We start from the raw sequence: 72,089 nt of genomic DNA, 5'->3' as shown, positions 1-72,089 counted from the left end.
TGGCAGGAATAACCTAAATTCAGCAGTGAAGAACAAGTTTTACAGGAAGCAATTGCACTGCAGCAGTGATCCAACCAGAGCTGACTTGGGCTCCCAGTAACTCCACAGAACACATCACCTCTCCTGAGTGACCCCCAGAACAGATGGAGCCCAAAGTCATGGACTAAATTAACTCAATGGACATTTTATGAACATTAGTGGTTTATAGACTAAGAAAATTATATCTATGTATGATATAGAAGGATGGGAAGGGAGGTGGTGGTTAGTAAGGCTCTACTGGATATTGTGGTGCTTAAAAATTATGTAAATGGTGTGGAATAAGGAGTGGAGAATGTGCTGGATTAGGTTGGAGTAGAGTTAATTTTGTTCAGAGCAGCTGGTATGGCTGTGTTTGGGGTTTTTGCTGGAAATAGTGTTGATAAAAAAGGGGTGTTTTCCTTGTTCCTGAGCAGTGCTTACTCAGCATCAAGGCCTTCTCTGCTCCTCACCCTACTTCCCATCAAGGAGGCTGGTAAGTGCATGGGAAGTTAGGAGGAGATACAACCAGGGTGGCTGAGCTCAATTGACCAAAGGGATATTCCATACTATATGGCATCATGCCCAGCATATAAAACTTGGAGAAAAGAAGATTGTGAAGAATGTTTAAAAATATAGTATTTTTCTCCCCAAGATACCATTACATGTGATGGAGCCCTGCTTTCCCTGGGATGGCTGAACACCTGCTTGTCAATTGGAAGTAGTGAAATAATTTCTTATTTTGCTTTGCTTGCATGCACAACTTTTGGTTACTCATTAAATTGTCTTTATCTCAACAAATGAGTTCCCTGATTTTTACTCTTCTCATTCTTTTTCCCATCCAGACATGAGGAGAGTGACCTAGTGGCTGACTGGTGCTTCGTTGCCAGCTGGATATGACACAAATTCTTGAAAGTAACAAAATCAGTTATTACTGAGTAGTTAAGCACAAAGATTCAATTTTGCCAGGAAACTAGAAGTTTGGAGAAGAAATACGAAGGAGTACATAGTTTGGTTGCAGTGAACCACAATGCACAAGATAAAATGAAGCATGTCCATGAAAGTGATGAACATAATTCACCCTGTTGAAAAATGCTTAGAGCTAAAAATATACAACCAAAAGACGCTAAGAAAATTTTAAAAAGTATTTTTTTAAAGTACTAAAAAACCAAAGGGACTAAAATACCAAAATGAAGATAATTGCCCTGGACCGTTATGGCTTGTCCAAACAGCTATAAAGAAGAGATATGTCATTTCTGACAGTACAACTCGATCTTTTAAAATAATTAATAGCTAAAGGATGGAGAAAAAATGAGTCAGTATTTTACAGTAGAAGCTCTTTTGCAATGAATTTGGATTATGCTGCTTTAATAGAAATAAATTTGGGATTTTAACGGCCTATTAGATTACTTGGGGCCATGCCTGATGAAAGACAGACAGGCACTGCTTTGTAAAGACCCTGGTCTAGGTGAATGTTTGACAGGAATGGTGTAGGTCCAAAAGAGGTTTTTTGTATTGTTTTTTTATCTCTTAAAATTTCAAACAGTGAATCTATAGATTTTTGCCTTTAAACCGCCTAGTAAAACTCAGAACATCATGTGTTCTATGTTTAGACTCAAGAGCAGAAAGTATAAACCTCACTTTTTTCACCTCTAAAAACTTCAGCAGCTAGTACCAACCTCCTTTTCATAAATTGCAGTCTTAAAAGCCACAATTATAACATTCAAAATGTGTTCCTTACATTAGAGTGCATTTTGACATTCTGAATTATTTTCTGTTCTTTTGATCCCTTAGTATTTCTTAACATTAACCTTTCTTTGCAGTCTTTGTAATCCTACCCTTTTTTTTTTTTTTTTTTTATAAAATCTTAGGAGAGTGAGCATGACAGAAATACTGCATGTACTACAGCTGTGCTTTTGGGGAGTTTAGCAGCTGAGAGCAAGACAGCAAGCCAACATCATGTGTTCCAGCGAGACCTTGGTCAGCCAGAAACACATGAGCCATTGCAACCAGCACCGCTGTGGTCCCTAGGGTAGTGTGGGACATCACAGAGCACTCCAGTTCCCCAGATCAGGAACCACAGAACTGTTGTAAAAGCTACTATGAAGACAAAAAGCACTTGCTTTTTTTTTCCCCTTGAGGGAGGTCATTAATGGTTCTTTAAACATCATGAAGATTTTTAATGTTTTAGAGGATTTTTGATCCTCATGATTGCTCATGTCAGAGGGGGAAAAGAAAGGAAGGAGGGAGAGAAGGAAAAGGAAACAAAGGGAAAGGGGGCAATAAGTGAAGTGGATAGGAGAGAAGGAGGAAAGAATGAGTGAAGAAAAGGGAGAGAAGGAGGGAAGAAAAGGGAGGGAGGGAGGGAGGGAGGGAGGGAGGGAGGAAGGAAGGAAGGAAGGAAGGAAGGAAGGAAGGAAGGAAGGAAGGAAGGAAGGAAGGAAGGAAGGAAGGAAGGAAGGAAGGAAGGAAGGAAGGAAGGAAGGAAGGAAGGAAGGAAGGAAGGAAGGAAGGAAGGAAGGAAGGAAGGAAGGAAGGAAGGAAGGAAGGAAGGAAGGAAGGAAGGAAGGAAGGAAGGAAGGAAGGAAGGAAGGAAGGAAGGAAGGAAGGAAGGAAGGAAGGAAGGAATCTCTTTCTGAGAGAATTGTGGCCAGATTTTCCATATGCTTTCTGCTTGGAGATTTGCTGAAAGAATAACAAACTATTTCTTGATTAAAAATCTGTAGCATCTGGAAACTTGACACAGTATGTTGTAAGCTAAAACCAAAACAAACTTTAAGCCTCTTGACTTCATGCAAATAAATATTATGAGCTCCAAAAGTTAATAATGATTTATGCCAGTCAATCAGCAGATGACAAGGGACTTTGCACAAAATAGGAAGATGGATTACCTCTCTACTTTCAGCCAAGTTACATAGAAGCAAAGAAAAAATTTGTCAACATATTTTGTGGCTGAAAAAGACACAAAATGTGTTGTATGCCAAATGAAAGCTCAAATCTTAAAAAATATATTGAAGTGTATTAGTCTATTAATTGAATTCAGCTTCATTTTCTCAGCTAAAATCTGAACAATTAATTTTATAATCTTCAGTTTTGTAAGACAAGCAATCCTTGATTTAAAACTTACATAACACTGACTTCTGCCAGAAGTCTATTAAAATATAGACTCATGTTTCACACGGGGTACAAGCCAGTATTTTTTTATTTTGCTGCTTTAGGGAAATGACTCTAGTCTGATGTGAGCAATGTCGTCACTGCTTTCAAGTTAGTTTCAAATATTTTTTGGTCTGCTTTCATATTTTATAGAGACACTGGACAAAAACAACATTTCAAATTTATGTTTAAACATGTATGACTGCTGAAAAGATTGGTAGATATTGCTTCTTAGTAAGCAGCCTATTTAATTAAGTTGTTACATTTATTTTCCTATGTATGAACCTCTTAAATTCTACTTTGGATATTAATTTGTGATTACCATTATTTGGCTGCTGCAGCTCCACTAACATTAACAGGATTTCCCAAAGTCTGGAACGTAGTAGTAAACTTCCTCTTTCTTTTTACCTGACCAGAACATTTCATTGACCATTGGCCCAGAAGTGCCGGATTCCTCATTCCACTCCATTTACACACATACAGTGCAGCTAAGCCAGTAAAAAAAAAAAAAAAACCAAAAAAACTTTACTGTTAAATTTACCCCTGGGGCAAATTGTGCTGCATCACTAAGCTTGAGAAAAGGTTTTTTCAATAATTTGGCCAGTTTACTCCCTCTTGGGAAACCTCCCTGCACATTCTATATGGTGTAGGACTGACTTGGGTGGTAATGGTGCTGTAGAACATCATGGAACTGATAGCATCAGGGCATGGCATATATTCTTGATAAATCAGTCTCAGATCTTCTATTCACTGAAAATCTTGTATACAGAGAGGTATGGGATGAAATGCATCCAAAGAATATTTCTCCTCAAACTTCTTCCTTAAATTCCAACCTCTAAAATTGAAAAAAGGAACATTTTCATGACCGCCATAATAAATTTTATATTCATTGTGTTGGTTATTCAGTAAAATGTATTTGAAAATCTAGAGAAGTAAATTTCTGAAATAAAATCTTTCTTGAAAAGAATGCTAAAAATATTCAGAAATCTATTGTAGTAAGCAAGACTTTGGAGAAATATATGACTATGTTAATGGCATGTTAAGGTTATAGAGTGATTCCTTTTGTATTCTTTTTTTAACTGCTTTTGGTATTTATGTAAATGGGACATCACATTTTTCCAGTTCTTTGCAAATGGCTCTGTAATAAAAAAAAAAAAGTTCTCCCAGAATATGTCTTTAATAAAAACTCCTCAAAAAAGTTACAGATGGTTGGATTTTTTATTTTAATTAGCCTTGTGCTGACACTACCTTTTCATTTAGTGATGCCAAGGCTCTGAACAATGCGTGTATTGATGTAAGCTGTGCTGCTCACAACAGTTTCTAAGTTCTCCATTGCTTCAAACTGTTGACATAATTTGTAGTGAGGCAAAGTTAGTAGAAAATGTTGTCAAATTGGAAGGATTTACACTTTTCCTGAGGTGTAGACCATTTAAGAGATCCTTATCATCAAAAGCCATAAGAATGGTTATTGAGGTACAGAATGTGTAAAATCAAATAGATCTGACATAACTTACCTTTGCAACCATGGACCATTATGAAAGTGGTCCAGCTGCTTCAAAGTCATATATACAATGTCTGTGCTTTTGAAGAAAACAAGGTCAAAATATGTATCTAACTTGTAATCCAGTATGGGTTTTGAGAAAGTTCCAATTCATATCTGAAACCAGCTGCAGCCGTAGTTCCTGCAGGGCTTCAGGCAAGAGGAAAAGATGCAATGAGAAACAACTGCCAGTGAGTTAAGCAAGTTCTAAGTTCTCCACCATGACAAAAGAGACAGGAAAACCATTCAGCACCATGCCACGTGCTCACTTTTGTTCTTTACAAGTCGGCTTGTTGTCCATAAACAATTACACATTTTGAAAATCAAAAATATGTGCAATTGCCTAGATCTTGAGAAGTCCCCAATGAAATAAAAACCTATAAAATTATAAAAGGATGAGACTAGCTGTTTTATATTATTTAACTTTCTGTAGTTGCTCTTTTTCAATATTTCAATATTTTTCAAATTCAGCCTTGCAACTCTTGTATTTTTCTTTATCTTTGAGGCAGCAGTGATGCTTAGTTATATTATCTGCTGATCAGCAAAGACACTCCTTTTCTTCACTGTCTTGTCTGATCTATAATGATGATGGAGGTTGATACAGTAAGACATAAATAGGGAACCTAGGGGAAGGTGTTACTATTTTGAGGTAGTGTCTCTCTCTTTAAGGCTGATCCTTTCATATGTTTATCCAGGAAATCAATTTCACAGGTCATGAATAAATGAACTATTGAAGCAAATACCGCTGCCTAAATGCTTGGTAAAGGGCTGATGTTATGCTTGCATAAATTGAAAGAAGAGCTCTAAGTTTTTTATGTATGTATGCACATACATACATTTTGTATGTATTATGACCCCACCAGTGGTCCTTTCCAACCTTAATCATTCTGTGATTCTCTATATGTACACATACATATATGAAAGAGGCAAAAACCTTACTTTGTATTCCGAGGTATTTAGGTAACCATTTTTGAAGGTTTTACAAGTGAAGAGGCTTTAACATAGAGGGAAGTCATAAATGCAAACTTATATTCTGCAAATTTATTGTTTCTGGGTACTCCCAGAATTCATGGACTTAGTGCTGTATAAAAATGTGTCCATGTGCCTTAGTTTAAGTTTTTCCCTCTCACAGAGATGGAGATGGTGTTAATTTTGGGGTTGTAGGTGACATAGCATTCTCTTTTAAGTGATATACTGTCTTCAGTGAATTGCTGTTTGTGCTAAAATCAAACTGAGTCATCCTAAAAAGACAGCAGACATTTATTGCTCTGGTATGTGTCTCTTCAATATCTGGATTTTGGATGTTTGATGTTATTGAAGTTATCGTCATCTAGTGAGTTTTCAAAGCAGTTAAAAAGCAGTAGTAGGGATTCACTAGGAGAATCAGACCTTTGCAGTGACAAGAGGGACTGGGTAATTCTCTCAAAGGAGAGGTCCATGAAACCAGTGACATTGTCTAAAACTTTGTCTTTCTTCTAATGCTTCCACTAGGATGAATTGCTTAAAATAATAGTACATAATTTTCTATTGTTTTGATATTGGTTTTTTTTTTACAAAGGGTTTTTTATTTAGGGTTAAAAAGTGTTTACATCTTTAACATTTTCTCATATTACTGTATAAAAACTAAAACTTTATTCACAGTCAAGCTTTTCATTAAACATTTGATCTCATGCAACTTCTAGAAGTGTACTTTCATTATTTTCAACACAACCTATTGGCTTTCTTTAAAATCACAAGTAAGGTTTTGATTATAGAATTTGGATAGCCAATTATAACATAAATCCAAGCCCAAAAGGCCACATAAATTTAAAAAAACAGATTTTGCTTTCTCACCTTATGGTTTCAGCTTCAACACATCACCACTTTTATTGTTTCATATGACACAGAGCCAAAGTAACTGAAGCATATTATGGTGAGAGTGGTTTGAAAATAGATTTGACCATTTGAACCAAAAAAATCCTTAGCTACTTATAGCTTGCTCTTAATTTTTGTGTGGAGATAGTTTTGGAATGGTTTTTGCTTATTTGAATTGCTTATCCTTGAATCTTTTTAGTCTATATGTAAAATATTTGCCAAAAGTATGTATTTATCACTCCAGCATAGATTTACATGTCATATATCTGGTAGTATAAAACAGAAGTTTTCAAATACCAGAATTTCACTTTCTGCTTTTCCAGTGTATCCACTAATAATGGTTATAGAATGCAACTGGATAGAACATTTTGGATTTATTACTTACAGGGCTCTAGACACACACACAATAGGTTATAACTATGCTAATAACACACACAAAATGGCAATAAAAATCAAAATATAAATTAGAGTCAGCTTAATATCAGAGAGAAGGCAGGGCATTTTAAAGACGACTCATTGATATATATGAGATGTTTCATGACAATAAGGAAGTAGTTTCAAAATAAAAGTATCTTTATATCTCCCATGTAAGTAGTTACCAATTTTAAAAGGCTGCTTTTTTCATCTTCTGTGATAGAATTTTTCATAGGCTACATGGAAGCTGTGAGATAGAAAGGATGTAAACCAGAGAATAGCAGAAACATTAAAGCTGGAAAAGCCTTCACCTTCTTCTGCCTGTCAGTGGTAGTTTTTTTAGGTTTTAAAGGGCTCCAATTACATATTTCTCAATATCCTCAGGGAATATGTTTCAAGGCTTTGATAATCTTGATGCTAGAAAGTGTTTTCTTATGTGTAGACTGGTTTTCTGCAATTTAGGTTATAACCTATTCACTGTAAGCCTGAAAAACAGTGGTTTTCCTTCTTTGCAAATGTTGTAGGACTGTAATCGTGTCCCCTTTCAGCTTTTTGTTCCTGAGGTTGTTAAACCTTGGTTTTTTAATTTCTGCCTGACGTCATATCTTCTTGAGTCCTCTTTTGGCTTTTATACCCTTCCAAACTCCCTCCAAAGGAACTGAATCATTTCTAGGCTACACTGCTCTGTTCCAAGCTTGATGCACAATCCCAGCTAAAGGTTTTGAGTGCAAAGCAGATTATAGGGGTCACTTCAGGTACCTTTCAGGTTCTCAGTTACCCCAATATTTTTATGCATCTGCATGTCATTTTAAATGTTCTATTAGCATGTGATGCACTCTAGCCTTCTAGCTGCTTCCTGAACATCTATTGACCTTCAGAATCCCAGTGTTGATGTAATTTGCTCTCTATTTCTGAGTTAATGTAGGTCAGTTTCTCTCAGAGAGTTCTTTCAGAACCACAGGATGACAACAAGCAGGCTATCCTGATTTACATATTCAGTGTTGAGGACATGAAGAATACTTAGTAAGTAGCATGTGCCCAGGTATTCTTCTTGTTCTCTAAATGTCTTTCAATGCTGCTGAACATGTTCAAATGTCTTTCACTGTATGTCTCTCACTTTCTTATTCCTCTGAATGTCTCCTGGCATATAACACTTCATCTCTGCTGTTTTGGTACCGTCTTCCTTCATAATTTCATAGTACTGAAACTGTTTGTGGGTCAAAATCAACACATCAGTTTCATCCTGATAGAAGCTAGAGACCAGAATATACATGCAAAGATGTTCTCCTTCCTAACTTGGTCGTTCTACATAATTTGGGGGGTTTTTTCAGGTAATATAAAGTATATGCACATGCATTGCAACATGCAATCTGACATGAAGCAGGTAAAAACGCTCTAAAAGAAAGACTGAGTATGAAAGAGAACAGCCAGCCAAAAGTGCTCACAAACATTTCTTTCTATCTGGAGCTCCAAAAGCCTTGGGAATTCACAGAACCATTGCCAGCCTTAAGTGTAACCAGCATATCTGACAGTCACATAATGTGGCTTTTATTCTCAGTTTCCTTACAACATTCAAGAATTTTAATTTAATTAACAGTCATCTGAAACATCATACAAAGAAAATTTATTAAGGCGAACATTAAACTATTTTTGTATTTTCTAAAACATTATTAAAAATAAGTTTCATAACCAGTCACCTCCTTGGTGAAAGGAGATAATCAACAAAGGGAGCGAGCTGGAACACGTTGGAACAGATGAAAAGAAAAACTGAGTTTAAAAATAGTGAAAGTGCTTGCCCAAAGTTGATGCCCTGATCATGATGCCCTGATTTCATAGGTAAATAAGAATTTGAGAAAAAAAATATTAAAAGCAATTTCCTTTAAAACTGGTGTTCCTCAATAAGCAGCACTAATAAAATTATACACTCAACTACCCTTCCCTCCTCCCTTTCTTATAGGAATTGCTGGTCCTCTGCCACTTTCTCACTTAAAAGCTTGGACAGAAAAACCACGTGTGCATTCCCATACACACACACACAGAGCCCTCACACACTAGCAGTACTTTTGCCATTTTTGAGCCATAAACACACAGCACTCAAGGGCAACCAGCTGATAATGTGGACCTCAGACAATGAGGTACATATATTTCATATGCAATTAAGAAGATTCATCACTACTGTAACATTACTTATTCCAGCTGGGTAAGACTCTAAGTGGTCCTAAGTTCTGAAGATGATAACATCAGTTATTCGAACAAAGCCCTGAAACAAACTTGCTCCTTCTTTGTATATCTTACTGTTCAAGAGAGTCTTTGTGGAAGGGTTCAGTTCATAAAATCTAAATTAAAAATAGTTACAGGCATGATTTGGATACTAATTTAGAGAAACTGCAAAGTCTTTGGAGAGTTAAGATTCTTTCTAGCCAAATATCATAAGAGTTTTTTCTTCTTTTTTTTTTCCCTGATAACATCAATTTATATAGCTATCTCATTATCCAAGCAGAAGACATATTTGATAAAGCTTTCTAACAGATATCTATTTTAATACTGATTTTATTAGAGCTTGATCAACTATCTCCAAGTACTACTCTTAATTTCTTGCTTTTATGCTCCTTACTGTTTCCAAATTTTTTTAAGTGTTCAACCCCTAAAATTTTTTGTTTTCTGTGAAGCTTTGTATCAGAAATTCATAAATCTTTAGTCTCTCCAGAAGAACTCCAGCTACATTAGCTCCAAAGAAAATGTAACACTATAACCTAACACGGGTTCCAACGTGCAAGTACAAGGTAGGGCAGTTTCGTAGTTCGGAAGTCGTGAACAGAGTGCAGCCAGAGTTGAAGAGACATGCACTCAAAAACCTTAGAAAAGGGCAGTTTGCAGCTGATTTCACAGCTTGGATGGAGGCACTTTGAAAAGAAGAGCAGAGCTAGGGTCAAAAAAGAGATGTGACGTCTCAAGGCAGCTGTGAATCTGTACTACACAATAAAGAATCATATTACTAGTGCAAAGAATATTTTTGAAATATAGATTTTTTCTTCTTTTTTTTTTTGTTTTTTTGGTTTTTTGGTGTTTTTTTTTTTTTTTGGGGGGGTTTTTTGTTTTTTTTTTCAATCAGAAGGCAGACCTCTAGAAATGGACAATTCCTGAAAAGGACAGATGTAGAAACAGAAATGTGAATTTGATTTCTTAGACATAAAGCGGACACTAATTAATGATGGTATTCTATCTAACGAGATGTACAAATTCAGTAAAATTTTTAGCCAGCCTAGATGCCCCTCAGAATTCAATTACATACTTTGCCCTAAGTGCTTTAAACATATTTTCTGCAATCAGAATGTTACCACCATTTATATAATTGTTACCAAAAAAAAAAAATGCTAAAAGTTGTGCAAAAATTTGGACATATCTGAATCAGTGAGAGCACAAACTATGAAGTGCATGCTTTGGAATTTTGTTCTTAGTGAATTTCGGGAATATCTAAGGATGGATTTTTATTAATTGTGTGTAAAAAGAAAAAGCTGGTGTCACGGAGTAGAAGTACATCTTAAAACATTCAGGTAAACTTTTAATTTTTAAATATGAAATGCACTCTAATTCTGAAAGGTTTTTTGTTTTGAGTCATCATTTTAGTCAGCATTTATCATCATCCTTGAAAAATTATCTAGCAGCAAATGTTGGCCCATTTGAAGCTTACACCTGCAGACTTAAGTAGATTTCAGACCAATATAATTTTTTACTTTATTGATGAAGTTTTATGTAAAGTTTCAGTGTTATGAGCTCTTAACTATGTTAACCATAGCAGTTAGCTCACCTTCAGTCACCCTTCTATTAGAGTTTGACATCTTAGAGCACTCTGCATACTCCAAACCCCAGAGCTTTTTGATTTTTCCCTTTTCTTCGGAAGGGAGACCCTCTGGTGATAGATAGAGGAACTGAAAATACTGATACTTGCTCCTGACTTTAAATGTTCTTATGACATGGTAGTTAATGTAAGATGAGGAATCAGGCTGGCCCCATCATGCTGGGGCTGTGAAATTTGGTTGCCAACAGGCATAGAGGAAGTGCAGATACCAGGAAGAAATGAACACACAAAGTAATGTGTTTTATATACATTTTAATCACATGGGCAGGATGTAATTTCTTGTATTTTCTAGCTTTTATTCCTCATGGCTTTTCCAACCATGGTGTTGTCTTAGAATCTTTTCTTTCTATGTTTTAAAAACTTAGCACAAACTATTCCAAACTTACATTAGTCAGATGAAATTGGCTGAGCGTGGATGGACTACCATTTTGTGGAAATTCAGTGGCATATATTTTACACTAGGACATTGGCTAATCAAAACACATACTGCATGAAACAGGAAAAGGCTGAAAACGAGAAGTGTGGTAGCTAGGGAAGAGGCGCTGCGGAAGATTTCGCGATGTCACGGAAAGCCAGGACCCTCGGTTCCCCATAGATAAGACCCTCAGGTACTCATAGATAAGAAATTAACATAGGAATGTGGTCCCACTAACAATAAGAATGTTGCCCCACAGAAGCCAGTAACTTTCCATCCCTTACCCAGTACTTTTCCATTCCCTACTAACCCTAAGTAAGAAAGACAAACCCCTTTTTGACGTAGAGACCCCTAAGACTATAAGACCCCATGAGAAGAAGTAATAAAGGCCTTTTGACCGTCCACCACATTAGTGTCTGCGTATGTCATTGACCCGAACGGCCCTAGAGAGAGGGCTGTCGAGCTGTACCTCAGAACCAGGTCGCCTGCCTTAGCATAGAAGGCAACATCTGGTGCCGAAACCCGGGACAGCGGCTTGCGCCCGGCAAACGGGAACACTCCTGGAACGAGGATGGCGGCTGCGACAGCGGGACTGAATCGCAGCGGGGGAGACGCTCCCGGACCAGCTTAGACGATGGAAGCCATAGCGAAGGTCGTAACAGAGATGCATGCGCAATGGGGTATAGAATGTAAACTTAAGGATTTAACTCTCGCATTGACGAGATTGATTAATCTTGGGGCTATTGAAAGCCCCGTAGACGTCCTACATTCGGACGTGTGGGATAACTGTACAAAAGCCCTGGCGGAAGACGCTATGTCCTTAGGCTCAGGGAAAGCCCTAAAATCGTGGGGCAGAGTTGTCCAGGCTCTGAAAAAAGCTCGACAAGAGCAAGAAACCTAGAAAGCCGCGCGAGCTTGTTTATTAGCCGTGCCACAGTTGGGGGTGGGCGCGGCGACACAAACCGCGGAGGTGCTTGACCCGAGCGGGCGCGCAGAAGCGCGAACGCCGGATCCCCCTCAGGGAGCAGACTCACCATCGGAGGGGGGGGAGCACACGCGGGTGTTCTGGCGGGAGCTCGCGGAAGAAGCGCGGAACGCGGCCAGAATGTCGGACCCCATAGGGACCGATAGAAACGCCCCCCCACCATATGCGTTTGAAAATGGCGCCGGACCGCATGGTCAGAGCGGAAAGGAGGAGGCGGGAGGCGGAAACGCAGTCAGCCCGCTGAACAACGCATGTGCGGGCGAGCGGGGAGACGGAGCGGCCCCCGCGGAGGCGCGTAAGACCAATCAGAGCGCTTTATTCAAATTAAGTCCTTGTAGGGCAAAGACCTCCCCCAGCAGGAGGCGGGGGGATCCCAGGAAGAGGGAACGGCCCGACCCCCGCAAGAAGGGGCGGGGTCGGAGCCCGAGGAAAAAGCAGAGCAGCCCGGAAGCGTCTCTTTACTCGACTTCCAGCTCGGACTCAGACGCGAGCTCGGAGCCCGAGACAGGGTCGGAAGATTCCGACTCAGATTCTAGCTCTAACAGAGAGAGAGCAGTCGGACCCAACGAAGTGATTAAAAGCGTGCCGAAAGAGAGAAACATAACCTACCCCAAAACCTTACCCACAGGGGTCAGCAATGTCCCGACCAGTCAAGCGGAAACCTTCCAGATGAGTCGCTTAACCAGGTCAGACGCAGACCCAGTCCTTCGTATGTTAGAAGCTACCTTTGTATCCCTGAATGAATCCAACCCTAACCTAACCGAATCCTGCTGGCTTTGTTACGACGTCAAACCTCCCTTTTACGAAAGAGTCGCTTTAGACACTCCCTTCAGTTATTCCACAGCCGACGCCCCTCACCAGTGCAGATGAGATACCCCTCGCAAAGGAATCACCCTGAGTCAAGTCACAGGCCGAGGCAGATGCTTTGGCAATTCAACCCTAGCTAAGCGGAGAGGTAACATCTGCACCAAAATTAGCAGGCTGAACAAGAAAAACAATAAGTAGGCAGTCCCATCCGCATCGGAGATGTGGGTTTGCCAGCGATCCGGAGTGAGTCCTTGTGTGTTCCTTCCCAAGTTCAATGACTCTAACGACTTCTGTGTCCAAGTTCTGATTGTTCCTAAAGTCTTGTACCACTCAGACGAAGAGATGTACCATCTTCTTGAAAGACCCAGCCAGATCCACAAAAGAGAAATAATAACAGGTATAACTATCGCAATGCTGCTCGGCCTAAGAGCAGCAAGAACGGCCACGAGTGTCTCAGCCCTAGCGACACAGCACCAAAGACTGTCCCAACTGCAAGCAACGATTGACGAAGACCTGCAGAAGATTGAGAAATCCATCTCCTATCTAGAGAAGTCAGTCTCCTCACTCTCAGAAGTGGTCTTGCAGAACAGGCGGGGCCTAGACCTCCTGTTCATGCAGCAAGGAGGCCTGTGTGCCGCCTTGAAAGAAGAGTGCTGTTTCTACGCAGACCACACGGAAGTCGTGAGAGACTCCATGGCAGAACTCCAGAACAGACTAGCTCAGAGGCAAAAAGACAAAGAAGCCCAACAGAGCTGGTACGAGTCCTGGTTCAATCAATCACCTTAGCTAACCACTTTGATTTCTGCCCTGATAGGTCCATTAGCGATACTGTTTCTAACAGTCACCCTCGGACCATGCCTGCTGAACAAGCTAGTCTCATTCGTTCAGAGCCGCCTGGAACAGACCAACATCCTGTTCATAAGGCGACGACAACTGCTGTGAATTCAACCAGAGAATTCAACCAAAGAACACTGCCAGTCACAAGGTTTTCAAAACTTGTCTAGCAAAAGCTTACTCAAGTTTCCCAAAATCCCTTTCCCTTGTCAAGTCACAACTTTATACCTCAATTCAGTATCTATGTACACGACTACCTCATTCATTTGTGAAAAAGGAGGGGGAGATGTGGTAGCTAGGGAAGAGGCGCTGCGGAAGATTTCGTGATGTCACGGAAAGCCAGGACCCTCGGTTCCCCATAGATAAGACCCTCAGGTACTCATAGATAAGAAATTAACATAAGAATGTGGTCCCACTAACAATAAGAATGTTGCCCCACAGAAGCCAGTAACTTTCCATCCCTTACCCAGTACTTTTCCATTCCCTACTAACCCTAAGTAAGAAAGACAAACCCCTTTTTGACGTAGAGACCCCTAAGACTATAAGACCCCATAAGAAGAAGTAATAAAGACCTTTTGACCGTCCACCACATTAGTGTCTGCGTATGTCATTGACCCGAACGGCCCTAGAGAGAGAGCTGTCGAGCTGTACCTCAGAACCAAGTCGCCTGCCTTAGCATAGAAGGCAACAGAGAAGGGTAGAACATATAACTAAGCTGTGAATTTTTGCATCTTTTGAACTACTTCCCAACACATACTAAGTGAAATGACCCAGCATTCTGCACGGATCAGCAGTGGCTCATCAGCAGCTGTAGACATCTGCTACGTGTCTGCTGAGGCTGCTGTTCCTGGCAAAAGTGCTGCTACTATAGCTGCTCCATGACTGCAGCTATGAGTTTTCCTGCATCTCTTTGGCAACTTGAGGTGTTCCAGAAGTGCAGACTGTTACATCAAATGTTTTCGAGGTGTTTGTCAATGGAAGAGGGTAATGAATGATGAAAGAAAATAAAGTATTAAATTAATAGCTTGCAAATTTGACAATTCCCATTCTAATATCTCAAATCCACCCTCCCAACACTGTCTGATGCATCTTGGATTTGCTAGGACTTCATGTCTGTTCCCAAAATATACAGTGGATATCATGGCATAGTGGTCACTCCCTGCTAATATTTCTCTGACTCTGGTATCTGAAAATCTCTGTAGTGTTCTCCCTCTACCAGTTCCAAAGTCTATATTCAAAAGCTAGTTTATTTTATTCAAGGAAGTGTACTTGCTATCACTCTGGCTACAACCTTTACATTAACCAGAGCTGCAGCCATCTCTTCCCTCTGTGGGACTAAGTGATGCAGAAGTCCCTCTACTCACATAATATAGTACCAGCCTCATCACTGGGTATCTATCACATTACAGCTGCAGCTCCTCAAATATAATTTTCTGTCATTCCCCTGACTCATTCATATAGATTTGTCCAAAAATGAGCTAAAAGCACATAACGTTAGTCTTGCCAACAGACTCTCTGTGCTATTTATTTAATCTATGCATCTTCATTTTCTTATTTTCCAACATGGAAGATTGGTGATCATAGAAGATTTGTGCTTTAACTGCTCTTAGGGGTCTGAGGAAACCTTGTGAAAATGAAGAATATGAGTTCACATGGTAAGGATAAACCAATATATAGCATTCCTCCATTTCCTGGCAAAAACAAACTGAAGTGCATATTTATCAATGCCATAGTTACCTAAAATTGGAACAGCATGAACAAGTAGTAGTCTTTACTAGGCAGAAAGCTTGGTTATTTTTTCACATAAGTTGACAGTTGATTGATTTTTGACAGATTCTATGCTGTTAATTGCAGTGTCTCAAAATGTTTTGTGGAAAGTATCATGTGTGCAGATACTTCATCCATTACAGCAGAGGCTTATTCCATATTCATATTGATACATATGGTTCTTCACAGCTGCAAGATTGAAGGGACAGCAGATTCCAAGAATACCAAAAAGTGAGGTCTTTTCATGACCTCTGATGAGGGTGACTGCATATATCCTGATGAGCTCTGTAATGCAATCCTCTGTGCAGTAATGAAAAGGAGTTTGAAAGGGGCTCAGTTGTTTATCTCTGAATCATGCTATTCTTTTCCTCTGCTGAGGATCACCATTTTCCTTTGCATTGATTCAACCAAATATTTTCAGAGTAACTAATAAGAAACATGTTTATATAAACAGATCAGCGTGAGTTTTGAACCATTAATGTATGGAAGATTTATGTAAACCACAAACATGGTAATACAATCACGTATATCAATTCCTCTAATAAATCTTAATGGAAACAGTTGAGCTACTCATAGTATACTGTGTTTATATTATTACTCTTTCAGCTGGTAATGGAGACAGTTGAAACTTCAGAAGTATCTATTGCCAAATATAATACATTACATAAAAAGAGAAAGGAAATCAAAAATTCTGCAGGCTACCAGTGAAACTTAGTAACAGAATGCAATGGGAAATCAGCAATGACAACCGATTGTGAATGAAATTGTCATGTGTTTTAGGACTCAAAAACTAGTCCTAGGGTCATCTGGAATCTTTAAAAGTAAGGGGGAAAAATAAGCTAGAATTCAACATACATAAGGTCTGCATAACACAGTGTAGCAAATTAACATTCAATATTGGTGGGATCCAAGCCCAAGTAGGTTCCCCCTGTAGTTAATAAAAATAATAATATTCCTGTAAATTAACTTAGAGTGAGACTAAGGTAGCTCCATTCTTCTTACAGGCAACAGAAGGAAGGGTAAAAAGTCTTACTCAACAAAATAAATCTTTATGAATACTTTGCAAGACCACTATCTTACACTAAAAAAACTTATCTCTGCTCTCACCCTTTGTGCTGTGTCTGTATTTCTGTATTACACTGAAATCCATTTGTGGTAATTTCTGTTAATCCTCTGAGTATCCTTGTTAACCTTTAAGCAGAGTCTGTCTGCATTATTGGGTGGAGTCTCCAGCCCAATGTCTCCTTCTCTGTCTTAGCTCTTATTGAAACCACAAAAAATCACTGAAGTATTAATAAATAAAACAGCAAAAGTATCATCAGTGTGTTTTCAATTACAGCTGCCACTTAAATCTCTGACTGGTTCATGGCAGCCAAATTCAGAATGAACAGGGATCTACAGCAGTTAGAGGTATATCTGCAGAAAGTTATTCCTCTTTATAACCAAACAAGCTGTCCCTTAACTTCAGCTTGCATGACTAAACAGGACAAAGCCTCCAAAATGGGTTAGTCCTCTTCCTTTTTCAAGGGTTACTTACAACAAATGAGTTTCCTTCCCATTAGCAATGTAGCCCCCATAAATGCACACCGAATAGCAGGACGGGACAGAGAAGAGGACGCTAGAATAGGTCTCTATTATAATTCAATTCTTAAGTTAGCTGCATGGACAACTGTTGTTCAAGTAAATTTCTGAACTTTTGCTTTTATTATTACATTTTTCATTCAATCTGTGAGTGGCTGCAAAGATAAGATTGTAATTTAAAACACAAGTGTGTGTCACAATGGAACAACACCACTTGCTCTATTAATTTACAGTTCATGGATTAGTTTCATTTAGGGATCCATACCATCATGGTATGGATCAGTACTCACTCTCACCTACAGTGAATAACTGCCAGAAAAAGTTAGCCCACCTATTTTCTGGACTAAAGGCAACATCACAGTTGTAGTATATTACAGATGTCAGCATCAGGAAAGGAGTTACCACAGATGGATATAATTAGAGCTTCTGAATTCCACAGTGAAAATAAATCATGTTCATTGTCTTCACAATATAGAAATAGGCCTGCCAAGGTACTATTGTGATGCACATCCCTGAAATATGATGCACATTTTGGTATTGCTGTGTGCTATGGGCAGTCTGCCTGATTGTTAAAAACCAGAGTGGGAGCCAGAAATGTTGTACCACACCCAAAAGTCAAGACAACACCACCACAAACATGGTCCAGGAGACCTTAGTTAATTTCTTCCCTTTTGTTCCACTTCAAAATTAAACCCACCCTTCCCACTAGGCAAACCTCCAGAATTTGTATGCAGAAATTGTTTCTTTATGTATTTCTTTGACTTTGTGGCTGATTGATCAATTCAGTTCCATGTCTCAATGCCCCAGCTGTAAAATGGAGAGAGCAACATCTCTCTGAATTAGACATTAAGATGCCAGTTATGGCATAGATCAACTATCAGTACCTGAAGGGAGCCTACAAGAAGGGGGAGAGATTTTTGGTAAGTATGTGCAGTGGTAAAACAAAGGTTGATGTCTTCAAACAGAGAGTAGGTTTAGATCGGACAGTAGGAAAAAATGCTTCCTGTGAGGGTGGTGAGGCACTGGAACAGGCTGCCCAGAGAAGCTGTGAACACCCTATCCCTGGAAAGTGGTGGATGGGGCTTTGCACAACTTGGTCTGGATGAAGGTGCCTCTGCCCATGGCAGGGGAATTGGAGCTGGTTGAGGTTTAAGGTCCCTTCCAACCTAAACCATTCTTTGATTTTATGATTCTGTGATTCTATGATCAGATATAAAGCTAACAAGGAATATTGCAAACCAGCCATGTGTCAGAAGGCAGTATCAGATATAAACAGCCTTACCTCAAAACCCTTACTCTTGAAACATGTGGCATGTATAACAGTTTTGGTCAATGAGAAGAATAACATGTTAAATGAAATTACTAACATTTGAGCTGGCTTTCTCCACAGACATTATATATCTCATCCTTTGGCTGTGCTGTTTAATGCGTCCATATGCATTGGCCATTTCCCAAGGGTTTGGAAAGAATCTGATGTAATGCTCAGATAAACCCTGGTGTTTGAGCAAACGAAAAAACCTATTTCTTCCAAAAGTAAAGAAATTAATAAAAATATAAGATAAGTCAAATACCCCAAAATATGCTGGACAGCTGAAAAACTGTGTTGGCTAATGGTTTGTGAATATCAAGATAATATGTTAATTTACAGTTTTTCAGGCTTACCCTCTTCCACATATATGGTATGCAAATAGGCCTCAGAAACAATGTGTACCAGCATATTTTTAGCTTTCCAAGTCAAGCTTCTCCACTTCTGTTTGTTTGAAATCCAGAGTCTGAGGCCCTTTTCCTCTGTTTTTCCACTGTACAACAAACAGAAACTGGGTTCCAGACCATAAAAATTTCAAGCAGCAAAAAAGATGGCAATGACAGAACCCAGACAATGGCCATGTCCAACAATTATTTTTCTAGTCCAACAGGAAAAACTAAGAGTAAGGTTCTTGGCCAGAAATAAGAAGTTTGACCTAGATGGGATTTTCCCCCTTGCTTTTCTGTCTTCATTTGAATCATGGAGGGATATTCCAGCATTTCCAAATCAAGACTGAGTTCTCAGATTTTTATCTAAATTATTTAAGATGTTGTAAGTAGACATTTTGCTCCTGATTTACAGAACCTGTAATAAAATGAGTTTCAAATGGTGTCTGTGCTACTAGGAGCTATTATAGTTACAAAGAAATGAAACAAATAACAATACCACATGGGTAAGTGATACCTGAAATTGGCAACCCATTAAAGAGGTGGACTGAAAGGAAAGATCATTTAAAGACAGTGAGAACATATCTATCAAATGTGGTGCCATGAAGATATCATTCATAATGTTAACCAAAAATAAAACATTTGCTTACTTAGAGAAAAAACCCCAAACTATTCTTTCCAACAGTATATTCCTTACTAACCAAAGACTGCATGATACAATGCTGTTTAGGCATATCATACTGTCAAAAATGAGCATACATTGTATGATAAGTAAATAAAAAATAATAAACATAAATCTCTGGTGTGAAATCACAACCCTGAAAGTGTAGATGCAACTTCTAGATCTAAAAGTTGAACAAAGACACTTCACAAGCAGATTACCCAGGTCTGTCAAATCAATTTACTGCTCAGCAATACTCAGAGATACAGCTGGTTTTCTGTTTCTGAAGTATTAATCTTGTAGACACTAAATTGCTCTTAACAAAATATTTTCTTGTGCCCTGTAGTTTTTGACAGACTTGTGTTATCTCCTGTGTAAAAAATGTAGAATCCACTGGAAAGGCCAACTTCAATATTAAGTTTAGCAATTACTCTTTTCCAAAATTCTTCAAGTTGAGCAGTTTGTGACTGTGTTTCCATCTCCAGCTTCATAAGTTAAAATTTAAAAAAAAAGAAAAGAAAAAAATTTTGGATTACTATCCTAATCATTGTATTTACTCTCCCTTGGGACCTTGAACATGTTTTCTATTATATGGTCTGACATCATATGGTCAGTCACTGAATATGTTCTTATTATCTCTATCTCCTCCTAAATTTTTGTTCAGATCTTTTGTTATCAAAAATATACCAACAGCCACCAATACTTCCTTAATATTTTAGACAAAAGAATCCTTGTTCCAGCTGTCAAATGCTACAGTCTGGAGCCAGAAGCCTTTTAAATAGTAGATCTCACTAGCACATGTGCAAAGGCTCTGCAGAGCTGACCTGTTGAAAAACCAGTTGTGAGTGGTTCCCTCCATCAGTGTGAGATGAGCTCTGGGAAGAATTGCCTTTGGTACAACTGTATCTGACGTCTCCATGTGGGACACATCTTGTGTGCTTTCCCAAAGTCCCGGCTGGCTGCAAACCTTATGTCCTCACACTTCAGAGATGTAGAGTCACTTCTAACTATTTTGAAGTTTCAGTTGGAAAATAATCCTACTGTCTGTTATGTGTTAAGACATCATATGAGACACACTGCCTTACTGGAGGCTCACTGTCCAGCCTGTGCTCAGTGCAGTTTCCCAAACAGAGCTGGGAAAGGACAGTGAGTCTGCGACTCACACAAGAACTGCAGCTCCACCTTCCATAATGAAGGGAAAGAAGAGTGGAGAAATGTGGATTGTTTCAGTACCAAATGCTTTACCACCATCTCTGCCATTTGCTTCTTGTGGGATGAGGAATGGTCTCCACTGACCGTGAAACCAGTGAAAATATCCAACTTGCCTTCTGCTTGTCTTCATGAGCTGGAAACACACATGTACATACTCCTCATTTTGCCCTGTAACTAGATATGATCTGAGTACAATATTGTAATGACTGCACCTATGTGATCCATGGGCTACTTGATGCTGCAAAGTACTGTAAGAGAATGACAATGGGATTCACATTCTCTTCTCTTGGCCACAAATGCTCAGGCATTCTTCTTGCCTTGCTGAGAAGTAAAGAGCTTAAAACAAGAATCTTCATGGCTTTAGCTTGTGAGCATTTGAAACACAGCCAGTACAGTTCTTCAGAAGTAATAATTTAAAAATAGTCTGTGGGAAAGCCCCAAATAAAATAAATATTTTTTATTTGTAAAATCTGTTTTTTGGAACAGAGAGGATAGCAGCTGGTACAGAAAGTGCCTCAGAGGCACTGACTTACATATTACATCCTAATAACACAGCTTTGAAATCTGTGTTCCTTTAGCTGGAAAACAAATAGGTAGGGCAACAGTATTTACTTAGGACCAGAGTCTTTCTAACTCACATTTACTAATACCTTCATATTTCCCCTGTAGCAAAGGTTTGCAGGCTGCATCAGTGGCTTCACTGCTCCTGCCACAAGTGAGACACAAGTTCCTCACTGTACCCCTGCTAGGCAGGTTGGCTAGCCCAGCTGGGATCACACTGATAGACATTTTTCTTACAGGCTTTGGGAAGAATAGTGCTGCTGCCTCAGAACCAGACTTCTGTGAAGTCTGCCTGTTGGCAGGGGCACAAGGAGGAGGGACATTTTTTGGCACACTCTTATTCCCAGTCCTTCCCTGCAGCCCACTTCTTTTTTTGGCCTCTGAGTCCCACAGTTGCATTAAAACAGTGTATTGCATGCTCTTTGGGTACAGCTAAACACATATTTAACAAACAGAAGTTTTCAGCTGGTGTTCAATACTAACGGAGTAGGTTCCTTATATTTTCCTCTGGTCTTCCTCTCTAAAAGACACCATAAAGTCTTCCAAATTACTTTAGTTAGCTCTGGTAAGGCACAGGAAAGCACTGATACAGCTTTTTCTGTATGGGCATCAACAAGGTCAATAAGGCAAATATTTTATATTTTTAGGCAAATTGAAGCAGATATAGTAGTTGTCTTACTCCTAAAGTCAATATTCAGAGCAGTAAGTATCTCAGAACAAAACTAACTCTACATCACATATACATAAATTAAATATTTCTGTCTTAAAGAAACTAATGGAGTGAACTGGGCAGATGGATATAGGTAAAACACAGGAGTAGAAGTTTTAGGCTATGGTGGGCTTTATCAGCCAAATCATTCCTAGAGAGATAGTTTTCTCAAGTGTTGAGGCTGAGATATTTTACTCTAAAAGGCTGGAAACCTCTAGAGCCAGAGGGTTCAGAATAGCAGACTGATCATGCCACTCTTCATCTTTGATGCACTGGTCTGCTGCACATGAAGAACTGGAATTAGATTTGCAGGCTATTGTGCCTCAGCAGTGCTGTTTCTTTTTTCCTGGACAAATCACATAAAACTAATCCTGAAGCCAGCAAACTCTCTGCTAACACACCAAACTCCAGAGCATGACTCGTACAATGTATGGGACTGTGAGATTATTGAACTAGAAAGCAGCAATTTGACTTTGGAGAATCACTCATTTTTGTGATTCCATCAATATATCCTGACTTTGGTGGATATCCTGTGTTTAAATGTTAATTTTCACTACTAAGGTCATTCTACAATTTGTTTCAAACACTTAAAATAATTTTAGTTTCAGTGGAATTGTCAGATGAAAGTATTTGATAAAGTATTTCATGTTTCTTAGTTATCCATTGGATTATTGTAGTGTAATGTTCAGTTCTATTTGTGGCACCATATTTTACTGAAAACACATTCTTTTCCTATTCAACCTATTTTTCTATATTTATATCAGGTCTTGCAATCAAAATAAAGATGTCATTTTGAGAAGAGGGGTAGGGTCTGGTGACAAATGTTATATTTTATGAAGTTTATTTTTATTGCCCACAACTTCAAACTAATGGGTCATGAGCAGCATTCGAACTGCTTTTCTTTGAATTGGGTTTGATATTTTGGTAAATCGGTGTTTGTCTGTCCTCACAGCCCATACCTGAAAGCCCCTAGCAGTAGGCATTATTAGCCTCAGGACCTACAGTAAGAGGTTCTGCTTATGACCCCTCAAACTGGACACCCCACTTGCCTATCTGTGCATTCAGGCATTGACTGAATTGACTCTACCAGAAAAAGAATGTCAAAGCCTAGTTAATGTAATTGACTATGGTCAGGGATCTAGAGTTCATGTTAAGAAAAGAGCAGCTGTTATTATTCTAACAGTGTGTCAGCGCTCTGTGCAGGTTAATTTGGCCCCCAATGTCACAGGACGGTGTTTCCACGTGTGCTTTATGTGACCGCTGACTTCACTATTCTATCACGTCAGAGATTAAAAACGTGAGCTCAGAAATAACCACATTGGGTCACACCACTTCATCTCCATCATCTCCATTCAACAGCTAGGAAAGACAATAAGAATAGCTTGTGAACACGTTGGATGTTCTCCTCATAGACAAGTAGTTTCCAAAAAATCAATGGATTAAATACTTACATGCAGGAGAACAGACCTGGTGCATTTATTAAAGTTGTAGCAGCCTCTGCCAGGTCCAGCCCTTGACAATTTGCCTAATCTCTTCAAAAATGGATATTTGAGACCTATAGCAATCTCTTCCAAAGTTCACATTTCATGTGTATGTGTAGCTTAATTTGTAAAAAGTTATTAACTGTAGGGGGATAGAATATAAGTAAATGAAGGTAGTATAGAAAGTAATTTTATCCCCTAAAGAGTTGCAGCTGGGTTAATTATTAAAGATTTGGAGCAGGCCTGATTTTAACAGGCCACACCTGCAGCAAATAAAGAGTATTACAAAAGAGTGGATTGGTTGGCTAAGGGGGAACTGGAGTCAGTTGGATACTGTGGGGGCATTGAAGAGTCAGTGTTTAGAGGAAATGCCTACAAGAAACATCAAGGAGGTGTGAAACTCTAGCAATATGGAAACCTTGCAATGTAATGATAATAGAACTCTTGCAATATAAAGGCAACAATTAACAGTAATTTTACTGGATGCTCTTTAGTTCTTAAACTGCAAAGCATCATGAATTCACTTTCTCCTTTTCATTCAAGACTTAAAGATGCTGATATTGTACACTTCTTCAGTTTTCCTTTCCTCAGCCCAAAGAAAGCCTAATCTAATTAACCATAGCTCTGATCCTTATAATCACCCTTCTTTGTCACCCCTTTTACAGCTCCACTGTTTCTGCAGAAATGATACTACATATCCACAAGTTGCTCTGATCATGATACTGTGAAATATTGAATAACCCTCAAAATCCTACTTTTTGGACATGAAGATGAATAAAATGAAGAGTTAGATGAAACCTTTGTGTGTGGTTCAGTCCCAAATCAGTGCCTTGATTTTTAATTCTCTCTGTAGAAAGTTCTGTAAATTGCATCTTTGTTTTAAATAAATCCAAAACCAGGACTTTGTCTGGGCTATTACCATGCTGGTTTCTTCACAGAATCACGTTTATGTGGCTGATGTTATTCACCTTTCACATTTGCCAATGTTACTTTGAAAAGGGCAATGCAAAAACAAGATTAAATAATTTCAGGTTAAATTTAATTCAGAGGTAAGATTATTGCTGCTAGAAAATCAGTGAGAAAGGGGTGCATGATCAGTTTATATAACATGTTAGAAAAGGTTTTATTCTTGGAGTTTTATGTGGACTTTTACTTTCAGTCTAACCAGGTTATTCTTGATGGCCATATTTTTTCACTTTGTTCAAGAAATACATGAGACATGGGATGTTTTTGAATAATTTCTTTGAGAGATTTTTACAATTTAGCTTAAAGTGGCTGTAGAAGCCTTACACTTTTCAAAGATTTCCCTAAGAAATCCATCAGTGTGGTTTCAAGCAGGAATTCAGTGGCAAGATATTGCTCTCTACTCATTACATCTTTTCACCCAACTGAAGCCTCTAGGGAATGTCTGGTGCTTGAAGAGCTGATTTTCACCTGTGTTCCCCCAATAATTCAATCAAGACAATGGTATGTGCTTGGTTTTGCTTCTGAAAGAGGTGCTGAATCAGCTGAGTAGCCATACACGTGCATTCATCTCACACACAACCCTCTAAAGGATTCAGAGGGTTTTGACTAGGTTAATGACAAAGAATTATGACTTTATAGCATCTAGTTTTGTGAAATTTGTAGTTTTGAGGATAATAATTTTGATGTCATGGACAAGAAAAGACCCGGATATTCAGGAATTATGTTAATACTAGGTGAAGTTTTGGCTGTTGAGTTTTTGGGTGTTTTCTTTTTTGTACTAAACCTGAGCTCTCTCAGTGAAAGAAGGTATACCTGGAAAATGTGTATTTTAGAACAGAGGCTCCAATGTAATTCAAGGTTATCATTAAAACCTTGACAACACCTTCAGAGTGCTACCAGACTTCATAATAATGAAGTCAGAGAGGAGATATTGGAAAGGTTTTTGTGTTTTTTAGGAACAATGGGAGAATGATGTAACTCTTCTTAGGTCACCAAATAGTTAGGTAGGTTACTCGTCAAAAACAGGCCAATGGATTTCTTTTTGCTCTGTTGGAAATCACGAGCTCCATTTAACATGTGTTTTGATATACACATTTTTGAGTGTTCTTGAAAAGATATGCGTCCAGAACATGGAAATTTTTGGTAATAACAATTATAGTGCCTTGAATACCTGTAGAAAATCTGAAAGCCTAACTATCTCACAATAAACAAAATTTTGTGTCACCTTTAGCCCTGTTGCTGATCTTTTTGCTTTGCTGTGATTGAGTAAATTAAATACAATTATTATGTCAATTTTTTGAGGTTTTTTGGTTTGTTGTTGTTTTGCTAATATTTCGCGTCCTAGAAAAATATAAAGGGGAAGCAGAATTGGCAAACAACTTTGACATGAATTCCCCCAATAGAAAGCAAATGTGCCACTAGCTTTTCAACACTACATGAATTCAGAAGAACTGGAGTCAATAATGCTGTTTCTCAGGGCTGCTATGAAGCCAAAGTGTTAACTGTGGTGGAGACAAAATTTATGAGGTACAACAGGTCACAGGGTCACAAGTGGTGAATGATCACTGAAAGTGCTGCTGTTAGAGGGACACATTTGTAGTGGACCAGAAATTACGAAAGAGGTGCTGGCTGTACTTGGGTCAATAAGCTTTTTTCCAGCCTGCACTGGCAGTTCTTAGCTGTCAGAGTAGTTTGCAGAAGGACAGGGAAAGAGCATCATGAGCTTCTGCAGAATTTCAGTTTGGTTAATATTTTAGGTCACCTGGCTTAGCTTGAAAATTACAAAAAGTAAATCCATCTTAGAGCAAAGAGACAACATTTCCTCCTTCCCTGGCACTGTCCTCTAGTACGTGAGTGTAATGCTGAAAGGGCACTGCTTGAAATAATAAAGGTGGATTGTTTCCTGATAGGAATCTCTAAATTTGATGCTTCAAGTGGTTTCATAATGCTTCTTAGTGGAGATATTAAATGCAGTTCTAAAACTATCAAAGGCTTAGAGACTGGTTGGAAATCTCTTTTTGAGAGATCAGAACACCGGAGTTTACACAACTATGCTGTGTCAGACACAGATACTGTGACAGAGTTACAGAAAAAAAGGACCAAAAAAGCAGGCTATACAAGTATTGCTAAGGCTACTGATGAAAGAAAAACAGGAGATTGAATAAAGTATATGTTCATTGCTTTCTTTAAACTAGCAATGCTTAGAATCTGATACATCCAAACAGTTTAGCTCTGAAAATGTATTGATTTTCCCTGTGAGAAAGAAGTGAAGACACTTGAAAAATGGAAGAATGCTATCAAACATCCCCTGCAAAAAAGTTACAAGAATTCTGTTCCTTGTTAATCTGTAGAAGGGTGTTCTATAAAGCACAATCTTACTTCAATTCTTCTTTTCATTAAGTGGGTTGATGCCCTGACTAGACTACATCTATTTCTGGAAAGTACATCAAGCATTAGACAAAAGTAAAAGAAATGTGATGGGTCAGGGGAGGGAAACAGTGCAAGACTGGCTGCAAATCAGTGAGAAATATGACAAACTGAAAGCTAGATCCTTTGGCTGGCCACCAAGTGCTCCTTTGGAGTGCTGTTTGAAGACTGAACACAGTTCTGAGTTATTTTCCACTGATCTAGTACACTTGGTATTCTATGAAATGTATATTTTCTTTCACCTCAGCTTGCAGAGGAGATTTACAGCTGAAAATAACTGGTTTCTGCTTTAGTAAAACCTAGAATGGTTGCCATATGATTTCAATTGAAATCTTTTCCCTAATTCCTATGTCTGTGCTTACAGTGAATTTTTCTAATTTACTGTAAACATAATGCCATGTTATGTTAATAATAATGTTGGTTAGGAAGCTGGGATTGCAAGTGATGACCTCTGAATTTACAGATTTTATTAAGTGATGTAAAATACTTTGTGTAAGTGTTGGATTAAAAGGAGTCCAGAGCAAACATGACAATGCATAGTAGCATTTCATTTTTCAGTCTTTTATTTAATGAAAAAACTAGCTATGCACTCTGAGTACAAGTTACTTGAATGTGCACAAATTCCTCTACCAGTGAAAAGACACAGCTGTTTGGCTTCCCCATGCTTCAGTTTTTTCTTTATGTCTCAACCTTTAACAGCAAATAAAAGCATGCTCCAGATTCCCATTGTGTTTGTACCTTGTTATAAAAATAAGAAAAATGTGTTTTGCAATTTGGGAATGCAGACAGGACAAGCCTGCCCAAGTCATTCAACTTGACTACTGAGCAGCCAGGTTATAATTACGACATTTTGACTATAAAGCGGCAATTGTTGATGTCACCAGGTCGACATCAGATTGCCAGATGTTGCAGCTGTCCTGATCTGAAAGTCTTGATCAAATAAAATTACTTCCATTTTTTTCATAGTAATAAACCACTAGATTTAGAAAAACCCTCAGTAATCCATAGCCAGATATGTACATTGTGGTTTTGGTTGTATTACTATGTTTCAAGTATGTTTGGGGTTTAGATTAACTGCTGGTGATTGCCTAGACCAGTGGTTATTTTCTAGTAGGGTAATCTGCTGCTGGAGTGCAACATGCTACTGGACATACCTTAAATAATACATGTGACATCTATGTTTCAACAAATCCTCATAGTCACCTTGCAGTAAGACTAAAATAGCTATGGAAATCTATAATTTTGTTTGTTTGCTTGTTTTGTTTTGTTTGTTTTGGATTCAAAAATGCAGCCTGCAAGCATTTTATTTTCCTTTTCCTGAACTGACCTGCCAGTAAGTAGCTTGGCAGTTTACTGAGGCCAAAAAGAAAATCTGTGTGCATCTTGGTAGTTTATGAGTCTTGTACCAAGAATAACATTTCTTCCTCTGACTAGTAAATGCTGACAGCTGATACTGAAATAGGTGTCAAATCTCTCTTTGCATGCTGGTTTTTCACTGATTTTTTATTTTATTTTATGGTAGTCTTTTTTTTTCCTTGCGAATTGCATAATTAATATCATAACAATTTCAGTTTTAGAAGGACTTTTCAGGTTTTATCTTAACAGTCAATTTTATTTTGACAAAGATTGGAACATGTTCCTAAAGGGTGGAATTTCCTATTTACTGTGTGGGTTTCTAGGCAGGCATGCTAAGGGAAAATAAGAGGATGGATTTATTAATTTGGAAAAGAAGTATTTGTTCTTGACTGAACAGAGATCACTGGTCTGACCAGTCAGCTATCTGGAGGACCAGCCCATATCATCAAGACATTAAGCAGTCATGCAGCCCCAGCTCAGAGGTGGGGGGTTTGACACTGCAGAACTAGAGAGACCTTTTAAGCTGAAAAGGTGCTATTTAAAAAACATATGTTTTTTCCTTTTATTTTCTTAATGGGGTGAAATTTCCTACTTTTTTCTTGAATAAAAGGATGCATGGATCATACTGCTCTAGGCAGGTGAACAATAAGCCATATATGAATTCTACAACAATCATATTTACTTTTGGACAAGTAAACATTATCCTGTACAGGAAATTACAATAGTATTGTATATTACAAAGACTGTAAGTAAGCATTTAGGTGTTTCTGTATAACCTACCAGAACCATATTTCAATACAAGAGTATAGAAATATAATTCCAAAATATATTAATTTTCTTCTAAAAAAATATTCTCTTCTTTAAATAAGATCTTGTAGACAATGTTATGATGTCTAAAATTTAGTATTTTTAAGAATGGATAGTCAGATAATATTTTTATTTGATTACTGGTGCATTCATTTAATGTCTTGACTGAAGCTGAGTTAATAAACCTGCAATGCTTTGAATAAATCAACTTATATTTGCTAAACATTCTGCATGTTCTTAGATTATGAGAAAGAAAAAAGTATTTTTCTGTAGATTTTCAATTGTTGCTTTTTTTGCTGATTTAGGTTGATTTATGCTTGTTGCTTTTCTGTTTCTCCCGGCTGTTTTATGTCCGGAGATAGCTCAGGGATGCCACTTGCTCGGTTTCTCGGCTGTTTCAAAGACCTGGAATTCTCAGAGTGGCCTTGGACAGCCCCGCGCTTCAAAGGACGAGGAGAGACTTCTGATCTTGTTTCGGTCTCAGTGTTTATTAATTGTTTATCTAAAAGATTTTCTTTCAGCCCGACAGAGGTCTGCACAGCAAGTCAGCCATGGGCACACTCCCCAGCCCCTGGGGCGGTCACTAATCTTTATACCCGAAGTTACGTGTACAATATTTATGATTTTTCTCCAATACCTTCTACCCTTATTAACCGGTGCACTTCTAGTAAAGACCAATCCCAAAGTGCCACCATCACCACAGAAGATGGAGGCCAAGAAGAAGAAGAAGAAGGACAGGACACGCCCCAATTCCTCCATCTTACTTCTCTAGACCCCCCTGTACAGAAATCCTAAATCCTGTGTTTTATACTCTAACTAACTTATCCCTTCACCATTCACCCAGTGAAACCCTCCCATCCTCATACAGGTGTCATCTCCTGTGTAGGATCAAAGTCCAGCCACCAGACACTTCTGGCAACATTCCAGGACTCCCGAGCCCCCCAAGGGTGGTCTCGGTCACTCTGCACCTTCATCCTGAGGTGCTGAGATCCCACATTTTTCCATATTTACAGGAGGTTACAGCCTTGAAATGACATGACTTGGCACTATCCCTTAATTTCAGTCTTTGATCCTTTGAACAATTAGTTTCATAGGGAACTGGAGGGTTTGCTTTCATGTGTGTGGACTGTGTGTGTATAAATATATATACATATAGCAATGTGCTATTTCCATGTAGGCAATTACTAAACTATGTTGTGGCATTTTCTTTGGATATCTATAATAAATGGAAATTTTATATAATAATCCACAAATATCAAAAAAAGTTCTGCTAAAAGCCAAAGTCCAAAGCAGTTCAACCCCAGGAGAATGCTGTGCATTTTTGTGGAACCAGGCTAGCCTATACAAGAAGGGGGTTATTAGAACTATTTCTTTCATTCCCTCTCTTTTTTATTTTTTTATAATAGGTTTTTTGGTAAATCCTGTAGTTAAAAATTGTTCTGAAATACTTTTAGTTGCACAAACTATTGGAAAAAGTTGTAACTTCTGCTGGAATTCACTCACAGAATGCTTTTAATTCAGTCAGAATTTTTGTTTAATAAGTATGCTGAATTTTCTGGTGACTCGACTCCTTTCTCATGTCTCCCCTTCTACCTTCTCATTAATTTTCATTGATTTCCTTGATTTTGTTGAGTTTGTTCTGCTCCTGTTGCCAGGTTTTTTATTCACTGTTCTTTAGTACAGCTTCTTACTGCATATAGTACTAAGAGAAACATGCTGAAAGGCTGCCCAATTTTCACTCTACAGCCCATGTTACATCATTTTAGCTTTAAATTCCTTATCCTCTTCATTCCCTCTCTACCTCTCTATTGCTCTTGGGAGAAGAACTATGTATTTAACCTATTCTGATTTGAAAGGTAATAAATTCAATTACTTCCCCCAAGTGGAGTCTGTTTTGTCCATGAGTGTAATTCCTGAGTGATCTTTTGCTGTTAGCTCAACCTATTAACTTTTCATTTTTTTTCTGTCCCCTACCCATATGAGGAGAGAAGTGACAAAGCAGATTTGGTGGGTACCAAGCAGCCAGACAGGGTCAGCCTTCCTCAAATTCTTTTCTGTCTGTGGCCCTCCATTTGAATCAATCTAGCTGTCCCTCTGATCACTGCAGGCCAATTCCCCAGCTTGTCCTCCTTCCAGAGGAGTGCATATGTTTCTGTATTTGTGTGTGTGTAACACACATACATTTGTGTATCTCCCTTCTTTATTGCTTTTGAGAGTTTAACCCTATATCTTTGCTCTAATGAGCTGTATGATAACATCTTCCATGCTTACAAAAATGTCTCATGATAATCTACTGTTGTACATTTCTCCTCTTAACTGCCCTAACTCCCTTTCAACAAGTGATAGTACAAGGCATGTCCAACAACAGAGTTTGAGCTTGTAGATTAAGTTAAGTGGGAGGTGCAATGAGCCAAAACTAATGAAGAAAATGTTCCAAATGTCACCAATAGAGTCACTGGTTTAGACTTCACATTTCTAGTTTTGTATGTTGTGGACATTGAGATTTCAGATTCCTCTTTTTTGACAGGAACTGTAAATTAAAAAAAAAAAAATCTTAGCAACAGGAAAACTATTTCAGTCTTCTTGTGCCAGAGTGCCAGCCATATGCCCAAAAATTTCCCTAACACACACAGTCCCTGATCAAAGTAAGTTCAAGGTTGTGTAACACAAACTAAAACTTGGGCTGTTTCAATTATTTCAAGGGTGTGAGCCAGTAAAACAGGTAAGGCTTCTTGTTCTAAGTGCACAAGATTAAATGTCAGTGGTTAAGTAATCATCTAGGCTGGTGCATCAAAAGGGATTGGATGTGAATGCTCCCCATGCCACTCACCTCTCTGCCCGTGGCTGAAGATTACACCAGCTCTGCACAACACCTCAGCTCAGGCAGTGTTTTGTCATTTCAGAGGTGTTATCAGATCAGTATTATGTGTTTGCACAGGAATAAATATCTTCCCTTAGAGAGTGAATTTAGGGTGTAGAGATACGAGTTATACAGTTACTGCGGGCACAAATTTTTTTCTGCTTATTACAAGGTCTTAGCTATTTTGTTGGAATACTTTATCACAGAGGAACAGAATGTATCTGTAAAGTATGTCAATCAGTGTGTTATTCTCATGGCAACATAGGTGACCCACAGCCTGGGCTGATTAATACCACTGCACCAGGTCTCAGACCTGGTCTGGAATACATGTTCATGGAAAGTCCTGCTGAGTACATGGGATGCTTCATCTTTCATGCCTCAGAGGGGGAAGGGTCTTTTTCCATAAGTTTTCTCCCAACATGCATTTACCTCAATTTTCCTTCACTGAAAGTCTCACCAAAAATATTACTTTTCCCAGGATACTTTTCTTAGAGATGTGTCACAAAAGAAAAAAGGATTAAGAATTCTGATGAAATATTTTCTTGCCTTCGATACTTTACAGACCTTATTAAAATGTAGTTTAACTCCAAAACTTTCATTTGCTAAGTTTTTAATTGCAATATAAGTGTTTTACTACTCCTTCTTGTCCTCAGAGTGCAGGCTGATCTCTTCTGAATATGTGACTCTAGATATCTTATGTCTTAGAGAATATATTTCCTGAAATCTTTTCCCCACCAAAATTTACATTTATTTATTTGTTTGAAGGATCAGATGGGATCTCTCAGAGTTTATTCTGCTGTGACAGGTTGTGTCTTGTGCCTCTTCCATATGTCTGCAGCAGAAAATGGCCTTCCCAGGTACCAACCACAACCTCATAAATTTGCCTCATCCTCCCACTGTCTGATATGATTCTTGTCTTATTCATCCAAGACGGGAAGGATAAGACTGAAGAAATCCAGCCAGCAATGTAAGTATAAAGTCCATTTCTGGTTCAACTCTAACTTAGGCTTTCAAAAGGCATCCAGTCCCAAATTTAAGACTGAGATCTGTTTCAAATTTGTAAGCTTTAGTATTTCTTTCCCTTTCAACCAGAGCTTGGCATATCTGATATCCTTTATGTGTCAGAAGGGATACTGGTAAAGTGCTGCCTGAATATTTGCACCCTGGTGGGAGCCCTGGTTTACCTCTTCTAGTTTGGATAATGTAAAAGTTATGTCAGGCAGAAAAGTAGAAGGTATATCCTATTCAGTGGCTCACTAACTCTCCCTGATACATGCATAACAGATCTCCTATATTGATACTGTAGCTACTTTATGACAAAGCACAAGCAGATCAGTTTCAACTTCTTGACATTTAGTGCTGAAACTTGCCCCCACATGTAAACTAAGAAATGTCTCTGTTAAACCCAGAAATTGGTTGGTGGCATTCCTGAACCACTGAGTGGCTCAAAGTTTGTCAAAAGAAAGCTTCCTCCTGTGGCAGCCATGGGAAATACCTCAGGAAGGAGAAGGATCAGTAACAGATTGATGAGCTCTGCCCTGCAATGAGATCATTTGACACCTTCCTTTTTCCCACACAACTCTGAAAGGCAAAGAGCTGAGGATTGTGGTTGGTAAGAAAAGAGAAAACAAACAGTACTGCCCAACACCATTTGAAAAACTCTGAACTCTTTGAACTCTGTCCCCTTTACAAGATGAATGGTTTAAAGTTCAAGAGAGTCCATATGCTAAATCATATCCCTACTCTCTCCTTGATACCAGCCTTTAGGGAACAGCTGGCCTTAAATTTCTTGTCATTACTTCAGAGGAGTGGAGAAAAAATATCAGAGGAAGGGTAGGAGGACTTTCCCACTCATTTATCAGATGGGGTTCTCCTATGTGCCAGGGAAACTGCTATTTATCATTTTCATGTCTTTTCTTGATCCCAGTCCTGACAGTCTAGCTTCCTGCTTCTCTTTCTCACTTAATCTGGTGTTCAAATTTCAGAAAAAAAATTAGAGTTCTGAAAAATGAAGGAGGCCAGGGTTTCATGTGACTGTGCTGCTGAGTCAGTTTCCGTGTGTATTATTACAAGATTCAAACTCATGATAAAAGATACAGTGGAACTCAAACCAGTAGAGTCAGCTTTATCAGACATTGACACCATCCAGGTAAAAGTCCACAGATGTCCCTGCCTTTAGATGTCCTGGGTCTCAGCCCTAATTCAGTATATTCTTTTTTCAGGCAGTCTATTCAGCTCAGTCTTTGGAATATTCATGTCTGTCCTGGCATACACTGATGGCAGGTCTCCTCAGAGCCCATCTATCTCTTTTTGTGTCCCTCTGGAGATGTAGCAACTAGGTGACCCACAGTTCTAGTGCTTCACAGCTTCCTTACCTAATCCTAATGGCACAGGGGCATCAGCAATCCTTACATGTAAAAAAATGTTCTACTCCTTGAAAGATTCACTGCAGTTTTAGCAGACAACTGTGGTTGCTCAAGGTACAAACAGCTTCCAAACACACCCTGAAAAATTGGAAGTTCTATGATCAGCACTCTTTCTGGATGGATAAATGAGTCCCTGCCAACCTCATTTAGTACAACAAACTATGATCATGGCTACATGTTAAGTCCTTTACCCATTCAAAGATCAGTAAATAATAAGATCAGACCAATAAAATATCAGTACTCAGATGAAAAATCAGGTAATTGGGCTATATTTCAGCTACATAATTTTTTACAGCTTAGCAATGCCCTGTCTAAAGAGTTGTCTACCTCTCTATGGACCTGATCTACTTTGCACTGTCCACAGTGCTTGGGAAATCCACAACAGCCACCTTGGGACTGGGGTAATAAGACATTATCATGAGGAAAAACTAAGACATCAAATCTTCCTTTCCTTACAGCGTTTGCAACAGTCAGAGCCTTTCCTAGGCAAAGGCAGTGCCTTCTTCATTATCTCCACACACTGTCAGCTGCCTCTGACAGCATTCTGTACCCAGTTACACGAGCTCATGGGATCTGTAAGGCACTGGCAGTTCATTTCAGACAGCAATATTCATCCACTGCTTCTCTCCACACCATTCTATCCTCTTTCACTGCTCGACTCATTAAATAATGCATATACCAACTCCTTTATCTACTAACTTGTTGAGTGATCTAAGATTCACTCAACATAGTGTGGAATGAATCCTTTAAGGATAATTCCTTCCTTCTTCCAGGTGTATATTTTGGGCAGAATATCTGGGTATATAAAATTGTGTCAGTGGTTACTAGCTATTCGTCCCTCATTCCTTCCAGAAACTCTCAACCAGTGCCCTCAAGCCCAGCAGTGAAATGAGAAGCCACTTAGGCAGTCCAAAGTTTGTAATAGATTCATGGAATATTTCAGCCCAGGATGTACCTGTTCAATTCAACAGTGAATGGGAATACTCAAGTTCAGGGAGCTTTTGCAGAGGCCAAACTACAATGGGTTTGAAGCTAAGGCAAAGGCATGCAGAGGAATGAAAGAGGGGTCTGTACAAGGGAAAGAGACACAGATAAATGCTGCAGCAGGTGGCCCAGTCTGGGACAGAACTGACACTGGCCAGACAAAGTGACTGCAGCAAGACAAAATCTATGACTGAGTTGGAATCTTGAAGATAGTGCAGCAGGTTTGAATGGTGAAAAATACCAGAACAATTTCAGACTGTTCTGAAGCTAACCTGGAACAGACCCCAGAACCCCAGTGTGTCACAAATATGCAGCCCCATGCTTCCCTGCAAGAATTGGTTCCTCATAGCCCAGTCAACAGATATGAAGAGAGCGGAACTGCCCTCTGACTGAAAACTGGCTTAGAAATTTCAGCTTCCAAACTACAACAGGTATTTGCTGAGATTTTATAGAATGCGCGTCTGCAAAGGCTCATAAATATGTCAGTAATGGGTGGACTTTCATAGGTAGACATAAAAACACATACTTCATGCAAGAGCCACCATTCCTCCAGATCTCAAATCACTCCTCTTGAGCAAACAGCACTAGAACTTTTCTAAGAGAAGATGGTTAGAATAATTTTAAGGGCTGAAAACATTTTAAACATAATTCTTGGAAACTGATGGCAATTTTTGGCAGAAAGATTAAAAAAAATTATTCCAGCTTGGAAAACTGCCACTCAAATGGTGAAACTTTGGCAGAGTCACTATAAAAAAGCCTGCAGCCCTTTATGAGAATGTGTCAGACAACCTTAATAACAGGCAGTGTTATCAGCTGGGCTATATAATGCATAGCTGTGTGCATGTATGCTGATATAGCTAACTCTTGAAGACATTCCTGTATATGAAAGGATTTACCCTTGCTGCACAGATCTGAAGTGAATGCATGATGGTCTGTAGTGCTAGCAAAGTTTTTATTGGCAAGTGAATGGTATGACTGCATTACCTACATGTGGCAAAGCCACAACTGATTTTCAAACAGCATGCCAATACAGACCCTAAGCCAGAAAATACTAAAGTATGTGGTTTTTGTTTCCATCACATACTTTAGAAATTGTTTAGACAGTTAAAGTTTGGGGTGGGTTTTTTTGGTTTTTATAAATACTCCTATTTTTGTCTTTTCTTTTATAACTCTTTTCAAGGAAGGAAAGGCAACTTTGATCCTTAGGTACATGATTTTAAAAAATTATATTTTTATTTGAATAAAAATATGCTAATTTTAAGATCTGACTTCTGTGACTTACCAGAGCCCAGGTCAAACACTGTGTGTGAACTCATCATGGGATGCTAAAGCCTGTAGCTATGGTGATTCTTCAGCCTCCTAAATATTTAAAAACAAAGACTCACTTCTCTCTGATGCACTGGCAAAGGAAAGTGAAAGGTTATAATTCTAAAGCAAGAAAAAAAGAAAATCCTGTAGCTATGTAATCTGGCTACATATTATATGATCATAAAAATAAAATGGCCTTGGATATCCTCATCTAGATAGTAGAAGAAAATAAATGGCTATGATTTTGTTAGTGAGGGAGTTGGGCAAAAAAAGAGTCTTACTGCACTGGGCTCATTACTTATGAGACGCTGCAGTGTAGTCCCTGTCATGTCAAACTGTCAAGATTTTTTTAGACTTCCCTCTGAGGAAAAAAAAAAATCCCTGAATATGAGGCTTCAACATACATGTCACCCAAACTGATAAAGCAATACTGGAAAAACACACATAGAAGGTCACAGAGGCATACTGATTTTTGCAAAGGCAGATTAATAGATGCACACAGAGATACGGATCTTTTAGGTCTCCATATATTGTCATAATTAACTAGATTTTTAAAAATAGAGAGAGACCAACTACTTTTTCAATGTCTCTTAGCTGTGAGATTTTTCCATTTTAAGTATTGTATTTAAATGTCCAATGTAACTACCCTGCCAAATGTTTATCTAAACATCTTCACTAGAGTAAAACCCCTCAGACAGTCAGAACATCCTGCCCATAACACCAAAATTACTTTCTTTTTTCTCTCTTGTCATGTACTAATCTATCTCCAAGGTAATTCATAGAATCATGGAATGGCTGTGGTTGGAAAGGACCTTAAAGATTATCTGGTTCCAACCCCCATGTTGTGGGCAGTGACACCTTTCACTAGACTGTGTTTCCCAAAGCCCCATCCCACTTAATCTTAGAAACTTCCAGGGATGGGGGATCCACAACTTCTCTTGTCAACCTGTTTCTGTGACTCACCACCCTCACAAGAAAGAATTTCTTCTGAATATCTAACTGAAACCTCCCCTCTTTCAGTTTAAAGCCATTGCCCTGTCACCACATGTCCTGGCAAAGAGTCCGTCTCTGGCCCTTTAGATACTGGAGGGCTGCTATAAACTCTCCCCAGAGCCTTCTCTTCTCCAGGCTGAACAACAAACTCTCTCAGCCTTTCTTCTCAGGAGAGGTGTTCCAGCCCTCTTATCAATTTCGTGACCTTCCTCAGGTCTCCAGCACTCCAGGTGAAATCTCATGAGGGCAGAGCAGAGGGGCAGAATCCCCACCCTTGACTGCTGACCACTCTGCTTTTCAGGCAGCCCAGGGCAAGCTGGGCTTTCTGGGTTGCAAATGCACATTTCTGGCTCATGTTGAGCTTCTCATCCACCAATAGCCCCAAGTCCTTCTCCTCAGGGCTGCTCTCAATCCATTCTCCACCCAATCTGTATCTCTGCTTGGGATTGCCCTGACCCAGGTGCATGACCTTGCTCTTGGCCTTGTTGAACTTCATGAGGTTCACTCAGGCCCACCTCTGAAGCCTGCCAAGGCCCCTTTGGATGGCATCCCTTCCCTCCTGCACCACACATCTTGGCATCCTCAGCAAAATTCCCAAGGATGCACTCAACCCCCCTGTCCATATCACCAACAAAGATATTAAACAGTTCTGGTTCCAATACCAATGGTCTCCCTGTGGATACAGAGCTCTTGACTTCTACTCTGAATGAGTCTTCCTTTTTCCCTTTTTAAAAGTGGGAGTAATAGTCTTCCTTTTTCGAGTCAGTGGGAACTTCACTGTCACAACTCCTTAAATATGATGGACAGCAGCTTAGCAACGTCATCCACCAGCTCCTCCAAGACCTGTGGGTGCCCTTACCAGGTCCCATGGACTTGTGGACCTTCAGGATCCTTCTATGGTCTTGAACCTGATCGCTCTTATAGCGAACTGTTCACTCTCCCAGTCCCTACCTTTCTCTTCTGTGACTGTTGTGGATGGAAAAGTTGATGGTGGAGGCCGAGGTAAAATAGCTGAGTACTTTATCCTTCTCCAGGTCCTGGGTGACCAGGTCTCCCATTTTTTTCTTGAAGAAGGCCCACATTTTCCCTTGTCTTCTTTTCATCACTGACATACCTATAGATACATTTCTTGTTCACACTTCAGTGTCCTGCTTGGCATTTTTATTTTTTCTCTACACATTTATTGCAGACCTTTACTTACAGCTGTACACTAAAAGCTTGGTCTTTGTTTCTGGTTCAGCTCAATTGAAGCTGTTCTTGGAAAAAATAATTTTCTTCCAAAATATTTTCTGTGTTCTATGATGCTTTAATTTATTTTTTATCTATTTTATTTATTATTGCAATTTGCTTTCTCGAGTATTGCCTTGAGCGCCTTGGAGGGGTTGGAAATTGGTGGCTATGTAAATAAACTTAGTATTATTCCAGATGTTTGTTTCGTTTGAGGGCCAAATTCTGCTCACAATTAGACTAGGGAAATCCTGCTGTCTTCAGTGTGATTGCCTCAGAAAAAGGAAAGCAGGAACTGTCCCTGTCTCTTTTATAGTAACTTTTTTGTTTATCTCACATCTTTACCATTTGTTATATAAGACAGCCCTTTAATTTGCAGAAAGGCTAAATTTCATTTTAGTAAAATAATTATTTTTCCTCTTCTTCCTACTTCTGCACTGATGTCCTGTTAATCCTTTCCACTATAATATTCAGCATAACTCCAATTCCTACATCAGGCACCCAAACTCTATATGCTGTACCAAGACAGGAAAAAGACTGCTCCAAATCTAAAGAATCGGAATCAAAGGTATATAGAGAATTCCTAAGGGGCTGAAGTAACCTAAAATCCTTACTGGGGGCCATTTTGTAAAATTCTTTACAAGTTAAATCTTCAGCAGTTATTCACTTCTTTCACACAGTATCTGTATTAAAGTTCTATTCTTTTGCTTATTCTGTAGTTTCTGTTTCAATTTAAATTATTTTAAAAGCAGCTCTTTAAAACCCTTTCTCCCCTAAGTAAGAACCCTAAATATTGAGTTCCCAGATCAAGTGTTAGACAGTGCCATCCATGCATTCCCTTCACAGGAGAGAGTGGCAGGTTCTCAGAATATGCACCAGGCAGACAAATGTGCAACCCACTAAAAAGATTTTAAAACTTCAGAACACACCTTTTGACCTCCTTAATGCAGAAACCTTGACTCTATACCTCTACAGTAACTGGAAAGATATTGTTTCTGTCTAAATAATAGTAGTGGCTATGCAGATCCAAAAATAAATGCTCTGAAGTGGAAAGTGCCTGTCACACAAGACTCCTGCCAAGAGGCAAATACTCAAAAAAGATGGGAAACAGAATTCATGATTTCTTGCATAGTGTATAAAATGATTGTGTAATAAATGAAAAAGAAAATAAATAATTGCTACCATTCATATTATAGTTTATGAAAAGGTAGCTTGTTGTCAGCAAAAGTTACATAATAATTATAAAAATGACTCCAGTATCAGTTTTAAAATAAATTTTTCAAACTGTTTTGATCCTGTCCTGAGGAGTCCACTATATCGACAAACAGATTTTGCTCTGTTTTTGCCCAAGTGTTATACGAGGTGGGAAAGGAGCAGTCCTTCCAACAGAATTTTTGGTTTGACACAGACTTTGTGGATGCTGAATGTTTTCCAGGACCCAGAAAGTGATTATACAAAGTTATGAAGAAAACACCCACAACAGTGGTTAAAATAATGACACCATATCGATCTCAACCAGTCCCTGTGAGCAAGGTTTCCAAAAGCTGGGAGCTCATACCAAGTGAGGATGTTTTCTTAAGTAACAGTCAGATGTCAGACAAGGGGCCAGTCAGTTCTTTGGTTTGGTTTGGTAGGTCATTCTGACAAACACTGCATCTGGAAAAAAAATTATATTAAAACTAGGCAAATGTAGTTTAAATCTGAACTTGCAATATGTAAATCTTTTTGATCAAGTATTTATCTGGAGTACCTTACGCTCCTGAAAGCCCCTCATCCCAGTCTTCACTTTTACTCATAGTTTAAAAGATAATTGAAAATTTCTTAAATCTCCAAGAGATTGTCCTTCTTTTTAGAGACCACTAATTGTCCTTCTTTTCAGAGACTACTGTGTTTTTCCTACTTAGCTTATAAATCAAGCTTCTGAAAAATTCAAACCAAAGTATTTAAAACCCAGGAAACTGTATTCAAGATAAGAACCAGAGCTGTCAGGGAACCAGCAGCAGGGCATATTAACATGTCACTAAGTAAAGAGTTCTTTGTTAATTAAATGGATAAATAAATAAATGGAAAATACTACGAAGAAGATTTCCAGCAGAAAGCCTTTGCACCCAGAGTAAAATACTACTTTGTGGTTATATATAAAAATATTTGCAAAACAAAATACCTGAACTGTGCCCTGAGCAGAGCCCTGCCAAGTCGCACTGTGTGGCTGAGGAGGGCAGTGATTGCCACAGTCGTCATAAATGATTTAAACTACACTGTGTCTTCCCCTGTATATCACTTATGTAAGATTACTGAGGCTTCTGTATTACCAGCGACAAATTTGGGTATTCAGAATTCAATTTTAAGGTAACATGGAGGGAGAGGTCAGGTGATCTCCTAGGCGTGACAAGTGGCAGCCACAGAGGGAGCAAATTCAAAGGAAAACAACATCAGGAAGGTGGCTTTGTAGTACACCTTTTTCCCTGTGCTCACACAGAAAACCCTTGCTACTCCTGAAGAGGTAGAAAGAAGAAGGGTAATAAGCAGCTTATACTTACAAAAATACTGGGTTTGTAGTTACATCCACCAGAACTTCAATTTCCTGTCCTCTCTAGCAGAAAAACGAGACAGGCAGCAAAAAGAAGATACAGCAAAAGCAGGTTCACAGGAGAAACTATTAGGAGGAACTTAGGGCAAGAATGTGTGTTTACTTAGTATGTCTCTGTATGTCAGTTTACCTACATATTCTAACCAACTAAAAAAAATAGAAAAAAAATTTAAACAGACCTTGGAAAGCAATTTGGCACCTCCAGAATTACCTGCCTATTTTCAAAGCTATTGCTTCTTAAATAGCAGATCATGCTGCTTAAGCTCACAGGAAGAAAGTGCATATGTTTCCCATTTGAGGTTAATTACACAAAATTAAAGCTGTTCCATGACCATAGGAATTACTGTTTGATTTTCAGTGGCTTTGTGTCTTGAGGCTGGCTGAATGCTTTATTGAGCCATAACAAGGCTGTCTAGTAAAGAGTAATTTTGACTAACAAGTTTACCTGGTGTCTGATAAATTTCAAAGTCATAGTTAACAATTTCCTCACACGTTGGTCATTCAAAGATCTCTCTACATTTCTTCCTAACCCATCTCAGTACTAGTCTGAACATAACTGTCACTGTGAATGATTCTGCCTGGTTTTCAGCAAATGTAAATGTCAGGATTGCTAATGATTGCTAATAGCCCCACAAAGCAAGTTTATGATTGCCAGCAACATACTTTTCAGATCCAGCCATTTACTGGAAATTAATTTATCTGCCTGACTCATGACATCCAAGCAAGACCTGAAGTGTTGTGACTAGCAAATACTGAAAGTCCTCTCACTTTTATGCATCTATTGCACGTTGTAGGTAGAAAAGCAAAATGACACCAAAGGACTTTGCATGGGAAAAAGACCTGGCATAATACCAGCTAGAAAATCTGCCAAAATATTGCTTTGTTTAAATTGGTCTAATGCTTTACAGATGCTGATATCTTTGACTGATGTCCCTGCCAAGAAGATTATGAAGTGCTGAATTGTTTAAGAACACTGTATCTTGATTTGCTTTAGTAGTTTCACCTTTTGAAATGTGGTAAAACTTTCTAATGTTAGAATAAACATATAACTTAGAAGAAGCTTATAGCTACAGAAAAGAGAATTCACCATTGTTCCTTGAGTCAATCATCATAAAGGTTTGGACAGCTTGGGACAGGCTCTAGTGCGAAAGATAAAGTAGCTCACATTTATTCTTTTCCTCTTTTTGATAAGCATTTGGTTAAAAGCAAATCCCATACCTTCTTCTGGTAAACAGTGTAACATATTTCCCCTAGCTTAATGCAAAAAAAACCTGCTCCAACAAACTTGAAAATTTTTCAAGTCAGAAAGGCTTCTGTGAATATAAAAGGCTTCAGCGTATTTTTTAAATTCTTTTTCTCTGGAATTTAATGGCCAACCTGCAGTACTGTTTCTAGAGTTCAAACACATAGTAGAATTTTTCTTTTAATTAATTCTAACTAATTGTTAATCTCTGTTATCAAATCATCTGTAATTCATACTGCAATTATATTAGTGCTAGTGCTTTTACCTCAATTAAAACCTCACACTTCATGTGTGTTTACCAAAACTGAAAATTCTATCCTATTTATAATTGGAAAACTTAGTTTTAAAATAAGTTTCATGTATCAGGCAGTCAAGGAGCAATACAGTTACTCATGACTTGTGTAAGTATTGAAAGACAGTGAATGGGAATTTTGGATGAAATACCATGTTTAATCTGCTTCTAGTAATTTTCACAAAGGGATTTGTGCAGTAAATTAAGATCAAATAGGGTAATGTGACTGTGCTTTGACCTATACTGTACTTTTTCTGTTTTCCCAGTTAAAACTGGGATTTGATTTTTCTGTGCTCATTTACGTGCAAAGATTCCATTAAATTATGTCACTATTATTTCATAATAAATAATATAAATTTTATATTACATATAAATTATATATTATATTTTTACTGTAAGTATCTAATACTTTATTATTTATCCAGAAAGAAACTTTAAGAAACTTTTTTGATAAATCTTCCTGAGATCTTTTACTACTTGTAATCAAAAGAAGTAACAACTTTGACAACCAATGGGATTTAAAAAGTGTCTGTATACAATATATACAAAAAAGAGATGTGGTTAGCCAGCCAACCACTTAAAATGGATGTATTTGTTCAGGTCTTCTCTTCTGGTGGTTAAAAAGGATTAATCACCACCTCCCTGAGGTCAATAATGAAATATATGTATTTTAAAATAGTAAATATTGGCTGATTCTAGTACCCACTGATGAGAAGCCTGCAAGGAAGAGTGCTGAATGCAACCAGCTGGCTGGAAACACATTTTCTCAGACATAACTCCACACTAAAATTAATTATAATTCTGTTAACTGTATTGCAGTTAATGTAATCTATTATGTTAAATATATTAATGTGTTATATTAATAATAATTATTTAAGCCATTTCAGATTTAGAGTCCACTTCCTTGGACAAAGGAATGAAAAATGAAATCTCATTTACTATATTTTGATGCTATGGCAAATTTATAAATATGTTAAATTTATTAAGGAGCATCTCTGCTAAAAGGGTGAAAAGACACTTGTATCTCAGGCTGAATAATTGCATCTCTGGTGAGCAGTGGTCAATAAGAGCTGTCACGGGGCTGCCATGCAGAAGGAGGGGCTGCAGAGTGAGCACATTCCAACATAAAACAGTGCAGATGACCCCAGTCCAGGCAACAGCTCACAACTCCAAGAACCATCAGAATCATGGAAGCTCCTCTAGGAAAGAAAGCCTGCCAAAAAAAAAAAAAAAATGGACACACTATAAAGCTGCCTTGGTAAGTACTAAGCCTCTCTGTGAAGGCAGGAAACAAAAGCATACGAAGTTTTAGAACAGTGGGCAGGGAATAGGTGGCCAAAATGAGTTAATGAAGGCAGTGTGTAAGAGTAACCTTTTTTCATATGAGATCTTTTGAAAGATTTGACACCCTTTTCAAAGGCATGCATTTTTCTTGAATGCACTGGTAGTGAACAGGCTATGCCATTCGTTTTTGAGTATTTGCCTTCCAAACTTCTGGAGCTTAATTCAGCCAGATTTTTCTGAAACCTTCCTAATTGTATGGCAAGGCTTTTATAGTGAAAGTGAGATCTTTAAAAATATTCATTGCTTCCAAAATATACACCTCCAACTGTGTTCTTGGCCCAGAAGAAAGAAATGGGATATCCACTAGTAAACATGCATATGTTTAATTTAATCTAACAAAATACAGAGAAGGTGATATTTTCCAAGGTATCTTGAGAATTTTAAGTTTTCACCACAGTTACCACTAGGCCCTATCTAAAAAGTAAGAAAGGGATTATTATTTTGGCGTGTCAGATTTTAAACTGGTGTGATTAGAATGTGACTTGAATAGAAATGTGGGCTTTTTTCTTATTTCTGACATCATAAGCCTCTAATTCAGCAAATTTCATAAGCATTTACTTTCTTTGAGGTGTATCACTAGTCCCACTACTCATAGGCTTAAAATTAAAGACATGTTTAAATTCTGTTTTGGCTGAGACCTTAAATTAAAGCTTATTCCAGTTAAGTGATTGAAGTCACACTGAGCTACTAAGAACAGAGACAAACTCTTGTTTAAGCTTCCTGAGCCCTGCTGAACTGAGACTCTGATGTGTCTTGGTATTAGATTCAAAGCTGGCAGAGAAAATCTAACTTAGTTTCGCTCCCAGCATCCAGTTCAAAGGCATCATTCTTCTGTCTCTTTTTAAATACTTCAAAAACATGCAGACTTCTCTTAAATTAAAATATGGCAGTGTCATGTAAAGGGTGTTTTCTGAGAATTGCTCCTGTCATCAAATACTAGTATTGCACTCAGTATTATACAGAGAAATGTAAGTCCTAAAGGGCCAAATTCTATTTGTAATCCCATTTTACACAGGGCCTGAAGGAAAGGTAGTGTTCTGGGATGCCACAAAACAGCTGGATAAAAGAGCATTTGGGTTTTATTTTGTCACAGTTTAATATTTAGAACAACTGGAAATTTGGTTCCTGCTGCCGAATTATGACTGTTCCGGCTCTTCTAACATTAATATTCAAATTAATTTAAAATTAAAGTTTATCCCTCAAGAAGTATAACATAGGAAGCTATAATTGTGTTTAAACAGCTAGGGTTTGATGCACATGAACAACCATGGCAGCCTAACTACATCACTACACACACAAATCCCCAGTTTCCAGATGAAAACGCAGTAAACAGCACATGAAAATGAACAAAGTGTAATGCAGAGACCAGCCACCCAAACTTCTCAAAACGTGGTCTCAGAAGACAAATTAAGAAAAAGACAGAAGACAAAAGCAAGAAAAGGCTTTCAATCTGTCTTTTCCAAGTTAAGGGTTCTGTTGGCTTTTCGCATTAGATCCCCTCCTACACTGAAACCTTTAATGTGCAAAGCTTGTAGTCAATGAGCCTTCACTAAAAGGAAGAGGTTTTGTTTTTTTTTAAAGGAAAAGCAAGCACCACCAAATCCCAGTCTTTTCACACAGAAGAAAGCAAGCCAAAAATCTCCATAGGTTGCAGAAACAGTGACACTATGTAAACATATTACATCACAGCTTTCCTACCCAAAATAAAAGGAAAGAAAAAAGATGAACACATAAAGACATATATAACAATTGAAAACCTTCAGTTACATACTGTGACTGGACTAAATATCCTTTTGTCCCACCTTATCAACTTGGGTTGTAAGAAGGCACATTAAAGTCTGCCTCACAGTCAGCTACAAGACCTTGCTTGGTGCACTGGAGCCACAATATCATTTAATCAGACTAGATGTAGTAAAACTATCCAAGATGAGAGAAACCTGGGGTGCTGCACACACCAGCCCCACCATGGTGGTTCAACTCTGCCTACATGTGCAGTCCATGCCAAGAAAAAAGGAGCCAATATACATCAGTGTTGTATTATTTTCTAAACACTTAAGTATACAGAACAAAAATCTTCCTGAACAGCCCCTGACAGCACAAAATAACCATGTTAAGGAAAGGCAGTTGCAAGGGCAGGGTAGATAGAACAAAAGGAAAAGGGTTGGAAATTACACTGACAATGATTAAAATGCTGACATGGACATGGAGACTTCTGAGTAATGCCAGGAAGTCTGGATATGTTCCCATACATCGTTGCTCCGAGCTGCAAATCTTTTAATCACAACTCCCTAAGGGATAAAACTTGCAAGATAACTGGTAGAATAACAGTGAGAAAAAGAACAATAAATTTGCAAGTACTGAGAATGGAATTGCCATTAACATTTGCCATCCTTTTATTGTGTCAAGTTTACACTTTGTTCCCTAATCTTACTAAGAATTTCATGAACAAGTGTGAGACCTGAGTGAAGAATGGTTGTATTTCATCTGTTGACTGCTGCATAAGACTAAGATAAACAACGGATTATTCAATATTTAACTTTTGCATGTCTGCCCTCTGTGGTGCCTATACAATTTTCACTACAAACCAACAAATTCAAGAAAAGTTATTAACATTAAAAAAAAAAAAAAAAAACAAAAAAAAAAACAACAGAACAAAAAGTAGAGCTGAGTTGATTCTTAATTCCAATAACAGAATGTCAAGGCTTGCCATGAAGGCACAGGTTACCACTGAAGCTGAAACCCTCCAGACATACAGGAAATCCTTACAGCTGAAATCAATGAAATGTGTTCTCCCAAATCCTGTGGGATGAATGGTTTTCCAGGAATGCCCCAGCTGCAGTGGGCTGAAGGGGTCAATCTGATCATGTGAACTCTATCTCCATCAGAAAGCCAGTGGTCTCAACCATGTGAGATTTGGAAGGAAAATGAGAGTGGTGGGGGGGAAGGGAAAGATTCTTTCTTCCTTTTTTCTCGTCTTCCTTTCTTTCTATTTTGTTCTTCCTTTCTTGCTCTTTTTTTTTTCCCTCAGGTTTTTCTCCTACACATCACAACTTTTGTAACTGTGGTGTAAAACCAACAAGAGAAGCTGAAAACAGGTACTAATGTTGGCTCTACATTCTTAGCTGGCCTGTTAGAACATAGGTTGTGCATGAGGTCTTTTAAATGTCTGAGTCAGCACCTCAGGCAGATGTTCCATTTCCTGACTTGTTTCTCTTTCCTGACCTCTTCTTTGAACACTTCCTCCTGTGGTCCACAAGGAAACACAATAAGAGTGAGTAGTAACAGAAAATCTAGGAAGTCCAAACCAACTCAATTATCTTCTCTTTTTATCCCAGAAGAACTATTGCTGTTTTTCATATAATCTAAAAGACAGTTGGAGAAGGGAATTTCCCTTGAAAACTCACAAGAGATAAAAGGGAGAGGGATAATGTTCAACTGCAGGTTTTACTCAATATTGCAAGCAATTTAACCATTTTCCCTTGGGTCTGTAATCAAAAGATAGATTTGTAATGGGAGTTTGCCAGCAATAACTTGAAACAAAACCCAGACCATGCTTCACTGTTTATGTTCTAACTGTGAACATGGGTTATGTTAACATCTTATCTTTTGTTGGGCCCCTGACACCCTACCTTCAACACAACACTTAGGTGTCTATTGCTAAATAAGAGTAGAGCTAGTTTTGCTTCCTATAGTTTAATATCACCATTATCAGCACATCCTGAACTAATATCTTTGCTAAGTTTTAACCATTTGCACATTTGAAGCATTCCCTGCTGTGTATACCTCAGAGACTTTTGCTGGGGAAAACATCAGCTAAGGCACTTCAGCCACTTCCAAGAAATAGATTTCTAAGAATTTTGATTAAAAAGTGTTGAGACAAGGAATGAGGCAAGATGTGATACTGAGATGACTGGACCAGAGCCCAGAGGGCATAGATCCCATGCAAAGAAGGGTAAGCAGTTACATTATTTATCATAATGCACACTCATAAGGAGATTGAATTAAGGTGGCAAAGGGAACTTGCAATTCTTGGACTTCATAATTTATGAATGCTTGACTTGGAATGCTAATATTGTTATTTTAATGTGCTGTTTTGATATATATTATTTTCTAAGACATTGCTGTTACAGAAAGAAACAAAACGCTAATCTTCATTGTGAAAAGGAGTAATTTAGGAGGTTGTGAATCTTTATATGGAGATCAACTTTTACCTGAAAATGCCATGTCTACCTACTAGTTCACTGAATTAACAATGCATGCATGGTTAACAAGCTACTGAGGAGTGTAATGCCACTTGCAAGCAACCACAGAAATACAATATTTCTGATATACTCTCTCCAGAATAGAGGATCACTCTTGAATACATTTTTAATATAAAATTAAATTATGGGAAAAAAATATAATACTTCAAGTTTTTGCATGTCTAACATAAATCTTATAAAACAATTTGTAAATTATGTCCCTATATAAGTAAACTTTTCATGGATCCAGGCAATTTGGCACATCTTTTGTTTATAAAACAGAACATTGAAAAGCTTCCCTTGTTTTTGGACTTACATGGTTAAACAAAAAGGCATTTCCTTTTTCCAGAATGTTGCCGCTCTCGTTTATTTCATAATATACTTATACTATAGAAAACAAAAAGGGCACAATATTTTTGTGTCTAAAACCAAATGAGAACACATTCCTCATAGGACTGATTTTCTTCAGTTTCCACTCATTGCAGGGGACTTAGCACTAAAGGCTCAAACAAAAAAAGAACACCATGGCATTTCCAGGAACAAAAAATGAAAGCAATTTCTTTATTCCCATTATCCTAAATGGTTCATTTTCACTAGAGACAGAATGTTTGGTTTCCATACCAATATGCTTTGTTATTAAAGACAGAGATATTAAGTTATTATTTAATAAATAAAATGAAATCTCTGAAGAAATAGTATACAAAATGTGGATTATCGGTGTAAGGGAGAAGGAAAAATCTAGGGTAGTATTTTTTGACAGGAGCACGAATGCAAATGCATTTTCTATTCAGCCTCATGTCAAATCCCCTGACTTCTATGGGAGTTCATTTTCACAGCCCTGAGATATTTTTTTAAAAATCATTTTCACTCAGTAGAATTGCACAGGAGGTCATTGTTAAGTAGTTGACCAGTAACAGGATAGCCCAACTCTTAGTGTTTTGGCAACAAACAGAATTAAAACCAGGAAGCCCACCACCTATAAATACCTGGATGGTTGATTTTGACTATACTAAATACTTTGAGCGGGCTAAGCAACAATGAATTCAGTTCTGTATATACACCTTGGGACAGGCATCTAAAATAAATAGTATTTGCAAAAAAATACAGACCCAGTGTAGCTACATTAGGTTTTTGTGTCTGTCCAGAAAGAAATTCTGAAGATCTGATGTACGTTTTTTCCATTTTCCTTAATTTTGTGCATGTCTTTGTCAGATCACAGAAGCTGCTTTCCTGTTGAGCCAACAGCAGCAGCTTTAAGTGTTCCTCGATGCAAGCCTTGGTGAGCTGAACAGGAGTCTGGTGTTCATCACACAGGTCAGATCCTATTTGTCTTGACTATGTAAGTACTTATTACTCCTTGTGCTGCTCTTTCCTCTTCTCTCTTCTATCTCCAGGACAAAAGAAATCAGAGAAATGCACCCTTGCCAGTCCTCAAAGAAATGAGTCCACCAACCAGGCTACATAAATGGATTTGCCTCACATGCCAGAAAGAAAGAGCACAAAACTCTCAAGAATGCCAAATTCAGGAACTCTTCCAAACCTCCCATGAATGAGTTAAAGCAGTAATGGCCAAATGAACACAGGGTGATGAACAACCAGTGAGCCAAATGCAATAGACAGCTGCCAGTAGCATAAGAAATTGTGAAATGAGTAAAACAAAAAAACCAAAGAGAAGTAAAGCTTCTGTGGTTTCCAGTGATCTTAGTTCAGAGCGCTACTGCAAGGAGGAAGTGCTTGTTGTTTTCTTATTTTCTTAAGGACCTTGAGGCCTCGCAATTATGCCATTGCTTTCCACAAAATCTACCTGAACTGGCAAAGTTTGCCACTAAAATGGCTAAAGTAGAAATATCATAAACTTCATTATTTTTCCCAGAGCACTTTGGTTTTCAGACCACTAGGATCCTTGCTAGACAGCTAGGAGCACTGAACCACTGTCTGCTCATGGAAGTTACATTGCTGCCACAATAAATACAACACATTATGTCACAGTATATGTGTATAGAGAATCTAAATGCCATCATACCTGTAACTTCCTTGCTAGACTGGGTGCTTTTTGTTATTCCACGGCATTGCAGGGAAGTGTTGTACCTGGATCTCTCAGAGCCTTTAGTGTGAAATCTGTCTCAAAGGCAGATGATAGTATTTTCCTGTGACCATTAAAAGATGAAAGAAAAACTATGTTGTTCATTCTCAGGTGTCTAGTGTTATCTCAGCTGCTCAGTTTATGCCAGCTTCAGCAGGAGAAGACCCATCTCTCTTGTGGGTCCCATATAGTATCAGCCAGTGTAATTTGGATGTCTGAGATACCACAGGGAAACTCAAATGTTACACAGGTGACTGAATCAATCTTTAAATTACTCTTAAAAATAAAACACTGAAATGTTTGTCATTAATTAGATTCTTTTTTTCATTCATTTTGGCCTTATTCCTTTGTTTCACTCTCCCATTAGTCATGCCTCTTCTTCAAATGGCTTTTCCCTCATGTCTAGGTCCTCACCTCCAGCACTTGGCCAATGTGAGCTGCAGTTCCAGACCATACAATTGATTTGTGTGTCTCTGTTTGGGTGCCAGTGAAATGCTGAACTAGGCTGGGAATGCCTGTGAGAGAGTTACATGTTCGTGCTGCCTCACAGAGGGTAATGCAGGCACACATGAGCCCAGTCTCTGCCCACTCGGCCTGGTGGAGTATGGCAGGACATCAGGGTGAAGTATAGGTATTATTGAATATAGCTCACAGATACTGACCCAATGCCAGCCAGACCTGTGTTGTCTTGATTAGGAACCCTTTTTGCTTTTGATAATACTCTGGAAAGGGCCAACAATTCAAATTTCTTGCCTAACACCACTAGAATTTTTTTTTTTCAAAAGACAGCTTTTATTTTTGTGATTTTTTTTTCTTTCAAAAGTAAAAATTATTCTTTAATTACATTATAATCTGTGTATTTTAAGGAATGACTGACTGCCTTTCAAAAACACAATGCATCAGTTTGGTTAGCTACCTACCCTTATTTTATACTGTTCCATCAGTAAGTTATCCAGCACACTGACACAAAGTAGTAGTCTCAAATATGCAGCAAAATAAATGGGAGCAGTATCTTCAGTTGATGAAGGAAAGGAAGTTATTTCAAAAGATGTAATTGATGCAACATCTTAGAGCTCCCTGAATTAGCATGTTTTTAGAGTTGATTACAGAGGACTGTATTTAAGAGGTGGTTTCAAGTCACTTGGCTACAAAGCTGTTCCAGATGTTGTCAGTTACACAGTGTGTTTATTAAGCCTTTTTGTATTTTCCATTTCAATGTGTGCTAAACTGCTGATTTGTTTTATCCTCTTATTCTGATGTCAAAAGGGTTCAATGGCAACAGAGACAATGGAAATAAAAACAGATTATGAAGACAACCACACATCCAAAAGAGCCTTTAATTTTATTACAGAAATTCCATTCATTCAGTCAACAAGTAATAAAACCTACTGGACCAGATCTTTATAAGAGGGGCTAGGTATAATGCAGATAGCAGATAGTCAATCATCTGTGTTTACTCAAAAACGTCCATCCTCACAGTCCAGGATATATGTAGATCTCTTGATGAACCACTTGGATTTCACAGACAGAGAGCATGTAGGCTGTGAATGTGCAGTTGTGCAGGCAGTGTAAATAAATGAGGTTGCCTGTCTAAAGTCACAAAAAACATGATGCCGAAAATTGGATGCAGAGTATCTCATTTATATGTCACATATGCTCTACAGGTGCAAGTGATTATCCCTACAAAATCATGACTGACTACTCAGTGACTGTATTTTGAAATAATAAAGGCTGAACAAATAAAGATATATTGATTCTAGTAGTAGTTAGATGCAAAGAAAGGGAAACATGATATATCCCTCTCCTAAAAACAAAAATCCCTGAATTCCCATGACTTGGGGAATTGCTAATCTTTTTAGCAGCTGACAGCAGCAATCAATCCTTTTTCTCTTAAAAACAAAATTTAAAAAAAAGAAAAGAAAAAAAACCAAAACAAACAAAACCAACCAAACAAAAAAAGGCTGAAACCTGCAATTTAAAGATTTCGTAAATATTCATGGCACAGACTGCTAAAAGCCAGGATGCTGAATATTCATACAGCATCCTCAAACACAGGGAAGGAGTCTGAGTATGACCTTTTTTAATCTGGTCACTAAATCAAGTCTGCTAATACTCATGTGCAAATTTAGGCAACACATACACCACATTACATCATTTTAATATCTTGCATCATTTTTTTCTGTGATGGATTAGGATTCAAACAGTAAAATCCAATTATGGAATTTTCATGTGTGGGAGAGTTGGCTTTTTGGATTTCATCCTTTCTGAAGAGATGGGGTAAAGTTTACTCTGGTTTTAATTTCAGAATAATTCAGTTTGAACTCTTTGGACCCAAAGTTTTGGCTCAAACCAATACCTACTTCTCATATATTCTGCTCAGCTTTAATCATAGTTTACCATGGAAACCAATCACATGGATATTTTGGCGCTTTATTCCCTTTGAAATACTGTTACCCTGCACTTCTAAATAACCATTTTTCTACTTACCCACAAAGACAGAAAATTAGGTGAATAGTTCATAGAAAGTTTGGTGATGGAAGACTCTTCTTGAACTTGTTCTTTTTTTCTAGAAAAATTGAATATTTCCAGAACCTAAAAATACCATAGTCAATTGAATGCACACTCATTTTTACATAATTTTACCTATTCTATACAAGAAGTTCTGTAGTGTATTTACAGCTGACACGTGAAGAAATAGGCCTCAAATTCTTTCTTTTTCCCATTCATCCAGAGGAAATTATTAATTTTAGATTCTGTCATGAATGATGAAATGTCATAAATGGATTGAGAGAGACAGCAAAGAGAATTTACTTACCACAAATATGGTCTTGTCTAAAGGGGTTAATGAGCTATAAAACAGAGAAATAAATGCAAGTGTAGAGAAAACTACAAAAATGTGATTGCACAATAGCCACGAGTAAAGGTACTATGTAAAGGAGCCTAGAGCAAAATAACATAGAATTGGAATGAACTTCAGGAGTGAGATGTAATTTCAGAGCAAAAGCAATCCTTTTTTGGAGGTCACTCTGAGGTTTCTCTATGTGGTTTCATTCTCCTACGTATTCTGCACTACTCTGGGACATGAACCTCTTAAGTGTTATGTCAATTTGGCAATTGGGAATTGGTTACAAATTATTCTTCACCTGACAGTCACTTCTGTAGTAGGTGAACTTGTTTAGCATTTTCAATTCTGGTCTGTTGAACTATCGAACTATGTTCTTGCATATTTGTATCACTTTGTGGAATCTGAATTTGTGATGGTTATGCAATTCTTGTGCTAGAACTCCCAGCAGCTCTTAGTAGCCTTCAACAAAGAATCCTTGCAGCATTACCAATACAAAGCCTCCACAGAAGGGTACCTAAATGTTTTCCAAAGCCCACACAAATCCTCTATGAAGAGCAGAACTCATTTCATCCCTGCTGCCTTTGATGCTTCCCACCCATACTTTAGTCACATCAGAATCTGAGAAAAAAATAGATCTGAATGAAAAGTGAAGGGCTCATCCAGTATATACCATAGATTTTCTCTCTTTCTTCCACATACAACTCAGAAGACCACAGCAAAATCATCCCCTTTCTTGCACACACAAGGAGTGTGTAAAGTTCTTTCTGTAAAGATCACAAGCCCTGCAATGGGTAGCCTTTGGAAAAGAAAGTAGGCACACAACTTGCACATATTCAGGATTTGAGAAAGTCTCAGCAAACAGTTAGATAGTCACATTTTACTCTAGTGGGAAGCTACTGGAAAAGGGCACAAATGCCACAGTGAAACAGTGAGTTGGCCCATGAGGATGGAACTCTTATAAAAACAAGATTGCTTCTCTGCCCAGAAATTGTGTGAGCTTATATAACTGAAGGGAAAAGTAGCCGAAACACCAGCAAACGTGTGTTTCTTCAAAATATCTCATAGAGAAAATTACTTACAGGAATCTGGAAAAGGGACTCCTTGACATTTTCCTATTTCACCAGTTCCCTCCCTTGAGTTTCTCACCAAGAAGTGATTTGGCCTGTTATTCTGCAGTCAAGGCTTTGGTCTGCCATTTAAACTGCTTACTGCTTTTAGTCATAAAAACAGTCTTTAAAAGCCCTCTTCAAACACATACTTCTTCCTCTCGAAACAGAATGCCTGTAAAGTCTTGTAACACTCTAATTGTTATTTCCCAGGTCTTCACAGTCAAACTCTTTAATTATATTAGGCATTCATGAAAATAAAGTATTTTAAAGCCTGCTTTTAAATGTTCTAAGCCATGATGTTGCTAAACTTTTCCTTCATCGCTCTCCCATCATTCTTGTTGTACTGTTACTCAGTTTCTTCTGTACTTGGCCTGCATTTTTACTAAAATCAAATGCTCAGTTATCTCCACATCTGTGGCACCTAACACAGACAGTAACAACTGAGCCACAAAAACCTTATTTTTTACTAAAAATTGTAAAAGATAGATGTCATATTCTGTAATTATTTTTCTTTTTTAGAAATATTGCACTTTGAATTTGGTCTTTTGCCTTCTCCTTAATAATTATTCTGTACACACAGAATCAAAGCATCAAAATCAACAACAGCATATCTGCCTCTGTGACCTATGTTCTCCTTACCATTTGTTACCCTTCTACCAACTCTTGCATTTGAAAACCTGTAAGGAAGGCAGGCATCGAGGACAATATTCTCTCTCTAATTCTCTTATTAGATCAGGATGTTTGAAAAGGGAATCCCATAATTTGCTAAAGGAATATTGAGCTGTGTTTATTGCCAGTATAAATTTGAAAATAATCTCTATTGTTAACTAATATAATGAGATAAATGGAACTTTATTACATAATTCAAGCTAGGCTGAACAACTTGGCTATAAATAGTGAACATTACAGTTTCACTGGCATACTTACACTCCATGACTTCACTAAAAATGATTAGAAGGTCATACTAAGTTAAAACCCAACTCTAGTGTCTCCTTTATTTTTATACTTTTGTAAAGTTCAACCTTGTTTTGGAACCTTCAAAATTGCTCTGTTTACTCCTCATTCAGAAAGAAACATGCCCACAGTGATGGTTTTATTGCAATGGATGTTATTAATGAGAAGATGCGTACTTGCTGCATGCAAAAAGTGGGGTTTACCTTGAAGAAGACGCTGCAGATCTGTTGAAGATTGGAAGAATTGTGTGTGAGAGCCCTTCCGCTGTTCACAGAGACACCCCACTATCCCTGATCTGGGAGACGAGCACATAAATTTTTTTGAGATACACACTCTTATCTGACAAGTGAAGTGCCAGTCTAGGGGGCTCTCATGCTCTCACCTGTGCTAAGAAACCAAAATCCTTGAGTCCCTTGTTATGAAGTATTTAGGTGTCTGGTATTTTTAAGAAGAGAAAAGGTAACAGCTTATCCACAAAATATGAGGCTTAATTCACAGTTCTCTGTTTTCTACACTTTTTCTGGGACTTTTTTGCACATCAAAATGTGGACCCTTAGTTACTGAGACACTTTTTTGGCAAGAATATATAAAAAACATTTATATTCTTCCTTCTAAAGTGAGACAGGAACAAAATCCTCTGTAAATATGAAGACAAAAAAAAATAAAGCTCGAGGAACAACATGGTGTAAGGGAAAAAAGCAGTCATTGAAACTTTTAAGTGCTTTTTTCATACTTTTTTACAGATTTTCAGCATACCCTTTCCACTTTAAAATATATTTGAAATGCATTCACCAAATACAAGCATAAATATAGACCATAACAGTGACTAGACTTAGGACGCAGACAAAATTAATTCAGCTGTTTCCCAAGTCAGTAAGACAAAGATGTTTCAAAAGACTTTAATATCTACAGCCATTTTGACCAAATACAGCAGCAAATAATTAGAATTACACATGGATTTCCCTTTAACTATTCCAGTTTTGTGGTGCATTTGCAACTAGTGCTCAAATGCCCTTTCAAACACACTTAGTAGCCCGTGAAGAAAACAAGAGAAAAACTACAGCCAAATATACAAATTTTCTCTTTCTGGATTTTGAAAAAAGAGGTTCTGGAGTTTGGTTCTATGTCAGCAACATTTACAAGATGCTTTGGTTTAAAGGTACCTCAGTAAAGGTTAGTGAAAACTCTCTTGGGAATGAGACTATAATCAGTCTTTAACAGCAGCAAGGATTACAAATACTAGAATGAGGAGGCTGTGAGAAGAAATGCAACTCTTACCCAGACAGATTGCTGACCCCAAATTACTCTAATAACAATTTCATTGAACTAAATTGTTCCAGAGGGTTTACATCCTTAGATTCTCCAACTCTTCTACTTTCCATGTACAATAAATCATAGGGTGGTGTCTTACTAGCTAAAGAGAGAGAATTGCTGATAATAGTCTCCAAACAGACGGAAAAATTACTGGCACTCGTGGGTCACAAAATCCAAGCACAGAAAGTAAAATTATTACTATCACATCACTGACAAGCATTGATGCTCCATGCAGACTCATTTGTTTGCATCAACAGAAACACCTTCTTTAGTAAAAGCAGACCACATGCAACCTTCACTTTGATTTGTATTTGGAGAATTAATTTGCTTTTTCTTATTTCAAAAGCTTTGAATAGATTTTCGGTTTTCAAAAGCCCTGCTTCCAGAATTTCAGAATTCAGGTGGTTTGTGCAAGGGATTAGCAAACTGTTTTCTACCAACATAAACTCAAGCACAGAAATACCACCAGCAAAAAAGCTCTTCGTGTGTCATCTGGATCCTTGGTGGCTCTTGGCTGTGTACTATTTGGGCAAGTTTTATCCACAACTTCTTTGTTTTGTCTCAACAGCACTGGTATAAGAGCAACATTAAAGACATCAGCAAATAAATAGGATTTGTATTTTTTAATCAACTACATTGAGTTTTGAATAAATTATTATTTAACTCTAAGAATGTGTGTTTTCACAAATATTTTTTCTTCTTTAACCACACATGTGGCATGTGCCTTTCCATTTCATAATATTGATTTCACTCCTCCATAATTGAGCACAGTTCTGGCCCTAACACTATGCCAGAAAGGCAACAACAGCAACAAAAACATATAAAAATCACTCTGTGAAAGAATGTGATTACAAGCTGTTTCCCTTGGAAATAGATACAACTTTGGGATTTTTCCATTTTTCGGAAAAAAGTTCACCTACTAGCAAACTTAGATGAAATTCATAAAAAAAGAAAGCCTTCTATACACAAAGACAGAATACTTGTGATGACAAAAATTCTACACAGTGTAGTACATTATGAGAATATCACATTTACAAGAGTTGGTCATCTTAGCGACATTTTGGTGAAGGTTTTCCAATATTTTAAAAGTGAGCCCAGGTGCTTTGCTAATTTTAAACTTATTCCTGGAATTTTTATCCCCTCGTGTATTTTATATTGAAAGGTAATTGATTCCAGTTCTTCTTTTTTCCGAAATAAATGTGTTTTCTTTCTTTTTCTTTTATCTTAAGTTAATTCATGGAACTCTTGTATGAAATCCTATTTCCACTGTAGCATCAATAATTCCAAGGGGTATCCCTAAGGTTTTGAGGAAGATGATTTCAGGACACAAGGCTGAGCCCAATCATCCGTGTTGCATAGCTCCATGTTAGCACTGAGCCCAGCCCATTAACACAATTTTGACTCACGCCAGTAGTCTCTCAACCAAGGCTCATGTATGGTTTGTGGGATACCGTGAGCCAAAGACCAATCCCAGTGGGCAGCAGGGATGAGGGCGCCTTGCTCTCTGGAGGAAGATTGCCCCATGATCTGATGACAGCCTTGTCCTACCTCTTGTGCTTCCAGGGCTTTCCCCAATTTATTTACCAGAATTAAGGCAGCCAGTGAATCACCTGAATTTCCAAACTTTAGCAAGCATAGTCATGGTTACTGCAGAAGGCACTGGGGTCTTACTCATCTTCCGGAAGATGAACAACAAACCTGCAGTCTCTGAACAGAAATATCTCCCTGGGCAAACCCTAAATTCCACCACCAAGGAAGATGGCTTAGAATATCTCAGCCAACTCTAAACAAACTGAAGCCACTTAAGTACCCAAATGCACCACCTCTGGTGAAATGTGATTTTCTTCCCCATGGGTAGGAATTGCTTTGGACCATACTCCGAAACGTGCTGTATCCCAGCAGTGATGCACCACCAGGGCTACAGGAGCCCACACCTGTGCTGTGATTCCCCAGTTCAGACCCAGTCAGGGTTGGCTCAGCCCATACGATGGAGCTCCCACTTTGGAAGGGCTCCAGAGTTTCTCATGATGCCCACACTCAAGAAAACATTCCTGCTTGTAACAAAATGCTTGAAAAGTGTCAATGCAGGAGTGAGTTTAAAGATGTTTAAAAGATGTTGTTCACATAGTCGAAAAAGCTATGTGTGTGCTTTCCCTCCTTAATCTTGTTCCAGACCCTTTGAACCAGAAAACATAAATAAATTAATCTTCTAGGACTAAAATCATGAGCCTCTACATCAAGGTCCACACATTACACAGTAACTTCTAAAAGGCAAAACAGTGTCTCTAGGCTGTTGGGGAAATGTGAGTGGTCATCTGGGACAAAACTAAAGGCTTTTTTTTTTTTTTACAAAAGAGCAGAAAGTAGGATGGGAATGCAACTCCCACAGAAAGTCAATGGGAGTTGAGCCCTGAAGTAATTCTGAAGCCTTTGAAATTCTCAGTTCAGTTCAGCAACCCAAAACCACTTAAATCCCTAGACCAGAGAGGGAAAGGGAAAAAAGGGAAAACCTATCCCACATAAAACTGTAATTTCTACTAATTTCAGTGTAGGAATATTTACTAGTAGTCATTTATTCTGTGAAACTAAAAAATCCTTTTATTAAAAAAAAAAAAAAAAAAGAAATCACATCTTTTTTGGTATTTACAGTTTAAAAAAATTGGTAGTTCATTCTCCACATCCTAGTTACAAATAGCATTGCCACTTCTGAAAACCAAGCAGGGAACCAGATTCTCACCAAATGCATTAGGATTAAAAGTATTCATGCTAGAACAAAGGCAACATGGGAGAGAACAACTAATTCATCTGGGGATTATATTTAACATTCATTTCTCACTAGGAAACTAGAAATAAAAGCTAAGCCACTTTCATGAGCTTGCTTGATTCATTTTATCTCATTTTCAAATGCCAAGCCCTGAGAAGTTACAACCAGTCCTTGCGCTATCTTTTGCGGCTGACACATGGAGTCTACTCAAGAAAAAGAATTTTCAATCTCAAATGACTGATGAAACAGCCTCTGCTCCAGAAAACTTCATCTAGACTTACAAGTGTACTCCTTGTATTGCTGGCATGATAAGAAACCAGGCAGTCACCTTAGAACTAACTCCCCCTAAGCAGCTGGCCCAGGCAACTAAAAAGACATTCAATAGCAGGGTAAGTTTTGGTATTTCTTCTGCATTTTGGACCACTCACAGGAGAGAAACATGATATGACACGATACGTGGGGGCAATCTTGATAAGGGGGAAAGAGTGAAACTTCTTCCTTTGCTCCTCTGAACTTACCAAGATGACTGCTGCTGGCTTTTGCCTCTTCTGTCCTAAAGAGAGGTGTGTACAATATTGCACTCAGGTTCTAATCTGATACAAACCTTTCTCTGGCCTTCTACCCATCCATGATCAAACTAGTCCTCCTCCCTTATCCTTCTTTTTCCAGAGGCTTTCCTGTCTGACTCCAACAGCTGTTTGTCCTTTACAGGCTCTGTCTTCCCACAGCTCACAGCTGCACTAACAGACTTTTCCAGCTATCTGCCCAGTGTCTGAGTCTTTCTTTTGGCTCTCCAGCAAATCCAGATGCTCCACCTGCATCTCTGGGTTATCCCCAACACTCAGAGTGGGATCTTGTTTTAATTTTACTGGCACCAATTTTTAATAGCAATGCTCACTCTTTTACTTTATTTTTTTTTTTCATTGGAACAAAGGAAAAGCTAAGACTAATATAAGAGGAAACAAGGATGTTTTACTACCAAGCACATGATGAACATAAGTCATAGAATCCCAGAAACTGAAGCTGGAAAAGACTGGCTATTTGGTCATCTTGTCTGTTCCTGCCAGTGTAGGACTGCTCCCCACGGTACTTTTATGGGCAATAAAGCATGCAGAATTAACAATTATTTGACCTTTTCTTGTGGTTCACAATGCCATTACTGTATTTCTTTCCAGTCTATTTTTCCTGTGTACACCAAATTAGCTTCAATACTTCCCTTTTCACTACCACCCAGAAATGTTGCCTCCCTCTGTAAAAAAACCTGATCTGTAACACACAAGCTCAGATCTTCTAGAATGGGAAATTATTTTCTCTGATCTTGACTGAAACTGCCTACATCTGAAACATTTTTAAAGAACAGGTTAAATCATAAAAGAACTCCTTGTACTACTCTTGCCGCTCTCATTGTCCTCTTAGAACTGAGGAGTCAGAAAATAGCCATGGCTGGAAAGGGGCTCTGCACATCAACTGATCCAAACTCCCATCCAAGGTAAGCCCAGGTCTAAACAGCATCAAGTTGTTCCAAACTTTGTCCATTTGAGTTCCAAGGATGGAAAGTCAATGAGCTGCTTTGGCAATCTGTTCCATCAAATCCCCACCCTCACAGAGGAGGGTTTCTCTTTCTCTCTGACTGTAGCTTCCTGCCTAGCAGCTGCAAGAGCAGGGCTGCTCCCCAAGAGGCAGAACAGTTTCAGACAAGATAGTGAGTCTCTTCCAGGGTCAACAGAAGAATCAAAAGTAGGGAAAACAGGAGGCAAGTTTACCCACAGGGTAGGTCTGGAGCCCAGCCTGAAAAAGCAACATATAAAATGGGATAGCAGGAGACAGAGCAGTACCTGCAACATAGCTCAGGCATAGCCTGATGGTCTAGACCTGTCATTTCCCTTGCTTCTACTAATGTCCACTTGTTCTCTTCCTGTCACTATGAATATCTCAGAGAGCCTACCTTCATCTTCTCTACAAACAATCACTCACTAGGTAGGCAAGGGCACTCATTAGTCTTATTTTCTTAGGAAAAATGCATTTCTCTCAGGATTTTACACAGCATGTTCTTCAGACTTCAACCATTCTGGTGGCCCTCCACTGCTCTTTCTCCTGTATGTCAGTATCTTGCTTAGCTTGTCTTTGTCAAATTCAAAACTAGACAGAGTACTTCAGGTGTGATCTTCCAACCACAATAGGAGAAGAACCCCAATCCTGATGGCTATCCTCCTGCTAATACAGTCCAGTATGCACCTGTCCTTCACTCCTGCAAAAACATGTTCTGACTTGTCCTTCTCTGCCCAAACTTACTTCCCTTTGACATTTTCTGCAAAGCCATTTTCTACCCAATCAGAAGCCAGCCCTTTTTGCATGAGTTTATCATATTTCAGGACCTTGTTCTTTGCTTTGTTGAACTTCAAAAGGTTTTAACACATTTAAACCTTCGCACATTTATTGAGCCCCTCAAGATCCATCTGAATGGCAGTCTTGAAATATATGGTTGCATATACAGCCTGCAGTATATTTGTTACAACACAGTGTTGTCAGCAAAGCTGATGAGGATGCATTTCATCCCAGCACCTAGTTATTAGTGAAAGTGATATATGTTAGAGATAATTCATGCTGTATAAGTGGATATGTGTATGTATAAAATATTGTAAAAGTTATGCCTTCAACCACTCTGGCTAAGAGCAGAGCTCTATTCAAGTTGTAACCAGTTGAGATAATATCAGGTCTGTTAACGTATGAATGGGACCATCCTGGACAATCAGAGACAATTTCCCTGGCATCTACACCTGGGGGATAACATCCGGGGCCTTCCTGGCCCATGATTAATTGGAATGTCTCAGGAACTTCAGGAGACCCACACCCATCCTGATCACATCTGCGGTACTCAGGGACTGGTATCAATCTATTACATTTGAATACAGACTATGCCTGAGCACTCAGACATTCTTCTGAATCTCTGGACCTGTCCTTGTCTATTCCAGCACATGTATATGTCTTGCTTAGCATTCGAAGAGATGTATAGAAAGATGTGGTCATCTTGGCCTTAGGCAGAATAAACTGTATATAAGCTGGATGCTGGAAGCTCTCAGTCACTTTGTCAGTGTAACCCGGTTTCACCCAGCGCCTGTATCCGGGACTGACGCTGTCTTGGCTGTGGTGGTTGCTCAAAATTCTATTTTTTTGTAATTGACCCAATAAATCATTGTTAAATTTTTCATAAATGTGGCTATCGATGTGATCATTTATAACAGTGAAGACATTGATCAGTACTGACTCCAGTATTGCTCCTTGAAGAATGGCACTTATAACCAGTCCTCAACTTAATTTCCACTCTACTTTGGGGCCAGTGATCCTCTAGCCCCATAGTCCAACTTTCATGTCCATATCTTCCCATTCTGGCTACAAAGATGCTATGAAAGTCAGCACTGAAGGATTCAGTGAAGTCAAGGAGAAAAATAACCTCTACTGTTCTTTCATTCTCCAAGTGAATCATCTCCTTATGAAAGGTGACCTTATTGGACAGGCATGAGTTGCTCCCGGTTAATCCATCGTGGCAGTTCCCAAACACCTCTTGTTCTCCTCAGGGCTGGAACTGGCATTGAGGAGACTGCAGCCCATAACCTTTCCAGGGACTGACTCTGAGCTGACAAGACCCTTCTTACCCTTCTGAAGGGTGTGAATGGCATTGCTGCTTTATAGTTTTCAGTAAACTCCCACAATTCCATGACTTTTCAAAGATGATACGAGAACTTCATTATTTCTGCAAGAAATCAAAATTTAGAACAAAGAGATATATGAGAAGTTTACTTAAACCAAAATTTTAGTCACAGAAGTACAATTTTAAGGGCATCTGTTGGAAGGGAAAACATACACAAGATAATATACATAAAATTCAGGGAAGTTTCTATGTGAAGACTACTAGTATAGTGAAAGTAAAAAATTTCAAAAAAGTAGTTTTTATTAACATGGAGGCTTTCCTCAAAAAAATAGTGAGAATTTATACTGAGAGCTATCATCCTGGTAAGACATATGAACATCACAAAAATTAACCTTGGAATTTTTGCTAGATCGGGTAAATACTGCTTTTATTATGTTAATTTTGAAAAACAATTCTGCCATCAAAAATAGATGGATTTGCTAACAAATCAAAATAATGAAACAAACAAACAAAAAAACATAAACAAGAAAATACCAAAAAAACCCCCAATCTACACTTTTCCAAATCTAAATGATTTGATAGGCAGGTATGTACCTCAAGCACTTTCAGGCAGCATTTTCTCTCAGAAATTGCTGAGACATCATTTTTTGACATTTTGTCTCTGTACAAACTAAATAGAAATTCAACCGGGACCTTGAAATTGGGCTCTGCTGTTATGGTTTTTCATGATCCTTTGGAAATATGACATTTTTCCACTGTTTTTGCCAGCAGTGGGAATTCTGTTTCAAGCTCAGAGTGAAAAACTCTTCCTATCCGTATCCTAGGCACAGTGAGCCTCAAAATTTCAACAAGTACATCAAAATTTCTCATTCTAATAGGCAATGACCTCAAAGCTTTTCACTGATTTATCCTGAAGCATTTTATAACTACTTGCGACCTTTGAAAGGTGCTTAATGCACATTTTTGCCTTGCTAATCTTTTTTTTTAATAGGTCATTATAAAGAGACATATAGTAGATTTTTATGATCTATGTTTATGTGGGTAAAAAAGGCTGAGAAAATTAGTAATGCCGAATCAAAACACCCACTTTCAAAAATAAAGCAAAATAAGTAATAAAAAAAAAAAATTGCTGCTAATGCCAGACATAAATTCATTAGCGCTTCCAAACCATAGTTTTAAAGTCTTTCAATATGTCATTTGTTTGGTAATTTTTTCCTCGTGTTTTTACCTTTCATGTAAAAAAATTCTTGCCCCTTACACATTTTTTCTCCTTTGCTTCTGTTGCTAAAATGCAGCCCATAGTACAGCTTCTTTTCATACCGAGACTTGAGTAGATCCCTTTTTTGCAGTTTTGTAAGAAATGCAAGAAATACCAGACAGGGTCTTCAGATGGTTCTAATAGTCATCACTCCAAAGAGTTCAAGAAACTGTATTAATACAGACCAGCTGAGACTCTGCTCCCCCCTTTATGTTAGAAGAGAAGGAAACCAATTTTTCTTGGTCTTTCCTTGGCACTTTAATATGTAAAAAAAGGATGATATTCACTCTGTGTGAAAATCACCCCCCCCCACCAAAAGCCACTCCTTGTCAATGTATGCACCAATGAAGCAAATCTTAAAGAATTTATATTCTTGTAGGCAAATGTTGTTTCATTCTATATCCTAGTGAATGCCTCCACAAGTGTAGAAAACTAATCTCAAAAGGAAAGCCAAAATTCCTATGAGTTTTGCTGGAGAGTTACAAAAACAATGATAGGCCACTGATATTTCTAAATCCATTCTCTAACACCATACTACCAAATAATGTAGTCTAGAGGAAAGTACCCAAATTTAAGCTTTACAAGTGAATGTAAAGCCGCCACAGGAGATGCCAGTTAGCAGATTGTGTTTTGGGCAGGCACCTGCAAGCTTTGTCCTTGCTTGGAGCAGATCAATGATGTAATAGCAGCAGCATGTCCATGTACCTAAATCCCACTGTGAGGTACAGTATATTCAGCATTACATTCATGGGAATCACCTTTTGTGCATCAGAGCAAGTTCACATCACAACCCTTTGGAGATCAGGCAAAATAAAATTGCATTTACCCAAAACATACAAAGACACCTACCCAATTATCCATGATCCTACCATGTTTTCATGGAACAAGGATGTAAGGCCCCAGCCCAACGAAACATACAAGGCCTAACTTTCAGAAAATGAGAAGTCAGTAACACGGTGCCTGCCTTCAGTGAAGTGCATAATTAATTACTTTTCTGGCCCATGGTCTCAAATCATTGTGCACTAGCCATATTCCAGACTGAATCACAGCTATCACATTCTGCCTATTAAAAATTCTATTGCCCTTCCATATTTCCCTTCCTCTGAATCAGTTATGGGTTAAGTGATTGGGGCAGAGCAGTTCTGCACAGCTGACTCCATTCTGGTAATTGTAAAAGAATGTCTATACATCTCAGCTGGAAAGCTTTGCATGCAAATGTTGCTATATTCAACTGGTAACGTAATGTAGTGAGCATATGTGTGAGGAAAGGGAAAGGACAAGTGGGTCTCACAGATGGTAGAACAGTTTTGTTTCTTTTTAAGGAACTCGAAGAAGGGTTGCCAAGTTCCAGCCACAGAGCTAAAGTATCTTTGTTCATTGCAAGACCAAAAAAAATATATTGCACAGCTGAATGTACAGTGGCTGCTTTCTCTGTCCAATTCTGCCCATCCCTCCCTGTCCACAGCTGCTTTGTGACTTGTGCTGAATGAGGAGGTCTAACCAGGGAGTAACTTCTTTACAGCCTGCTACAAGTATGATGTACATGGGCAAGGCTGTTGTACATTGAACGTGGGCCCCTGATCCATGTTTTTTACTCTTCTCTACCCTGTCCTTGGGGTATCTCTTTCCCATTACTATTCCTTTGACATATGTGCTGACAGTGAAAAAAAGATGACCACCTCCTTCTTCTGGTATTGAAATCTAGTTATGGTCTACAAATGGAAAAGATTAGGAAGGCTGGTGTAACTATTATTGCTGAAACAGGAACAAATTTGCCCAACACAGAGCAGAGCTGGCTGAGAGTCTCACAAATCAGCCTTCCTGGTGGTAGCTGAGTACTAGTCCCAGCTGAAAAAAGTACTAAAGGGGCATATGAACAGGAAAAGAAACAAACCAAAAGTTTAACTAAACAACTTAGTACATCACGAAAAAAAAAAAAAGAAAAAGGAAGGAGAGAGAAAGATCTTGGTTAGAGTTCAGGGTAAAAGTTCATGTAATTCTTGCTGTAACTGAGCCATTTCACACAGAACATCTGCAACTGTTCTAATGATCCCCTTACACTTTGTCATTAAAATACTTCCAAGTGAAAAAAAACTGTGATTTTTTTTTTCCTCAGGTAAATTGCACTGTTTTGTACAAAAATCTCTTAAATCTTTTCCCACCCAATCATTCCCATTTTTCTATCCGAGAGACCAAAGCCCTTGGATGGATGTTCAATAGTTAGATTGACAAAGTAACCTAAGCACTGCTAAAGCACAATAATACAAATCCCCACTGGTGGGGAGGGTCATCAACCACAAGCTAGAAGTCTAAGCTTCTTACATAATGACTTGGGTCCTTCCAGATAGTAATGAACAGGCAGCACATGAAGGAAAATATCTCATGCAGCCAGCAATAAATGCCAGCATGGTATTGTAAATCAGGAAGAGAAAGGAAGTACATCTATGTCTTCCAGAGCCTAGAAAAGCATGCTAGCCACAGAGTATTGTATTAAAAAATGAAACAAAAGTTGGAAGCAATATTCCCTGATTTATTACCACCACCACTGCCTATTTGATGAAGAACTCGATGTCATTTGGTTTGTTCACACTGCACCCAACATTCTGGTTTTCTTAGGCTACACAGGCAGAAGAATGTCTGATCTGTGGATGCTCAAAACGCTTGGCTATGAGACAGGCACCCCCACTACAGAGGACACTTAAAGTTAAGGCCTTGCTGAGTAGGGTTCATAAAAGAAACATAAATGTGTAAGAAATGGAAAAGTTTAATGCAGAGCTGTATGGAGACTTCAGCTGCCTACAAGCTGGAAATTGCTCAAGAGGAAGTTGAGGGTAAGGAATTTTCACTTGGACATCTACTGCTGAGGTTAGATGAGTTCAACTCCTGAATTTTGAGGGATTTAGATCTGAGAGCTCTTTCCATAGGCTTTCAGTCAAGTAGATTACTCTTTGATATCTACACTATCACTTTCTTCTTCATCTTCTTCATTGTCTGCTTTCTCCGTTGTCCTTCTCAGGAGATGGAACTGTGCACAGCCATACCCAGAGGTATAAATGCTGTCAGATTCCACACAGAAGTTATGCCTGCTGGCACTGGCTGCACCAGAGCTGTTACATGGAAATGTTGTGTTTTCCGAAGCTGGAAACTGCTCTTGCATGCAGACTATTACCCCACAGTAACATTTCTGTGAAAGTGTCATCAGAATAGAATTTATTTCATTGGTTTTATTGCTTGGAATCATCTGGAAAGTCCCATGTCTAATCCCATTTAATCTGGTAATTAGTAAATTGGGCAGATAGTTTGGTATAAGAGAAACAATTTGATTCTGAATAGCCCAACATTGGAAACAATCCATTCCCCTTGAACTGAAGGCGTTCAGTCCCTACCAAAGCAGATTGTGAAGAATCAAGTCAAGTTTTCTCTTTCTTGGAGATGTTCTTTGTTTTGCCACTTTTCTTCTAGCTGTGCATAGGTTCAGTAAGAAACTTCAGAGGACATTTTTGTATTGGCATATTGAAGGTAACACAGTGACTCAAGTGGAAAAAAAAATTGATAGAATATCAAAGGAAGTAAAGAGTAGCCAGTTAAGGAAAAGAGACAGAAAAAAAACCTAGACAATGGAAGCAAATGCAGACTCAACGTCTTGGTGTTGCCACGAGTACAAGATGATAGACAGGATGGACAAAATCTATGGGTAGCTCTAAAAGCCAGGGGCTGTTTCTTCTCTTTTTAAATCACATCAACACTAATAAAGCCAGAGAGCTTTATTGAGCTACACAGGCCTAAAACAAATGTGATGAAAAAAAAGATCAGCCGTCAGGAATTTAATTTACATTTTCATTTGATGATGGAAGATGGAAGATAAGCCAGTGAAAGTTACACAGGAAAAAGTGATAAAATTCCTGAAGAAAAGAGCAGTCTAATGACACCATTCTGCATGTCCTGCACTTTAGATAACAGACATGTAAATTGAGAGATGAAAAAATAATCTGTAATAAGTCAAGAGCACAAGTGATTAAAGCTTCAATAAAAATTTCAGCTGAGGAACCTGGTACCTAGTCACAAGTTAGAAGCTTATAATGAGTACAATGTGGCAATGTGTAAGTCATTTCCTGCACTAAATGATGCTTTAAGCTCAATGATACTTTTCTTTGCACAACTTAGCACAGCAGATGAGCAGTTGCCTTCTGCTGGTGACCATGGCTGCAGTTCCAATACAGCTCCCGCCTCTAGTAGGAGATTTGCTCATTTGCTCCTCCTTCTCCACTTCCCCTTCATGCTCCAAGGACCTTCTCACACCTCAAGCCAAACTGTACAGCATCTGTGGGAACTCCTGTGGCAGAGGTAACACGCATGCTCACCCTGTGATCTGCTGTCCTGGGCCAGGACCAATGGAGAAAGGAAAAGCCATAGCTCTCATATGCATTTGCACTATACTACAGACCTGTGTTCCTGTCAGAAGACATGCTCAATTCAGCTCCAAACTTATGCTGTGGCTCATTCTACTTAGAGAAAGCTTACCAAGTATTCAATCCTCCCTCTTATACTGAGAGTTTCCTGTAGTTCCATCTCCCAGATCATCTCCAATGATCTTCCAACTTCATCTTTATGTATCTGCATGTGACACAGCCTTAACTGCTGTCACTCTGATAGCTTCCTTTTTACACTCTTCTACTTCAACCTATTATTCTTGAAAGGCTGCACAGCATACACGACACCCTGCAGCATGACATTGCAGAAGTTCCAAGATGAGACATCATGATATCACAGCCAGCTGAGTGACTTGGACCTTTCCTCTTTTCCTCTTTTCCTGCCATCATTGGTACCAGCATTCCAGTCCAATTAACCTATTTCTGTAATTGCCTATCACTATAAATTTTTTTTACTTTTCAAGGGCAGTGACCAAAGGGGCTCCAGAGCTCTGCTAAGATCAGTCGTCACTGCCATCATTGTCTGCCACCAGCAGCAACATGCTGATGTGATGCATTTTGGAGGAAACTTTGTGGATGCTAGCAGTCATCATTCAGTGAAGAAAGATGTGAAGTTCTTACTGAAGTTCAGAGCACCAAACTGTGGGAGCCACCACATAAACACAGCCCACTTGCAAGAACGATGACACAATAATCTAATGAATCATAGGATGTTTCAGTGGGTGTTTTTTAATGAAATACATTAAATACAGAAACAGATGGAAACCATTGTGAGAGAGCCCCACAAAAAGGTCAAGAAAACAGCAAGAGAATTACTTTAAAAATTGGCCCTGGGAAAAAAGAGAAGTAGTGTGAGCACTTCTTGGGCAGGATACTCTCAGGAAAGGGTGTTTGAAATTGCACTGCAAGAATTTGCCTTCTATTGTTTAACTTAAACTATGTTCCAGCATCAAGGTGGTCATGTACTTATGCCCCTGAAGAACTAGAATAGCAACAAAACATGATGAAGCCTAACTCTTCTCAGCCCTGAGAGTATTCACTTTTCTGTGGATTAAAGTACCACAGAAATCACCTTCACTTTTGCAAGCAGGAATTAAATATCCATTTTTTCATAATCCCTTCAAAATAACCCCATGTTTAAAGAGGGGCAATTTAAGTGGTTTTCTGAGTGACTTGTTTTCTTTCAGTGAAAATCTTTCAGCAGGAAAGAAGATCTACCACAAATCTGACTTTTCCTGAGATATTTTGGATTTTGTCACTCTTCTAAAACAAAAAATACTATCTGTGCTTTTCAGCTACCAGAAATTAAGTATTGGAAGACAAAACTCTTTTCCTTAAGAAATTTAAAACGGTGAGACAAACCACATATACTTCTGACTGTAACCATTCCATTTGAAAGACTAAAGAAAAAATGGAGGTTGGCTCACCTATTGATATAATCTAAAATGCTGCCAGGAATAGGCTGACTGTTTCCCACTAGCATGATTTTCCATTCCCTTTACCTATCCCTGTATTTAATAGAAAATTTGTTTAATCATAAACTCTATAAACAAGTCAAGTTTTTTTCTCTCCTAAGACCCAGTAAATCAGGCATTAGTTCATTCAATTTATCACATATTCCAGATGGGCACAGGAACAGACCATCCCTGTGTGCCTAAAGATCAGTCAACGGGGTAAACGTCCAGCCTGGCTGGGCAAGGAGATTTTGGAGGAACTTAAGAATAAAAAGAGGATGTATCAGCATTGGAAGAAGGGTCAGGTCTCTAAGGAAGTATTCAAGAAGGCTGCTAGAGCATGCAGAAAAAAAATTAGGGAGGCCAAAGCTCAGTTTGAACTTAGAATGGCAATTTCTGTAGAGGATAATAAAAAATGTTTTTACAAATACATTAATGGTAGAAGGAAAGGTAAGACCAGCCTTTGTTCTTTATTGGACAAAGGAGGGAACTTAGTATCTGAAGATGAGGAAAAGGCAGAAGTGCTTAATGCCTATTTTGCCTCAGTTTTTAGTGGGAAGATGACTTGCCCTCAAGACACCTGCCCGCCTGGGCTGGTTGATGGTGACAGGGAGCAGAATGGTTCCCCCATTATCCAAGAGGAGGCAGTCATAGAACTACTGAAATGCTTGGATATTCATAAATCTATGGGACCAGACGGGATCCACCCTAGGGTAATGAGAGAGCTGGCAAATGAGCTTGCAAAGCCACTCTCCATCATTTACCAACAGTCATGGCTCACTGGTGAGGTTCCAGATGACTGGAAACTGGCCAATGTGATACCCATTCACAAAAAAGGTGCAAAGGAAGATCCTGGCAATTATAGACCAGTCAGTCTGACCTCTACACCTGGCAAAATAATGGAACAGTTTATATTAAGCGCCATCACGCAAAATTTACAAGATGGCCAGGGTATCAGACCCAGCCAGCACGGATTTAGGAGTGGTAGGTCATGTTTGACCAACCTGGTCACCTTTTATGACCAGGTAACCCACCTAGTGGATGCAGGGAAGGCTGTAGATGTTGTTTACTTGGATTTCAGCAAGGCCTTTGACACTGTCTCCCATAGCATACTCCTAGACAAGCTCGCTGGCCGTGGCTTGGACAGGAGCACTCTTTGCTGGGTTCAGAACTGGCTGCATGGCTGGGCCCAGAGAGTGGTGGTGAATGGTGTTGCATCCAGCTGGCGACCAGTCACCAGTGGTGTCCCTCAGGGGTCTGTGCTGGGGCCAGTTCTGTTTAATATTTTTATTGATGACATGGATGAGGGTTTAGAGTCCTTTATTAACAAATTTGCAGATGACACTAAGCTGTGAACGTGTGTTGATCTGTTAGAGGGACAGAGGGCCTTGCAGAGGGACTTGGAACGGTTGGATGGATGGGCAGAATCTAATGGGATGAAGTTCAATAAGTCCAAGTGCCGAGTCCTGCACTTCGGCCACAATAACCCCCTGCAACAATATAAGCTAGGAACGGTGTGGCTGGACAGTGTTCAGGTGGAAAGGGACCTGGGGGTGCTGGTTGACAGTCGGCTGAGCATGATCCAGCAGTGTGCCCAGGTGGCCAAGAAGGCCAAGGGCATCCTG

This window comes from Melospiza melodia, chromosome 1 (genome assembly GCF_035770615.1).
Source record: "Melospiza melodia melodia isolate bMelMel2 chromosome 1, bMelMel2.pri, whole genome shotgun sequence".
NCBI lineage: Eukaryota > Metazoa > Chordata > Aves > Passeriformes > Passerellidae > Melospiza > Melospiza melodia.
Note: the sequence above shows the minus strand (reverse complement) of the source record.